Genomic DNA, 68862 nt, shown 5'->3' on the forward strand with positions numbered 1-68862 from the left:
CTCAAAAGCTTCTCCGAGGCAGGCGTGTGGGGTTACAGCTGGGCTCCGTGGGCTTTAACAGGGAAACTCCTGTTGAGTCCCCCGAGGCCAAGCTTTTGCTTTGGGTTTACTGCAGAACACATTTAGACTTTTACACCAATGCAATTTTCTTGCTCTGTAACGCACAAGAGTCATGCTCATGGCATGGATTTTTTATTGTTAAGAAATACTTGTAAATAAAGTTTTCTGACTGCGCCGTGATGGAAAGCGGGAGGGGAAGTGCGGAAGGAGCACTGGAGTAAGAAAATGAAGGAAACCGACGGGAAACACCACTTTAACCACCAGACCTGAGTATGCTCAGCCTGACGATGGGTTTGTTTATAGAGTACTGCACCAAGCACTTCAGATCCGCACCGCGCTTTGTTCCACAGCGTGGAGCGGGCTGTGGCACAGCCCTTGGTGGGTGGGGGAGCCGGGGGGGACGTGCAGCTCTGCCTGGAGGTGGCGGGAGCTTTCCTGTGATTTCGGTGCCAGCAGGATCCAGCGACGGCAGCAGGATGCTCCTGCCTTTGCTCACGCCGCCTCAGGGCCGTGCTCCCACGCGTGGGGATGCTGCGCTCTCCAGCCCAGGGATGCTGCAGCCCACGGCCGAGCTCCCACGCCGTCCCGGGGCGGCGGCGAAACGGGGATGGGGAGAGGAGCCCCAGGGTGGTCACAGTGGAAGGGTGTCGAATGCGCTGCCGAAAAGCTTTTCACAAGGGTCAAAAACGGGACAGAGGTGCTGACACGTGAGCGGTGCGGGCTCCACGTGCGGGGAGCCCATGGACCACGGCGGTGGGGAGATCAGAATTTTGGAGGGGTTTTGGGCTCAGGCTGTGAACTACTAGCACAACAACAACAAAAAAAATTAAAAATAATATAATCCCAGTATTGTTTTAAATTATTTTTATTCCCACAAAAAGCTTTACAAAATGCTCATGAGAAAGTGGTTCTGTAGACCTTTTTCCCCCTACAAATATCTAAATAGATATTTTATTTTATTTTTGGTATCACTCCATCCATCTCAAGGCCCGGTGTTGCAAGAGCATGGGTGCTATATTGCTATGGAATAATGGAAGTCCACGATCCCAAGCCATTGGAAGAGCACCAAGAGAAAATCTGGCTCTTTCTTGTCCTTGGCATGGCACTAGAAAAGACTTTGGCTCCAAGCCTTTGTTGGAAGCCAAGGGAAAGAAGCACATGAACACAATTGAGAATAACCTCTGAACAACGAGACCTCCTGGGCCCTGATTCAGCAAAGCACTTAAGGCCAGAGCCAAAAAAGCGTTTTAAGTGCCTCAAAGTTAACGTGCGGCTTCACGGAAGATGGACTAAACAAATGAATTGACGATACAGGGGAGGAAATTGCTCCGAATTGGGCTTCTTTCCCTTGTCCCCGGGTTTTCACCGGAGCTGGTGTGGCTGGGAGCGGGCAGTGTCCCAGGGGAGGCTCCTTCCTGCAGCCGGGGTGCCACGGGGGCACTGGCTGGAGGGAAGGGTGCGAGGCAGCGCGTCGGACGGGGGTCTCCTCCCTCGGGGCAGAGCCAAGGGGTCGGCGTGGTGCTGCCCGCCCCCAGCGCCGGGACGGCAGGTAGAGCAGGGCAGAGCGGGGAGCAGAGGGACAGTGAGACCGCAAGGCGTGACGACGCCCCGTAATTAAGCAGTGAGGGTTGAACGGCCACAAATGGTTTTGCAATTGCTGGTGGCCCAGGCTCAGCCCATACTCCCAGAAGGCAGACACAACATTTCATGCACTAATTCATCTGGATTTCAAAGCTTTGCCGAAATGCAAACACACATGGAAAAAAAAGTTTGTTTTCATTATTCTATCCATAAAAATTTTGTGTAGCGTGATTTAATACAGAAGCTTCCACAACAACAATTACTTGCGGCAAATAATGATTCATATGCAAGTATTTCTCTTAGTGTCACGCCAGACTGAAGGGATGGAGAAGCAGGCAGGGTTTGGTCTGTTGTCCAGCGGCATCTCTGCACCCTCACTTCTCCCTCTGGAGCTGCAGGTCCCAGCCCAGGGCTGTGGTCCAGGAGGTGCTGCGGTCCCTCCCGCCGGAGCAGGGCATGATGCCGGGGCTCCTGGAGGACACAGGGCTCTCCCTGGGCCGCTCGACGGGCCCCGATGGGCTTCTCTTCTTGGAAAGCTGCTGGCTTTGGGGTGGAGTAAGGGGCAGCCCGGCGTGGCTGGGGAGCGTCCCTGACGGCCAGGTCTGCCGCAGGGCCCCGCCGCGCTGCGCAGGTCCCTGGGCAGGGGTGTCCGTGTGCCCCGGGGCCGGGCACGCTGCCGGAGCCAGGGAAACCTGCCCCGAGGGGTGGTTGGGGCGGCTGTAGGGACCTAGAACTCCTTCCGGAGAGCAACCCTGACATTGCTGCAGATCTTGGAGAGCGCCTCGAAGAGCGGGTCGCAGAAAGTGTGGATGCAGAGGGAGTAGATTCGGCTGACGCACTGGATCTCTATCAGGTAGCTCTTGATGCAGGGCACCACTGCCCAGATGTGGCAGAAGGAGATGAGGGCGAAGAGGAAGCCCCAGACAACTGCCAGGGGGATGCCCAGGATGGCAGAGAGCAGCCGGTAGCACCAGTACTTGCTGACGGTGAAGGTGGTGTAGCTGGCTTTCCAGACGCCGTCAAAGCTGTATGTTCCCACAGGCTCAGCTATCACATCCTCAAAATCCACCTGGGAGGAGAGAAGGCGGAGGTAAGGGGGGCTGCTGGGGGGGTTAAAAGGGCTCCAGTGCAAGGGTGGGGACCCGCTGCAGCGTGAGAGGAGAGCCCGAATGGAGGGGCCCGGGGAGAGCACGGGCTGCACCGGGGGAGACGGACCCCCTGCACCCCCCTGAGCAAGGACCGGCCCCGGCGCAGCAGGAGAGCCGCTGCCCTCACAGAGGTCCAAGCGGGAGACGGCACAGGCACGCAGCCTTACCCCACGGCATGAGACCCCAGGCTCGGCCGCCCCGGGACACATTCCCCAGTCCCAAATCCTGAGCTGCGGACGGTACTTGCAGGTGCCGGGGCCAGGCAGGAGCCCTGAGAACAGGAGCTGTGCGTGGGAGTGTTTGCTCCGGAGGAGGCCAGAGCCCGTTCCTACCCTTTTTTAGCATTCGGGGACATGGGCTGCTTGCTGGGCAGGAAGGTGCTTTGTGCTAATAAAAATCCAACAGCCCTCTTGATTTACAATTTATGTACTTATATATGCGGAGGCGAGGCGCTCGATTCTGTCTGTCTGCGTTCTGTCCGGAGAGCGAGAGAGATCGGCTCGGCCATGCCCTTACAGGGGTAGTGCTGGTGCTGTACGCGCAGGCACTGCCAGTGCCTCTGCATGACAAGTACTCTTAAAAGCCTCTGAACTACACACGGAGATCTCATTGTGGCGTAACTCATTTTTAGGGCAGCCGTGTGCCAAGCTATTTGTCTTGAAAAACAGCATGGCCTTTCCTTGGGAAGCTCCCGTGTCTGTTTGTACATCGATGTTAAATTGCAATATCCGTTCTGGGTTTGGAAGCGCTTTGATCATAAAATCATTCTGCATCATCTTTAATTTCCTGGGGGGACTCGGATTAGGAGCCCGCAGCCGGGTTAGCTGGTGCTGGAGCCCAGCAGCAGCCCCCGGGGAAGGCCAGGTGGGCTGGGAACCTCACAGCCCCCCACCGCACAGCTGCCTAACGAGCTGATCAGGGGCTCAATTAACGAAGGGAGCAGCAGGCTATAACAGAGGGGTCTCTGCCTGGCTGCTGCTTTTGCTGACAGCGCCCCAGGAGAGGGTCTGGAGGAGCGGCGGAGGCTGACTCCCGAGCCCAGCCTGGGCACTGCCCCGAAGGGGACCAGCAAGCACAGGTACTGCTCGGGTGCTTTGCCTGGGAGGAGGATTTCAAAGCCCTGCCAAGGCTCTGTGGCCGGTGCCACTGCCGTAACGTGGTCTGACATTCTGGTTGTCGCACCGTAATGCTCGGGATGGGTTTGTCTGTGGCCACGTGAACCTTCAGCCCGCAAAGCGCTCTGCTTCCCTGCTTCCCTCCGCAGGGTGCCCCTCTCCCCGCTGTGCTTTCAGGCCATGACATGCTCTAACGCCCGGGGTGTTTTTGAGCGTGTGGCTGCCCACTGGAGAGCGGGGAGGTTTTGGCTTTCCCTTCGGGACGCTCTCAAGCGGCAGCGAGGTGACTTGTGCTCCCTGTCCCGGGGCTGGCTCTGCCCTCCCTCCCCAGCCTTATCGGCCGTGCTATTTTTAAGGTGGGAGGAATGCTAGGTGCCTTGGGCCAGCGCTCTGAGAGCTTCCAAAGCTGACGGAGCAGCAGCGTGGCTGTGTATGTGGATGAGCTTGAAAATCCTCTTACAGGCTTTTGGGGATACCCCGAGTGGGGAAAAAGCAGGGATGGGGGGGATGGGGCTGGCATCACCCCCCAGCAGTAGCTGGAGACCTCTCCAAGCTGGGGAGCAGGCAGGTGGCCCCGGAGTGCTGCCTGGCCCGGGGCAGGGAGCGGGCTGAAGGCTGTCCTGGCTGCCCCGGCAGCACGGCTGATGGCAGAGCGGTGCTGCCCGCGGGCCGGCGCCTTTCCAAGCCCCGGGCCAGGGCTGCTGAGACGTGCTGGCACGGCACGGCATGGCACAGATGTGGGACGCGCTGCTGGGGACGCGCTCGAGATGCTGAGGTGCCTGGCAGCTGTCACGGGCACGTCTCGCTGTGCCAGAAGGGTGCCCATCTATGGCTGTCGCTGCCACAGCTCGTCTGGGGGCTTTTTAATTTGGCCGTGACACGGTTTTAGCCGTAATAATGTTTTAATGCACAGGCTTGCGTTTCACCGGCGCGCTCAAGGTCACGGCCCGTTACAAAGCCTTTGTGAGCAGGCTCGGTGCGTGCCGTCCCTTCTGGCACGTTGTCCACTTCAATCTCTCAAATACAGTTTTAACAAAACCGCTTCCATCTCCTCCTGTTCTCCTTTGGGCCAAATTATCTTTGGCATAATGCTGACAAAGCTTGGAGCAACCCTGTTTCAGTGGTCAGCATTCAGGGAAATGTTTCCCTGGTCAGCTTGACTGAGAGCTCCTCCTGATCAAAAATAGACGGAGGAGGCTTGCTGCACCCTCCTGCTGCCGTGGGGGAGAAACTGTTGTCTTCCAACTGGACAACATGTATCTGAACATGCTGGTGCTCGGTCTAAAAGGTTAGCAGTCCTTCTCCAAGGTTCCCTTTAAACCAGTGATATGGGCTGGCCCTGTTTTATTTTCGGCTCCCCACTTACTGGTACAAAGCAGGGTGTCTCCATGAATTTTCAGGCTACAGCCCGTGAAGTTGGAGAGTGCGTTCAAGAAATGGGAAATACTGGGTTAATTGGAGCCGTGCATGCTGCCCAGCTGGAGTCTGGACACCCCTGGCAGCACGGTCACCCCCCTGCAGCCTGAGGTAACGCCACCTCTTGAGGAACGTACACCAGGGGCGTGCAGCCCTGGCTGAGGCCAAGCCAAACGCGGAATGCCGATTCCAACGCTCCGACGGAGTGAAGGAGGCAGCGCCGCTTCTGGAGCGCGGCGCTGGGAAAGCCCTACCTTGACAACGTCCTCGTTGATGTGCTTTGGGTCTCTGTTCACCAGGTCGATCTCCTTGGTGTGCTGGTCCTTGATGATGATCCTCTCCTCCAGCTCGGTCTGTTCCTCTGCCATGGCTGCTCTGCCGCCAGCTTGGCTCTGGACGGTCGTGGAGCAGGGAATTGGGGCTCTGCTGGAGGAGGATCTGGGGGAGGGCAGGGTGTGGGGGCACCGGCCCCCTCCCGCTGCCCGCAGCAGCTGCCCTGCAGCCCTGCGCCCCTGGCAGCGCTCCAGGCTAAAATTAATGTCCTGCCTCCTGCGGCAACCCCTTAAAGGGGCTTGGCTGGGGACAGCCCCGCCGCGTCACCTCTGTGTGGGCGGCTGGTGGCCCTCGAGCCGGGACAGGGGTGGCACAGGGCGGTGGGTGTGCAGTCCCCGGCCCTCCCAGCCTGCTGCGCAGGTGGGATTTTTCTCCTCACATGGGAGGAATGGTGCCCAATTTGGGGCAAAAGTCCTCAAAAGCCTGAGAGAAATGGTTGTTTAGGAGGGAAATTGTTGTTTACGAATCTGTAAACGGATTGGCTCAGGGGAGATGGGAATTGTGTCTATAAATATCACCCAGAGAAGCCACATTGTCCTGGGACAGCCAGCGAGCCTTGGGGTCCCTCTGGGAGCCCAGAAGGCGGCTGATGGTATTGGCTCGGATTCCTTCAATTCCAGCTTTTTCATACAGAGAACCTCGAGGAAATCCACCAGACCAACCCCCAGCGCTATAACAGCCGGGATCTCTCCTCCGTGAACACTGGGCACAGTGACATTTAGCATATTAATGAAGATTGATTTAACTTGTGCTGTATTTTGATAATCCTCATCAATCTCTTCAGTCTCTTGGTTTTTGTGAACTGAAGATTTGTTTAAAACTAATGGTTTTGTGAGGCGGGGAAAAAAAAGGGGCAACCAAAAAAACCGCAACTAACCAAAACCCAACAACCAAACCAACCACCCACCACCCAAAGCTTCTGTCAAATCAGTTTATAGACACTTTTGTTTGAAGTAGAGCTGGGATAACCGACTGCTGTTCTCCCACAGTGTCCCTTTGGTAACGCTGCAGAGCCTCTCCGGGCAGTGCTGGGGACGCCCTTGGTGACAATGGGCTGAGGGGGTGACTGCATATGACCCCCCGTTAGCGTTAAGTGTTCCTGTGTCCAACGTTAAGGGTTAAGCATGTCTCAGAGCTGTTTGTGAGCCCCATTTCTCTCCTGTTTCACCTGGGAAGCAGCACAGACGTTTGGTACCTCTAGCTGGGAGGTGCTTTGGGTTTCACTGTCGAGACGAAACCTCGCCTCTGGCAAAGGCTGGCAGCGATGCCCATGTCGCATTGCAGGGGAGGAGCAAGCAGGAGCACCCGCGTGAGCCTTGCCGACGGCCCGTGGGCAGCACCCAGCTCTGGTGGTGCTGTGGGTGCTCTTCCCTCCCTCCCTGCGGGCAGCGAGCAGGCAGGGCAGGCAGCCCCTGCGCACCCCTTCTGGGCTGACATCGCGCGGCACGCGGCACGGGTGGGAAGGGGCAGAGAGGGAGGGATGCACAGCTCGGAGTGAGGAGGCTTCGTCACCCCGGGGGCGTGGAAGCGCCGTTTTGGAGCCAACGTGCTCGGCTGGCGGGGGGCGGGGGGCGTTTTAACTGCCAAAAGTTGCTGCCTCCTAAACCCACCAGTGCCTGGGCAGTGCCCTCTTTATTAAACCCCCATGGCTTGGGGCCTGGAGCTTACAGCACTGCACTGGTTTTGCTCCAGCCTTTTGGTATAATACAGTGCAAAAACGGGATTGTGCTCTTCCGTTTGGCTGAGGTCTCTCGGGCACGTTCATTTTTCCTGGGAATTTGTGATGGAGAGGGCCTGGCTGAGCATCACCGCAGCTCGAAGGCTGCCAGGCTCCTCTAGCTCCTGCTGCTCGTGGTGTGTTTTCAGTATTTTTTTCTGGAGTCAGGGTGGTACCTCAGTGTGGAAACTGGTTTTCTTGGGAATTCTGCTCCAGCGAAAGCAGATGTGGTGATGCCCTGGGGTGTGACATATCCGTGGCTAAAACTGTGACTGTGAGAGACCTCCCTGACTCCTCCTGTAGGGAGAGAAAGGGCAGAACTGGGGGTGGGAAAGTAAAAGCAAAGGGGGCACCTATGGAGAAGGGACACACCCCATAAAGGGGTATGAGCGTGGGGTTGTGGGTTTAAATCTGGGCAGGTGGCCTCTGGAGAGGAGCACCCCTGTCCTGACTGCATTCCTCCGGGCGAAAGGGTGCTGGAAAACCCTTCGGCAGCACCAGTCTGACATCCCTGGATGTCTCACCGGCACAGCGGCGGGGTCTGGCCCCGTGCCCTCGCCTTCCTGCCGGCTTGGTGGAGTGGTGCAGCGGCAGGCACAGCACCCGGGAGGCAGTGAGCTGCTGCTGGTGATGAGACCTGCCTGGAGCTGGTCAGGCCAGGGGGTGCCCAGAGCCTGGCTCCAGGCGAGCTGCCTGCTGGTCTCTGCCTGTTCAGCGGGGCTTTCGGACCCGTGCTCGGGCAGTGACCCGGTCCCCCCCCTGTGCTGCCAGTGCCGGCTGCTCCTCAGCAGCACCAGCAGCTGGAAGAGCCCAAACCCAGCTCGGGCTGATGGTTGCAAGTAAAAAATCCTCCACGCTCCGAAGGTTTGAGCACCAGCTTTAAGACCCGTTCTGTCGCGGCTGAATTCTGTTCTAACAAATTTTTGTAGCACCACCGCTGCGGTGGCTGAGCGCTTCCAGATGATGGATTGCGAAGGGTGTTTTTGCAAAACAAGCTGTTTTCCCCTTCCTCCGAGCTGAAGGGACGCATTGCTGGGGCAAGCAGGCCCGCAAGCGGAGGCGGCGTGCGCGAGCCTGATGGAAGAGCCATGCTGGCTTGGCCGGGAACCAGCGCCGAATTTAGGAGGCACAGCTGCTGCCGGCAGCGCTGTCCCCTGACAGACGGAGGAGTGCGACACAAGGTATTTGCTCTGCTGCATTTTCCTCCACCCATCCCGCGTGGAAGGCTTTACACTGGGAAGGGAGGGGGGTTTGGTGACCTGTCCCCTCCCAGGGCTGGGGGGGGGTTGGCAGTGTGGTCGTGGGGCACAGCACATGAATCCCCCCCCTTTGCTGGGCCCTGCCCCACCTCCAGCGTGGGATTTCTAACAGCACGAGTCACTTGCTGTCTTTGGGCTTGGGCTGGGCTGGCCCTTGCTGTCTGCCCCCAGGCAGGCGGCTTCGGTGTCCCAGGCGTGGGAGTAGGAGAACGTGAACCCGCGTAGCCCTTAACGTGCCGTTCGTAAGAGTCTCAAGTAGCAACGGGAGAGGGGAGGAATATTCTGTAGCACCGTAGATCTATAAATAAATCTATTTCCGAGTACTTTAGGACTGTGAATGGGACACCGTGTAAAAGCTTCTGGTGTGCAGAGGCTACAGGGGGCTAACGGTAACACTAGTTTGTTAGGAACTAATGACAACCAGAAGTTTAATTGCTAAGTTTAGATGATAAAACAATAACAGTTGGATGGAGGTACGCGAGACATGCATTGAGAGAATTTGCTGGCCATGGCTTGTCTTGTGGAGTCCTTCTCCCAGCCTGGCCACGCAAGAGACTCAGCCTTTAGTTTCTTGGTTGTGCCCTTCACTAGTGCCCACTCACACGTCAGCCACACAGCAATAAAGTCATCGTGCCTTTCAATATAAAGTCCAGTTTTTGTCTAACAAATGCATTCTTCCTTCCGAACCAGGGCTTCTCCTTGCGGAGTTTTCCTTGCACCAGCCTGCCCAGGCTCCAGGCGAGTCCTAAGCTTCAGCCGGTCCTCTTGGCCCCCGAGCGCCGCTGCCCTCAGCCAGCCCTGGCCCGTACGTCTGTCCAGCTCTGAGCGCGGAGGATGGGGATTCAGGCTCATGCCAAGGAGTGGTTGGATCGAGTGGTCCTGCACACCTGGAGCACACTTGGGTATTGTAAAACCAAGCTGCCCACCCCGCTGCAGGAATTCGGGGTGTTCCCGTTACCGGGGGGGTGGCTCCTACCCTGTAAATACAACAGTGCTGGTGGCTACTGGGAGCCTCTTGTTCAGCTCCTTGCTGCTGTCATGCTTTCTTTCCCATTCCATGAGCAGCTCCTCTTGAAGCTTTGTGCTGCAGCACTGACAGAGGAGGAGGTGCCGCTCGGCTGCTGCTGGGGTCACCGTTTCGGTCTGGAGCTTACTGGAGAAGCAGGGCTTGGGCATGTGGCTTGGTCCTCCTCATCCTGAAACCTTCCCAGACTGACAGGCATCGCTTAGGACATGAAGGAGATGCTGCTGCTTCTGTCTAGCTTGGAGTGTTTTCCCTGTGCTCCCCATATGTCAAGTCTCAAAGGCTTTTTTTCCCCCTGGGAAAATGGAAAGAGTTACGAACGCAGGAGAGGGAACCCGGTGGGAGCAGGGCAGGGCTCGGCAGTGGAAGCGCAGGACGTGCCTGCTCAGTGCTGCTCAGGTTGATGCTTGGTCTCTGCTGGGCAGACCTTCTCCCAGACGGATGCTGTGAAATACTTGCTTCGCCCCTGATGCCTGGAGCAGGGTGCTGCTCCCTCCACTGCTCCCCTGCATACCCCGGGGTTAGAGCCGGGTCTCTGTGGGAGCTGAACCCAGCTGCACTGAAACGAGAATCTTTCAGTTTGGGAACATTTGTTAGGAAACCTTGTGACAAGATTCCCTCTGCAGAAACAAGTAGCTGCTATTGCCCACCCCCAGCCTCATACATGGTCTCAGGGGGAGTACTCCTTTTGGTAAATGGATTACCAAAACCTGGGCTGGCTGTAGGCTGCAAGGACTGGTGCTGTGAACTTAGAAACCTTCTAGAGGTCAGGTAAATAACCTGCTGATTGGTCCCAGCAAGTAAAATACATTTCTGTTAAGCAGAGAAGTATAAAGCAGAAATCAAAGCTCCTATGAAAAGACATAGAGCAGAATTGTGGTGAAGGAATAGTAAAGAAGAAGAAATTGGGAGTTTTTGCTACTGAGCCCTCTGGGAGCAGTGGTATGCTGTGGGGGAGAGGAGAGCTGTGTACAAAGTGAAGCTGGTAAATTAAGTCTTGGGTTAAAGCAGGAGGAATGACTCTGTGCACAAGCCCTGACCTCAGGGGCTTTTAATCCTTTAGTGCGTGTAGGAAGGAAAGCAAATGAATGTCTCAAGCAAGCGGAAGGCGCTGCCAGATGGGAGTGAGGGTAAGGGATCAGCTCTACCTTCAGCACTTGGAGCAGGGTTCTCATTTCCTTGCTTTTTAAAAAGCAAAACAGAACTACCTTTCATGTCGCCTTCCCATGAGCATCTTTGAGCTCTTCGGACTCTCCGTTGCAGGTTAAAGCTCAGTTTTAATGACCCATTCCCCAGCGTTACTTCTCCCTGAAAATGGGAGCCTGCAAGGGGTGATGTGGTGCGCTCCTGACTTTGGTTTCTCTTGTGTATCACCACCGCCAGGCTGTAAGTCCGAAGTTAGAGGCTGGGTCTCCTCTGGTGGCAGGAGGACGCGTGTGCAGCCTTGGCAGCGCTGGGGATGAATTCCTCTTGTTTCGGGTACAAATCTGCAAAGCTGGCCAGTGGATCCACAAACACCTCATCCTCTGTTTGTTTTCCTTTGCTGGCTGGAAAGAGCACCAGGATGAAGCGTGGGCAGCGGCTCTGTGCCCTGTGAGGTTTGCTCTTTGCAGCACCTCGCGTTTCAGGCACAGAAATAATTCGTTATTAAAGTAAACAAGTTGGATTGGGATGCCCAGGAGGAGCAGAAGCCTCAGGTAACTGTTTAATGCCCGCTTTTGTCTGTCAACTTGAGAACGCCTGCGGGAATTGTGTGTGCTTCCAAGCGACCGGGATGAGTCTGCTCCTGCTGCCTCGGGTTCCCTCTGTTCCTGGTCTCTCCCCTCTCTCACAGGGGCTGCGACCAGAGCTCTCCTGGATCAGAAATGGCTCTTTGCCCTGTTCCTAGCTGGATCTCCTCTCTGTTAGCGCAGAAGAGGAACCCAAGCTGGCTGGAGCTATTCTGGTCAGAGTCCTTGGATGCAAAGCCTGGCCCCCACAGGAGGGTGCCCTGCCTCCCTGCGAGCGGCGCAGGGTCTCGTGTTTAGGCTAGTCCTCGCTCTTCAGTCCTCAAGCGCTAACGGGTGCAGAAGATACAGAGGGTAGGGATTTAATGGCATTACCATTTCAGAGGCAGCTGAAGTAGGTGGCTGGCAAATAGAAGCTTGAGCAGAAGCTCTGTCATATTTAATATCAATTAAAATTAAATTTCACCAAAGTAGTAGAGAAAAACACTCATTTATCATTCAAGTCATCCTCTTAGCTTGTTTCAGTTCAGAGTTTTTTGCCCTTTAGAAGAGAGGGAACATCTATGAATATCAAATTCCTGCCCCTGTGGATACACAACCACCCAATATTCCACGTTCTTGTCTCTGCTGTAAGTGCTGGGATAGGAGCTCCAGTGGATGCGGTGGGCTGGGGGTGCTCTGCCGGGCCGGAGAGCGTGCTTAGGGCAGGCAGGTCCTGCCACTTCTGCAGCCGTGGGCAGGAGGGGGCGAGTTCAGGCTCACACAGAGCAGAAGCTGGACTGTCCTGGTGGGAATCCTTTTCTTCATTTGTAGGGGAGCCCCCACCTTGCAGAGCAGGGGGGGAGAGCCCAGCGGTGCCACAGAACGTGGAAAGCTGCTTTTCATCCCCTGGGCTATGATCAGCAGTTTTCCTTTTGCTTGAGTTACGAGCTTCCTTTTGCTTCGGACACCGCTGTCCTGAATCTCGGGGGTGCCCCGGTGCTGAGAGCACATGGGCTGCGGTCAGAGCCGGGGGTCTGGGCTGTGTGGTGTGGCCGTCCCCAGGGGCTGAGGGGGCCAGGGCAGCACTCCACAGGGGTGCAGCAGGTTGGTGGGAGCCTGCGGAGATGGTATCGCATTGAGACGCCCCAGGTGCTGAAGGGATTCCGCTTCCAATGCGGTGTGTGACTGTACCAGCGCGCTGGGTATCCCACGGAGCACCTACGGCTGCACTTCCTGCTAGGCAGCTCGTCGGGCGCTAATCGAGCCCGTAAGTAACGGCTGGCTATTTCCTAATTCCCTCTTAATCACATTCTGACGGCTGTGGGCAAAGCTACGTTTAAAATGTTGAACAAAGGACCGTGTCCTATATCAGATTAGAGGGGGAAAAAGTGCAGTAAGGCGCTGGAGCGGCTGGGAGGGTTCAGCGGAGCCGTCGCCCTCCTGCAGTGTCTTTGCACACTGTCGTGGGCTGCCCGTGGCCCTGGGGCCCGTCCGTGCTGCCGCGGGGAGGGAATGCCCACCCTGCCTGTCTCGGGACACGGTGCCCTGGCTGAGGGACTGGGGCTCGCCAGCCCTGCTGAGCCGGGCTCTTCGCAGCTGGACGGCGCCAAGCCTGCTTCGGAGAAAAAACAGCTTCAAGTAACCCGTGGGGGGTTGTTCCCCCTCTGCTGAAGGCACGAGAGGACACTTTTGGAGCGGCCCCCTTTCAGCTTGTGTTTATATCTCCTCAATCGCAGCTCTTTTCTCTCACACCAGCACTCTAAATTCCTTTGGATTTTCATTTTAAAATAGCCTCGCTAGGCTTTTCCTTATCAAGTGAGAGACTTCTCTTGATTTATCACTTATGACATAACTGATTGGGTAGTCTGATAATCAGATTTAACTAGTTGGTGTGCTGCTGATTAGGACTAGGGTCTAAACTTGCCTCTGGCTATCACTTATCCTGATGTTATTAGTTTTCCCTTTAATCAAAAAACAGGCAGCAGACCAACAATGCTTTTCCTTTCAGCAAAGAGAAACACTGCTCCAAGCTGCACGATGGGGAGCCGGGTAATGAGGAGGGGGCACGGGCAGCGTGCAGAAGGTTGCCCTCGTGGCTCAGAGAGGTGCTTTGCATCAAGCTACAGTGAAGGCGATGGGAAACCAGTTAAAACTGCCTTGCTGGCAAGAAAATGACCCCAAATAGGGGCTTTCCAATACAGGTTCGAGGTAAGAGGGTGGATGTGCGTGTGCATGCCCTGCGAGGGGTGAGGCAGGGAGGCTGCGGTGCTTACCCCTTGGGTCCCCGCTCACGTTGGGGATGAACGATGCTGCAGCGCCTGGTCCTGGCCTGGGGCTCCGGGGAGGGCCCCTGGGCCAGCACGCTGGGAGGGGGGCTAGCTGCTGCCCTAGCCTGGGCCAGAGCTCAGCCTGCGCTGCAGAGCCGCCTTCCTGAGAACAAACAGGGATTTGCGGTTGTCAAATGCGCTGGGACGTGGGTGGGTTTGGGAGCCGCCGAGCAAGCTGGGCACGGCTCCCCCACGGGAGCTGCTCTCCCCGGGCAGAGCGGGAGCCCCGGGAGGCACAGGGACGCAGGGCAGGTTTTACCCCACTGAGGTGGTTCTGCTCTCCTGACCGCAGCCTGTCCTGGGTGGGCAGGGGCCAGCACCCCTCTCCATCTGCACCTTCCTGCTGCCCAGCAGTCCCACGGCGAGGCAGGGCAGCGGGACGTGGCCACGGCTGCTCCCAGGCGGCTGCGGTGGCGGAGCCGAGGCTGGGAGCAGATGACGGCGTGTGATGCCTACTGCTTTATTGCTGTATTTTTAGAAGTGGCTCGCTTTGCTGTCTGGAATCCCTGTGGTGTTTAGCTTTGCTGCGCAGCACCTATGGCCAAAATTACGCAGAGCTCCGCCGGAGCCACAGCGTAAAGATAACCAAATCCTTCCACGACAGCCCGGGGCAGCTGCTCTGGCAGGAGCTGGCTGACTGCTGGTGTAAGCGGCACTCGGGGGCGGCAAGGCCAAGTCAAATTCAGGTTTCCAGCTCCACCAGTTGAAGTGGGAAGGGTGTTCAGCTGGTGTGTTCGTAGGAGAGTTGGGGTCGATACTGCTCAGCTTGTCAGCCTTGATGTGAGGGTGGAGGCTGGTGGCGGTGGCTGGCTCCTGCCCTGGGTGGCCCCGGTGTCCTTTCTGCAGCCCTGAGCTGCTGCAGGGCAGAGGGCAGAGGAGCCCCATTGTGCTGGAAGGACAGAGCACAAAGACGCTTTTGGTCCTGCTCCTTCGTGGGCACGTGCCACGCTGACTGTCCTGGGCTCGATGGAAGAGGCAGGGAGAGCAGAACCATAGCACGTCTCCTTGCAGCCTGCCCCTGGGTGCAGCAAGCCTGTTGCTACTAAAAGGACAGTCTTACCGATGGTTTCAGGACTCACTCTCCAGACTGGAATTTTTTGACAATATAGAACAGGTTTGAGAGGTTGGAGAGCAAGTGTTTCACCCTCTTTGAGGTTCAAGGGGGATCAGGGGGAAATTCATCCTGACACAATGACAGGAGGAGGGCGAGTGGGGTGGGATTGCTGGGTGTCTGAGCTGCTCATCCAGTGGGGTTGCTCCAGCATCTGGAAAGCCCTTTGCTTCCCACAAGGAATGGCTGAAGTATTTTCCCCTTTCTTGCCCTGGAGGTTTTACAGTGCTCTGGTTACATACTCGGTGCAGCAGAGGGGTAACATGGTTTAAAGACCAGGGCCCAGAAGCTCAGTCCTTCTTTGAACGGAACTAGGCTAAGTTGGGCTTTGTCTGAATAAAACACTCCATGAAGTGTTTGTGAGAGGCAGCCAAAGCTGAAGTGCAGAAAGCAATGCCTGTGACCACTCATAAATAAGAAAAGATGCTGCTGTTTGGATGATGTCATGGCAAAGATGTGCAGAGGGATTTTTTTGCGGTGTTGATCAATATTGCTTGGCTGTGGCACGTCCGTGAGGCTCCTAATGCCTGCAAATAAAATCCTTTCAAGCCCTGGAAGGGGGGGTTAGTCTGTTAATAACCCCGTGCAGAATATAGATGCCTATTTCTAGCACTGGGAGCTTTGTACGTGAAAGGTTTCAGCTGCTCTTCCCTGTCCTGTTCTTGTTCTGAGCTATTGTGGTGCTCCTCTGTCTGGCAGTGGCTGCCTAAAAGCCAAATACTGGGGCGGACTCAGGCTCCGATGTAACCACTGACCATTTTCCTCCCCAAAATGGTAATTTTAGAACGAAGGCAAATGACCAAGTGGGGTTCCTGGGGCACTGATGGGCTGGTTGGCAGGGCTTGGGGAGGTCCCTACGGGTAGCATAAGCCCTAAAGTGGCAGTGGGGTTACTGTAAGCCAGAAGAAAAGATGACAAGCTTGTGAGCACCTAATATCCCAGCTTAGCGTGGGACAGCTGCTAAAAAATAGTGCTGAAGAGACTGGCCGATATAGTAACATGAAAAGAGAGTTTCCCATCTCCCTCTCCCCTGGGTGACAGTTTCTTCTATAGCATTGCACGTGGCAATGTGCAACTGGAAAAATACTGTCTGATCAGCTAAAGTACCCGTAAAAACCGCGGCCCAGCTCTGTAAAGCCGGAGTGATCTCTCAGCCCTCAGAGTCACTGTCAAACATGAAGACGACTTCCTATCCCATGAAAGCTCGGGCTGTCAGGAATGGTCTGCTGTGTGATTGTGCTCTGGTCCGAGTCCCTTTGCTGTCCCTCCGGGGCTTTAGCAGGGTAGTACGCACGTCGGGTTTTCTTCAGTATCGATACCTCACGCCGCGATGCTCTCCAGGGTCCCTGACCACAGGCTGCAGCCTCCGGGACAACCATTGCCACAGAACACAGCGAGTGGCTTGACCAGCGCTGAGCCCCTCCGGCTGCTCCTGGCCCCTTGGTGGCTGCTGCAGGCTCCGGATCCCGACCTAGCAGAGTCGTTCCGATGGGGTTTAACTTGCTGCTGCCACTCGCACTTCAAACCTGAGCATCTCCTGCTGTGCTGCGAAGGGGCAAGAGACCCAGGCGCAGACCTTATCCTGCCAGGAGACGGTTTTCACAGCTTCAGCGTAGTTCATGGTTTTCCGTCTGATTTACAGCTTGGGAAGACGGGTCGCAGAGTGGAAATGAAAACTTGGTGGTTATTGCTAGAACTTTATGTCAGTTTTGCTCTAATTTTTTTGCCCTTGATAAATGACAGCATTACAGGTATTTTCTTCTGAATTTGCCATTTCATCCGTCAGCTTAAATGTGCTGTGTGGTCTCGCAGCTGAACCCATAATGGCTGGTTTGTCCCAGCTGAGGATGGGGGGCGCAGCTGAGCCGGGCAGAGGCAGGTCTGGGGCGGGGAGCAGGAGGGCAGAGGTGGTTTTGGCAGAGGCGGTTACAGCTCCGGCTGTGTTGGGGCCTCTGGCTCTCGCCCTGGGAGCAGCAGGTCGGTGTTTGCAGCCACCCTTGGCCGTGCCCATGGCCATTCCCTGCGCCTTGGCAATGGTCTAGCGTGGGAGCTGTGCAGGGCGGGTGCCCCGAGAGGCTGTTGTGCCAAAAACGATGATAAGGGGGGAGTTAGCCCTTGCCAGCGTTCGTGTGGCAGTGCAGGCTGAGATGGCTGCGCGGGTGCAGGTGGAGCAGGGGGCAGGGGGCTGCCAGGGCTGGAGGTGCACCATGGCTGGAGGTGCACCATGGCTCTGTGGGAGTTGTAAGGCCAGTGGGCAAAGCCTCCAGGGGCGAGCACCTCGGGGGGGTGTTTTCTGCCGGGGAAAGCGTGGATGTTCCTGGTGCTACTCCCCTCCAGCTGTCTAAAACCCACTGGCACCCCCGTCTTTCCCCGTGGCTGTCGCTGGCAGCGGGATGCTGTTTCGGAAGGGGCAGCCAGAGGCGCGTTCCCGCGGCACGGAAACAGGGTTTGGGCTCCGGAGCATGTCTCTGCAGGGGGTTCCTGGGGCTGCCCCCAAAGTGTGACCACTGGTCCTGGCTGAGGTGGGTCCTGGGCTCCTCGGCTGGTCCGAGCGCAGGGTGCTGCTCCCGGGCTGCCTGTGCTGAGGCTTTGCCTGGCTTGTAGTTGTACAGCACGGCCCTGGGGAGCTGCACCCAGCCAGGTCTGCGGAGCAGGAGGTGGTGCCTCGCAGGGCCAAGCGGGGCAGCCCCCGTCAATACAAAGTCCGTTTCCACTAGCAGACACCCGGTAATGCTGAGAGGAAGCATTACCTCAATTTCTTTTTTCCCCTGCTAGACCTTTTTTATTGAAAGCAAAATAAACCACGTGTCTTGGACAAATATTATGACATTTCATTATTCACTCTAAGCATGATAAGTGAGCTGTTTTAGGGACTGTGGTGCATGATTTATTTAGCTTGGATGTGGATATAAATCCAGTCTTTGGAGGAAGCATTGTAACTCTGCAGGAATGCGGATGCTCTCATGCCCACTGGAGCATCGCCAGTACCTAGTACCTAACCTGTGCTGTTGTAATGTAAACGGGGCACCATTTACATGTTATAGGAACCAGGTGATTTCCCCAGTGTCTAAGAAGTGCTGGAAAGTGGAAGGCACATATCAGACAACTTTAAATAGAGAAGGGAAATTCCATTTAAGAGAAACATTTCTTCAGTGCATAAAATTATTGGTTACTATGCTCAGCATAAAATGGAGAAATAGAAGAAATACTCTTTATTTCATTCCATTCATTACCTTTATCTTACAGCTTTTGGGGATTTCAGCTGGGACTGTCCACATCCGCAGAAGAAAACCACAGAGAAGTGTGTGTCAGTCGGAGGGGGGCTGCAGCTGGAGCCCCGTCCCTCCTGGTATGTTGGCAGCGCAGATGAGGGCACTTTCCCCTTGTCCCCCTGGTTTTAGGTAAGATGCCCGGCTGGGCACGGCTCTCCAGGGAGCCCTCTCCTGCACAGCCTCCTGCCTCGGCGGGGCTGGGGCACGGAGTGTTTAGTGTACCCAGGCCTGATACGGTTCTTCTTCTGTGATTTATGTTTGTGTCTAAGTTTTAATTTTGCTTCAGAGCCTGGGATGCTTTCCTAGGTCTCCGAGATGGATAGCTGCTCCCTGCAGCAAGCTGTGCTCTGTTAGGAGAAACATTTCAGCTGCGAGACAAGATGTTGAAGGCTGGAAAAACGAATAGGTTTTTCTTCGCCTTGAAGTATGCAAGAGCCAAATCCTGTGAGGTGCTGCTCTGTCTGCCACGGGTAAAGCTGCTTGCAGTCAGGGACCCCAGCTGGTGACCTGTGAGCCAGTCCCGGTTTTACGCTGGGGTTTTCTAAGGGGTAACACTGGACTATTTGTGTCGTTATGGGTGTTGGCTGACTGGGGCTATTTATGCCAGCAGAACTAAATGAATTAATGTTCATAGGCTGTCCCTGACTATACCATATAAATCGTGAATGGTTGTGACAGTGTGCCCGTGTTCAACCCTCAGCACAGCAGTTGCTTAGATGTAGCTGGACAGTCCTTGTGTACAAATTTAAGCTTTCTTGGAAGAGCTGTGCCGTTGCCTTCAGCACTGCAAGAGCGAGTCCGTGCTGGCTGCGGAGCGGTGCAGCCCCCGGTGCACACCTTGGCCATTAAGGTGACCCTTCATTCCTTGAGCTGTGGTGGCAGCTGGGCTACGGGCACGTGTCAGTGGGCAAGAGACTTCTGGGCTGTTCAATCCAGTCCTGGACCTGAGCGGCTTTCCAGGCATCACGATGAGGCTTTGCAGATTGATTTCGAATCCGAAGGACGCTGTGGGAAGTGGATGAACATACACACTGGAAAACCGTACGAGCAGCACCGTGCTGGCACTGCAGCCAGCCCACTGCAGTGGCACGGCCCTACTGAGCACCGTGGGGAGGGTAAGAATTGCCACCAAGCCCTGCCTGAGCTAAGACAGGGCTGACCGCCTTCGAGGGGACAAAGGGATCATGGACAAGGCTGGCAGCAGTGAAGGCAAAGGGCAGGATCGGTGCTCAGGGCCGGGGGTCAGCAGGACAGGAGTGTGTTCGGCAGGTCCAAGCCCCAGGCAGAGGAGCTGTTGCTTCTTGGGGGTGTCCCAAGAGGAGCTGTGACACCTGGATGTGGCAGGGACATGGAGATGTGTCCACCTTGTTTTCGGTCTGCAGATCTGGGTGGAGGCAGTGCCCTGATGGTCCAGTGTGCACTGGGTGAGGAAGGAGTGACTGGGGCTGCTTGCAGGTGCTGAAGGAGCAGCTGTGACTGACCCAAGCTGAAGTTGAGGCAAAAGGTGGCCAAAAACAGGGGGTACAAGATAATGAACTGACAACGATATAATGGAATGAAAAAGTAGAAGAGGGTCTAACAAGATTCCAGCTATGTCGGAATCAAAAGGGATTATATTTGCGTGTAAATCCCTCATTGGAGCTAGTATCCATATGTGGAAGAAAGCGATACTGCTCTTCTCCTTCCGCACACTATTTCTGGTGCTTTCTAAAGTCATGCCCAAGACTCGCTGGTATTTCATGAAGAAAATGCTCAGTCTTTAGGGAAAGCAGTGCCAGAATCCAGAAAAATAGATACTTTAATAGCCATGTGATTGAATAAATGTTATTCTTTCCCTTGTTTTTGTAACAGGAAAAAAGAAGTTGGTGAGAAAGCTTTATCAGTTTGAAGACTGACATCTTCCATTATTTAAGCCCTACTACTTAGATACAGAGCGGGGAAAGGGGAAAGTAGCAAATCCCTGAAGAAAACAAGCGAAGCGTGCCAGAGCCTCTGAAGTGCCACGATGCGGTGGAACCTCTGAGCCAGGGCTCCCGCCCCTCGCCTCCCCCGTGCTGCAGGGAGATGATGCTATGGCTCCTTGCGGAGAGGGGCAGGTGGGTCCCTGCTCTGGCAAAGGCCAACTGGGTATATTGGGATCCAACAGCTCATCTTGGCAGTGGAGGTGGAGAGCTGAGAAGTCTGGGGGTGTGCACAGCCACATCCATGCCGACCTGCCCTGCTCCTGTCAGCAGGAGTGAGTGGCAAGGTCAGCCAACCCTGTCCCTTGGTGATAAGAAGTAGTGTGAAGCCCTGCTGCTGCTGGCGATTTGAGCCCTTTCTTGGAAAAAGCCAAAATTATTCATCCTCAGGACACAGTGGTTATAAGCAGAAGGGCAACATTTTCCAACAGTGTTTTCCCAGACAAATATAAATACAGACGTGAATATCTTGTGTGCTCATGTCTGTTTTACCATGTTCTTGCTTGCAAATGCCCTTCCTCCACCTAAGCAGAGCAATCAAATATCCCAGTTTCACGTCTTCGGCTTGATTTTTCCCAGTGACACCGTGCGAACGCTTTGAGGACTGATGCATGGAGAAAGGGATCGCTCTGCCTGTTGGCAGGTCCGTTACGAGCAGGGCTGAAATGCGCTTGGGAAGAGTTGGGTGTTAGGAAGAAGGTGCCCAGCGGTGGGGATGGAGGGTGGTGACGGTCCTCCCCGTCATGGGCTTAGCTTGTGTGGCTGAGAGGTGACAGGTGTACAGCCGAATCGGGGCCTCCTCGCGATGCTGAGGGAGGTAAAAGGCAGGTACGGGCATGGGGGTGAGACGGCGCTTCTGAGGCTGCTGGACACTAACGTTGTTTTTCTCTGGCAACAGGCACAGCTTCTGTTTCGGACGAGGGAGCAATGCCTGCTCCGCCTGCGAGGGAGGAGGGCGGCTGCTGGGCTGCATCGACCTGCAAGGCAATGGCAAGGCTGACAACAAATGTTACACCTCAGGTGGGTCTTACACGGGCAGAAAATCCTTCCCTTTCGTGGTATGTGCACCAGCGAGCAGTGGAGGAGCAGGAGACGATGGTGTCCCTTGAGGGGCTGGGTGAGGTTTCAAGGGGCTGTCACAGCGGAGCTGGGCTGTGCAGATGTGCGAAGGCGAGGTCACATTTCCGAGGGCTGCTGCAGCTCGAGGAGAGCTCCGTGCTGGGCGGCTGCTGGGGGTGAATCTCCTTTGCTCCCCACGTGCCCTTTTCACTCCACGTGCTCCCACCCCACCCTCCCATTTCTTCTGTTATAACAAGAGCAGCTGTTACCCTGCCCTTAGAGATGGTCTCGGACAACCCCTGCAGGTTTCTGGTTTGGGAATCCACATCACACATTTTACAGTTTGGCTTCAGTCTCCAGTTCCTGAAGTAGCTGGAGCTGAGGCACAGCTCCCAGACCGCCCTGTGCTGCTTTGGATTAAACTCTCAGCCATCCTTCTGTTACTGTTATTGCTTTTGAGGCTGTATGGTTTTTATCGTTCGGTAGTCTTTGTAAAATGGCTATAAAATGAGAGCAATAACAGAAACCCTCGGAGGCTTTGAGCCTAACGCTGGCTGAAAGCAGAGCTGGAATCTGCTGCACTAGGTCCCAGTTGACTCTCCAGCACTGCCTGCTTCCAGGTTGTCATTAGGGAGCAGAAACTCATGATTGCAAAGAGCCTGCCCTGGGAAATCCAGGAGAGGAGGAGGAGGAGGAGAAAGGTGCTAGCCTGGGCCACTGGTGTCGGCGGTGTGCTCGCAGCATGAGGATGACGACAGAAATCCTCAGCTGGACCCCACTGGGTTTCCTTTCCAAACCGAGGTGGCCACAAGTATGGCTTTGTTCCTCTAGGCAGGACAGTATTTTTGAGGATGCAGGAGACCCGAGAGCTGGGTTTACTGACAAGCTCTTCAAGGTGGTTGTTGGCTGGAGATGCTCTGAGACGAGCAGGGCCCGGTAGCGAGGCTGTGCTTCTTAGTGCTTAAAATAGCACGGCTACAGGTCTGGAGACGGAACAACTCGTGTGGCCGGAGGTGAAGTTTAAAAAGAATTTGAGCTGTCAAAAGCAGAAAAGGGCATTTGAAAACATAACACTCTGCTTTCCCAGTTACTTGTGTAACTAAATCAGCTAAACCATGTGGCAGCTACAGCCCGATTCTCCTTTTATAGTAAAAACAAATATTGGAGGGACTCGGGGCCAAATGCTGCCTTTTTTTTTTGTCAATCTGTGCCGTTAGCGTGGTTTCCAGAGCTGCTGAGCTGTCAAATCCTGACCAGAGGTGGGAGAAGTGACGACGGTTTGCACCTTTCGGCACTGGCCTCATCACCTCTGACTTCCAGGGAAGACCTTGGGCAACCTCTGCGCCATCGAGCCCCAGAGTTTGGAGCGTGTTTCACCTTCCTTGTGACTGTTGCATTGACAGGGCTACAGCTCTTCTGTCTTTAAAATGTCATTAACGAACTATGACATGTTACAAATTGACTGATGCTGACTGCAGGATTTTATCCCTCCTAAAACGAATGATTGGGTGTTTTCTACTTGATTTAGAAAACAGAGAGGGAGAAACAGATGTAAGCACTCCTGACTTTGTGTTTAATGGTTTAAATGCAATGGTGCTTGGTGCAGGAGCTCTAGAATACTTCTTTGAGTGTGTGCAGAGTAAGGACTGAGAGTTTAAACCTTCTCCTGTGTAGAAAGACTATGAAATAGTCTTTATTTTTAAAAAGCTTTTGTATAGAGTCTTTAAAGTAGGCGAAAGGAATAATTCATAAAGGTGACTTGAAGAATTGATGTGCTCCTAGGAGCTTTGCAGGAAAGAGAGATGTTGCTAGTAGATATGCCAGCCTTAAATATTTTCTCAAACTGGAATTATTTAGCTAGAGGTTCACTTCAGATCAATGTTGTACGAGAGGCTGTAGGAGCTGGACGTGGGGGGTTTTGATGCTACCAAAATATTTAAAATTCTGACTTGGGAATGATTTTCCACTTTCAGAGCGCAGTATCTGTGCTTTACCTGGCAGATAACACACAGTGAGAAGCCCAAAGGTTGGACTGACGCTTTTTCTGGAACCCAGAGGGCTCGTTTCGGTTCAGAAGCCCCCACCGCCCCATCGCCCACCCCGCCCGCCCGAAGCGATGCGAGGACTCGGGTCCCGGCGGGCGGAGCGGGGGGGGGGCTGCGCCCCCGCGGCCCCGCACCCCGGAGCGGCACCGGGACCCCCGCCGGACCCCGCAGGGGGCGGCTCCGGGTCCGGCAGCCCGTCTGCCCCCCCCGCCCCCCCCCCCCATCGAGCCGGTTTAGCGGGTCCGAGGGGAGGCGGAGCGGAGCGGAGCGGGGCGATCCCGCCGTTCCCGGCCCGACAGCACCATCTAGCGCGGCCCGGCAGCCCCGGCCCTTGCGCCGGTCGCCACCGGGCGAGGTTGAGGCTGGTGGATTGGCCTCCGAAAGGGAAGAGCCAGACCCCGCCGGGGCTCCCTCACGCCTCGGACAGGTTTTTCCCGAGAGCAGGAGCGGAGCATCCCGGGTCCCGTCCGCGTTTGGGCGGTGGGGAGCGGCTGGGGGATGCTCCGGGCGCCCGGGAAGGGGATGGAGGGAGGGGGAAAGGCTGCTGGTGGCACTGGGTGAAGGTGCCACGTGTGTCTTCATCCCCTAAGAAACAGGGCCGGGCGTGCAGGTGAGCAGGCAGTGAAATGGAAGCCCACAATTCTCTGGACCGCGATAACTTCAGCCTTTGAGTTTCACCTTCTGCCGCTGTGCTCGCTGGCGCGGTGGGCACGAGCGCCGGAGTTAGAGCTGCTCTGTCGAAGCAGAGGAGAGTTTGCAGCTGCCTTTGCGGAGGATGGTCCTTTTCGAGGCCCCGATATCCTGAGACTCCCTGTTGGCCAACGTGCCTTTTGCTCCCTCGCCCTCCACGAGCAGGGTGTGGGTAACATGTTCCAGGGACCCCAAACCACGGCAGCGCCGGCAGGAGCGGGGAGGCCCTCGCTAACGCAACTTCCTCCCCTGCCGCGGTGTTTCCAGCCCCAAGCACCGACGTGAGACATCCATTTCTCAAGGCAGTGACAGCTGCCTCCTTGAACGGCGACAGAGAAAGAAGAGCTGATCAGGTGAGACTTCCAAAATGTGAGAGCTTCTCTTTGGAGAAAAGTGCGGAGCTGAACACGCCGGGGGGAGAATGACACGGCTTTAACCCAGAGCGCAGGCAGGGAGGGCGGCTGCGTTGGAGGGCAATCAGGAGGTTTATTTCAACGAAGCACCTGGGGAATGGTGCTTAGTATTTCATAGCTGGGGTTAAAAACGGAGAAAATACCATTCCGTTCATTTTTTCAAAGCTGGGTGGAGCAGCTGCAGCAACGGGGAACATTGATCGTGTTGCACGTACAGATGCTTTCTTCCCATGTCGTGTGCTTGAGTCACTTAGCAAGGTGTTTGCACCCTTGTGTGCTCCTTGCTTGGACAGGGGTGAGCTGAGGAAATCCTTCTGCAGTGCTGTTAGCCCGGCTGGGAGCAGAAAGCACCCCAAATGCTGGAGAATGCCCCCATGGCATGTTTAGCAATCTGAGTAAGTGTTTTACCATTCCCACCATTAATTCAGCCACAGAAGTTCATCTCTTCTGGCTGACTTCTGGGCAGCCGCCCTGACTTTGGTGTGGGAGAAGAGAATTTGGTTCTTGCCCCTCCTAACAACACCTGCAGTTCGGGATGGCAGCTGGCAGATGGGGTGCCTCAAAATACTCTGTGGTAAGAGCTTGGAAGCGGGGAAAAAGAAGCGATTACACGTTGTGCAGGTGGAACAGAAAAAACGAGAATGATTTTGTAAGGCTTCATCACCAAGAGACAAATCTGAAGGGAACCAAGCCTCACTAGTTCCACTGCTCATGGAGATGCACTTGCTTGCCTTCCTTTGCCCTCTGTTACTGAACAATCGCTTTCTCCTTATTTCCTTTGCTGAGATTTGCTATCCCCTCGCTGGTGCTGCCGCGCTCTAGGAGAGAGCAGCCTGATTTAAAGCTTCCCTGCCCAGCCTGCCTGCCTCCAGAACGGATTTGATTTCTGGGGGTTTATGTGTGCATTTTTCTGAGCAGGGATGAGGATCCGGTGAGCCGTGGGAGCCCAGCCCCTCCTCCTCCTCCCCCCACCAAGCCAGGTATGGGCAGCGCAGGCAGCTCCCCAGGGGCTGGGACTGATGCTGGTGCCTCGTTCTGCGGAGGGGCTGCCCCGGTCAGCCCCGCTGTGCCTGTTGTCAGCTGGAGCTATGGACGGGCCATAGGGTGCCCGGTGAGGGCTATGGGTGCTGCTGCCTGCCGCGGCGTACTGGAAGGTGACATTGTGAAATGGTGAAGTTCTGGTTTTGCAACAGGAGTAAATGTCAGAGCATCCTCTCTTCCGCAGCTGCATTGCCCAAGGCCGCGGGTCGGGGTTTTGCCGGGAAGGGGGCACCCTGGGCAGCTGCCCGTGCCCCTGCCGTGCCGGCAGCAGCCGTACCCTGGCACGGGGCTGGCGGTGCTGCCAGAACCGCAGCAGCTCGGCACGGCCTGGGGAGGCTGAGGGCTGCGCCGGTGTCCAGCCAGGAGGGGACAGCGGGTGCAACCGTGGGAGCTGGGAAAGCTTCGACAACGTGAGCCACAGTGGAGCGAAACACTGAGTTTGCTGGGTGGGTGGTGCAGACGTTGTGTAACTACATGTTTCTTGTAAAACCAAGGGCTTTTTGAGCTGGCGTTTCCCGCCAGCGCCGGGACGTGCTGTTGGCACTGCTCCTGCCCCGTCACCCTGGGCAAAGGATGCTGCGGCGCGGAGAGAGCCGCGAGGTGCAACAGGACACGAGTTATAGCAGTGATGTTATTCCAGATGACTGGAAGGCGAGGGTTGATTCACAGCAGACTGTTTTCTGCCTGAGTTTGAAATCAGCGAGGAGATTGCTCACCGCTGAAATAACTTAGTTTGGCACCTGGTTTTGATAAAAGAGCACTGAGCTGGTCAAATCTGCCTGAGCAAATTCCCCATGAAGATCATTTTCAGATCCATTTCTTTTTCTCATCTACCCAATATTTCCAAGCAGTGGATGAGGTGAAAAAGCTGGGAAGACAGGCAGCCTGGAACTTGCCTTTGTCCTCTGCGGCGGCTGTGCTCTGCTTTCCAGCCGCCTGCCTTCCCCGTCCTTTGGTCCTGCCTGACACGCTGCAGCCCCTCCGCGGTCTCTGCTGCCAGGGCCAGGCCAGCCGAGGACGGCCTGGTTAGCCTTGCATGGCCCAAAGGGGAAAGGCTCCTGTGGTTTTACCACAGTGTCACTGAGCTCTGTTGGCCCAGAGTTCAGGGATTTCGGCACAGCGGCTCCCCCAGCTCCGCATTCCCCATCATCACTGCTCTGTCCCTGTTCTTCCTCCAGCTGTTCTTGTGGCCCCAGCGCCACTGAGGGCTGCTGAAACCAGAGGCTGATTCTGAATGGATGTAGCCATGGACTAAGGATTTGGGGCGAATGGGTGGTTCCTGAGCCTCTGCACCCCAGGGGGGTGGGCTGAGCCAGCGTGAGTGCAGGTTGCCCCCTGGGATGCGCGGGGTGGCTCCCTGAGCCGTGCATCTTGCTGTGTACGATCAGTGCAGAGCATCCTGCTGGGTGGCGCATCCTTGGCTGGCCTCCCTCGTCCCTGCAGAAGCACTGGAAAAGATCTCGCCATCCAGAGCGTTAATTGCCGTGTCAGAGGCCGCACCCGCCGCTCGCGGTGGTCCTGGGCGCCTCTTCCTTGCAAACCAGTGGCAGTTTGTAACTGCTCTTTGGGAGTGTTCTAGGTGTGCTCTCTGTTGAACCCCTCTTTCACGCAGGTGTCGCTGTGGCTCCCCGTCCCCATCCCAGCATGGAGCCCTCTGCACCCCCCCAGGAGCTGGTGGACGCAGGGTCCGGCGCAGACGGCAGCGGGGCAGGTACCTGCCAGGGGTGCAGCATCACGCGGGGCTGCCGCAGCCGAGCGCGATGGGGAGCGTCGGTGAAGCGGGGAGGCGAGGCGAGAGTTAAGGAGCAAGTCACCTGCTCTGGAAGAGGGAACTTGGCTCACTGTCATGGTTGCAAGTCAACAGCAGTCTTGCCTTCCTGTTTCCTTCCAGGGTGTGAGTGCTTCCCCGCTCTGTCCCCTCCAAAACCTGCAGTGTTTCAAGCAGAAGAGAGGTAAAAAGTCTTTTTCATCTATTGTTGAAATGGGCTCAAAGATGCAACGAGGCATTTTCTGCCCCCTGTGGGAAGCGAGGCCACGGCCGCGGAGCCGTGGTGGTCCCAATGTCGGCACTGGGCGTCGCGGCGGTGCCCCTGTGCAGGAGGAGCTGAGCGGCTCCCTCCGTCGTGGCCTGCTTTCTGGTTAAGAGCAAGCGGTGGGAGTAGCCCCGCTTGGGCAAAGGGCTGTAATGGGTGATGACAAGCAAATGGGCCCTCAAGCGCGCTGAATTTTGGTTGCTTAGTGACAGACCTTTAAACCAGCTCTTTGCTGGGACTGGGGGCTCTGCTCTTAGGCAAAATCATAACGATTTAGCCCATTAAAAAAAAAAAAAAATCTCCATGTGGACAGCCTTAAATGAAGCATGGAAATTGCTAATGAATCTTGACTGGTCTTTTTTTTTTTTTCTTTTTTCCCCTTGTGGTTAAAAAAAATTTTGGGAGATCACATCAACTGTGCATTTTCAAACTACCTGTTTTTATTCTTCTTTTTTCTTTTTTCCTAGCATCTTATACATCTCTGAGGATGAAGCCCAAGATGCCTTGGTACAGTTTGTCACCAGCAAATGCTGCTATAGGACTGCCCCAGCAAAACAGCTGGTGGTCCAGAGCCTGGCTGCATTGAATACGTATCGGGTAAGGAGGGGATAGGTTTGCACCTCAGCCCGCTGCACTAAGACGGGTATGCTTTTGAAGGGTGTGATAGGAAATGGGAAATTCTTGAGCTTTCAGCTTGTGTTATATTCCCAGTGTAAAAAAAAAAAAAAAAAAGTAATTGCACAGTAAAAATAATTCTTCAGTAAGTGCCGGGGCTCTGCAGGGGTCTGCAGCCAAGCACAGGCTGTGGTTAGTGGCGCTGCACGCCAGCGTTTGTCAGGGGCTGAACACACGCCGGGAGCCCACGGGGCCACAGACACAGGACACTTGCTGCCACCCCTCCGTGGGACAGGGACGGCCGTGTGCCGGCCCGCACAGAGGCAGCCTCTCGGCCAGGCAAGAGCCAGTTTTCACTTCTGTTCTTTCCCAGCTGCCGCTCTTGCAGGGGGAGGCTGGTGGTTGTGACCTGGGAACTGGTTCCAGTCCCATAAAGCTCGGCGCATGGTGGGATTGGTGGGGAGCAGGGCTCAGCCCACAGCTCCGTCCCCTTCCAGCAGGCTGTCTGTCCCCATTAATTCTCACTTGGTTTTGCCAGTACCGGCTGCAAACCTTCACCGAGAGCAGGACAGCTCTCCCAGCCAGCGAGCCCTACGAGGGTAAGCGGATCGGCGTCCTCGGGCGGCTGACTTCCCTGGAGCCACGCAGGGCAGGGCGAAGCTGCCCCTCTCGCCCCGCTTTGGGCCACACAGCAAGGCCTTCTCCAAGGAAGAGGTGCAAGGTGCCGTGCGTGGGCATCGGCGAGCTCTCCTGTCCTGGCACCCGGGCTGCGAGGGGCGGCGGGTGCTTCCTCCTGCTGGGTCTGCTGCGTGTGCTGGTGTCCAGCCACGGCAGCTGGGGGCACCTGGGGGACCAGGCTCGGCTGCTTAGGGGAGACCTACAGCCAAAATACAGGCGAGGGGAGCACCGGGCAGCCAGCGCGGTTTGGGCTCCCCTTCTGTGGGTGACCGAGGTAGCAGCGACTGTCCCCACTGCCAGCAGAGGGGGTCCTGGGCGCTGAGGGGCACCCAGGCAGGTTCCCCGTGTCCCCACCACCCTGCGACTCTTCTTGCCTTCTTCCCCCACCCCAGGCGGGTTTGTGGACTCTCCGGACATTGCGGTGCCCCCGGGGCCCTGGGACATGGCTGTGGACCCCCCTCCTCTCTTTGCTGACTGTGAGATGAGTCTGCCAGTGCCGCACACCTACAGGGTCCAGGTGAGCTCTGCTGCAGTGCCCGTGGCGGCACAGGGTGCTCCGCCACGCGTGCCGGCGGTGCCACGGGGCTGCAGCGGGCCATGACGCTGGTGTGGCCTCCCTGATCCGCCTGGGAAACCACGCTGCGAGGGGTCTGGGCTACGCTCGGTCCGGCAGTGAGGAGCTCCAGGCCTTCGGGGGCTGACCCTGCACCCGCTGCAGCCCACGGCCACGCTGACCCCGCTGTGGGACCTGAGTCTGGCAGCACCCCAGTGTTCCAGCTGCAAATGCCAGAACACACGTTCATTTTAAACCCACTGGACTATTATATTCAGCTCTGTATTTTTGGATAAGTATCTGCTACATGTACCTATTTTGACAGAGTTATTTTTACTCATTAGAACGACCGTTTTTTGGTGTGCCGTTGTATTTATCGCTTCTTCCCTTCGTGACTTAATGATAAGAAAAGATAACTTTGGTTCTGGCAGGAAGCACTGTTTTTCCTGCTTGAACTAATGATAGACCTTTAATAGCTTCAGATAAAGGATTAGCACTTGGTCTTGGTAAAGAACTGCTTTTACTGCTTGAAATAGTCTGAGAGACTATGGGAGAGTTGCCACTAAAAATTATTTGTACCCATCCAAAAGAGCAAAGCCCAACTATTTTTACTCCTGGGATAAACCAAAGAGTATCAGGCAGAAAAACCTATCCTGGCTGGGGTTTAGGTGATCACAGCCTGGAGAAGAATGCCTGGCCAACCGCTCCTGTCCCCACTCAGGGCTGGTTCACCATGGTCCAGAGCACCCTTGGGCAGGTTTTCCAGCAGATGCCTGTATGCAGGAAGAGACTCTTCCAGCCGGCTACAGTCCTGCTCCTTCCAGCACCGGTGCTGGGTCTGAGACGTCTGTGGGTGACAGGGCAGCCCTTAGCCCTCTCTGCTGGGTGGTTGGAGCTGCCTGCTCCTCTTGATCCAGGATGATCTGCAGAGCGAGGTTACGATGAGCCGGGTGAAAGGTGTTTGCCAGTGAGCGGTGGCAAGGGGGCTCCTGCATGTCTCCTGGCTCTGCGCTTGGTGAGTGACCGCCCTGCTCCCTCTGCTTGGCTTCCAGGGCTGTCCCAGCTGCTCCGGAGCTGGTCGTGTCCCATGCAACGTGTGTGGAGGACCTGGCAAGGTACGCTGGCCTGGGATCCTTGCGGGATTGCTCTGGGTGTCGGCTTCACTGTGAGAGAGAACAAAAACGTGTATCGTAAAAATGCTTTGAGAAAGTGCATGGTCCTTTGTCGTCCCCTTTCTTTGCTCAAGCTGTGAGATGACAACTTTGTTGTGCGACGACAAGGCAGGATCTCTCCCCTGGGTCTATTGGACATTGGATTTGCAGTCGTTCTCCCAGGCGGAGGGGATATACAAAATTGGGAATTTAATATAGGATGATGAAAAAAGTTTCCTCTGCTTTATGAGAGGAGAAAGCCACTGTAAATCTCTGACAGGTTTCTCAGAACGAAGAGGAAAGTGTGAGGGAAGAGACCTAACTCGCTGAACAACAGTTTAAGAACTGAAGATTATGGGGCTGACTCAAACCCTATTAATCCCTGGAAAATTTTGTCAGCTGGAGTTAAATCAGACCCCATCTTCTTTGAGGAAAAACAAGACCAGATTTATACTGAATTGGGTCAAAACTACCAACACCCTAAATTGAAAACCCAGTCACGGAGTAAAACCATTCCACACGGCTGTTCAAGGCAACACAGAGCATTTGGAAACGTCACATAAAGGCACCTCAACGGGTTAGAAAGGCAGTTAGGCTTTCCTGGGGGCTTTGGACAGAGACTGATCTCCGTGCCAGTGTCCCTTCGTACGGCTTGCACCGAGATGGAAAGATAAACCAACGATGTCAATAGTGAGGTTTTAGTGCTGATGGCTGGAGCAGAGAGTGTCAGGACGTGCCTGAAGGTCCATCATGTGAGCCTGATGCTGAGGTGTTGATAAGGACTAATAGGAACGTTTTTCCCATTGAAAGTGCTTCTCTTATATCTGTAAATATTGTTTTAGTTAACTGCCCATCTGTAGTCAGCTCAGTTTTTAGTTTTTTAGCACAAATAAGCATCCAGAAATGTCACCTCAGGTTTTTTTTTAGTGCTAGGTTTGGATGAGAAGCTGTTTTTCAGCTGTGTGGAGGGGTGGGTGTCAGTGTAAGCGAGGAGGTGGCATCTGGTGATAGGAATGACTTGTCTCTGGGGCAAACGGGCCAGGGAGATGGTCACAGCCCCTCGTCCTGGCTGGGTGCACTGTTCCCTGCCAGGCGTCTTCCTGGGAGAGCTGCCTGAATGATCAGTCTGTGGGGTCAGTGGGGACGAAATGCTCATGGGGCTGGTTGGGGGGTGACGGAGCAGGCGCTGTGACGTGACGGGTGACCAGTCACCCTCGCGACAGGATGGACTGGGTCTTGTTCCTCCTGCAGAGCCGTCTGAGCTTGCCCAAATACAGCCTCTGGGCAGCACGTGCAGGCGAGGTCTGATTCTCTGGGTCAAACCATACACGAGAAGTTGCCCTTGCTGGGGACGAGGGCTAGCAGGGCGCTCAGCGGGTCCCAGGAGCGCTGCAGAGCGTGAGGAGCTCCAGCCCCACCTTGCAGTCCCTGCCAGGCCCCTGCTCCTGGACCCCACCGTCCGGGCAGGCAGAGACGGGCCACGCTGCGCCGGTGGCTGCGGCGGGAGCGAACGGGGGATGGCAGGGAGCGCCCAGCGCGGGGAAGCCGCCTGCGGAGGGCACCGGGCTGTAGATGGCCTTTTCCTGCTGAGGGGGTTGATGAAAGTCCTGCAGAGCAATGCCAAGGGCGTTTGGAGTGGTGCTGCCGAGGGCAAGCTGCACCCAGCCCTCCGCTTCCAGCAGTTAGGTGCTTGGCTGGGCGCAGGAGGCTTACTGCGAAGGTGAAACTGAGGCACAGAATTCGTGCGGGGGCAGGGGACTGGCAGGGGAAGCTCCTGAAATGCAAATCCTGGAACGGACACGTGTGTGCTGCGGGCAAAGAGCAGCCCCGGCGGAGCTCTGCCTGTCTGTGCGTGACCGTGCAGGCAGCTGCCGCCCTCTGGGGCTCCTTAAACTGCTGGGGTCCAGAAGCCGACTTCGGCAGCTACAAAGGAGAGAATGATTTTTTTGTTAATACTTTTTATGCGTTGTTTTCTTTCTGCATCTAGCGTACCTGTGTTTTCTGTGGAGGGAGTGGCACATACATTGCCGATAACGACATTTATAGCAACTGCTCACATTGCGGAGGTTCAGGATGGATGAGGTAAGAAAAACTCAAATAGCAGTCCAAGTGGCAGCTCAGTTGCTAGGATCTCATTTTTCCTCTGACAGTGGAGGTGAACAAACAGACGCTCTCTGCAAACCCTGCTAAAGGAAGAAGGGTGCAGTGGGGTCAAAAGGCCTGTTTCTACCAGAAAATTATAGCGCACGGGCTGAGCTCGAAACGTGCCTCACAAATACAGAGAGAGCCCCAGGACGCGGTGACTGGGTAACACGCAGGGTCCTTCGTCAGAGCTGGCTTTACACCCACCCCGTGCAGGTGGTTATTAATGAATTGTGCCATTCTAATGCCTGGTTTCCCCAATCAAAAGAAATCTGTAAATCTGTTCTTTCCTCTGCAGAGACATTCAGTGGGCAAGATGTAGGGAATTTTTGCCCCTTCAGAGTTAACACCTTACAGCCGCCAGCGCTCTGGTGTGCTCAGCTCTCCTCTTCTCCCACCCGTCGCCCCTCGGTGCCCGTGAGCTGCAGTGGCGGTGGGATGCAGGGCTGCAGACCGGGCGTGCTTCCCCTGCGCCGCTGCTGTGCTGTAAGGCCCCTCGCACCCGAATTCACGGGTTTTTCCTTGCATAGGTGTTACTTCTGCCACGGGGAGGGCCGGGTGCCTTGTGCCCGGTGCAACACGAGGGGCCTCTTGCTCTGCCACTTGGAGCTGACCATAACCTGGTAAGTGGGAGCCAAAGGAAGCCGAGCTGGGCGATCGGTCGTGCTGTCACGCAGGGGCTGGAGCCTGACAGTGTGGTGGCACTACTGACACAGGCACAGCGTCACTCCTCCAGCTGGAGCAGGCAGGGGAGCCAGGGCTGGCTCCTGGGGTGCGGGACTGCCTTGCACCAGGTGAGGCCACGCTCTGGGGACCGGGCAGGCGACTTGTGCTGCTGGTGGTGTTGGTGTTCGAGGAAAAGGTGACGCTTTTACAATCGAGAGGAAAACAAAGGGCGCTGGAAGCCAGGCTGCCCTGCTAGGAGCTGGGGGTATCTGCGCTGAGCTGGGCGATGTGAAGTGACAGTGTTTGCAGCACATGCCTTCGAAACGTTTCAGAGATGCGGAAGGTGCAAAGCCGGTAGAATTAGACAGGGGAAAAAAAAATACTCAGGCCCTGAGCAGTTGTATTTAATAAAAATAACCCAGGACGCTAAACCAGGTCACTTCAGCGCTGTCCTCAGAAAGCACGTCCGTACGTCCTGACGGGCGTTCGGGTGCTGCTCAGCTGCGCTTCACCACGCGGGTCTCGCAGTGGCTTTTCCTTCCTCGGTGCAAGTCACGCAGGTCCCTGCGCACACCCTGGGCACAGGGAGGGAGGGCTGCCCTGTCCCCCCATGGTCCCCACCTCCCCTCTGCATGGGAAGACGCCCTCACCCTTGTGCCTGGCAGCAGGCTTCACGGAGGAGGAGAGGTTAAACACCAAAGAGAAATTCCAATGTGCAGCTGAACTCTGGATATCGGAGGGTGGCGGGAGACACGCGGAGCCCAGAGCAGCTGCCCTCGGTGTGTCCTGCTGCAAGCAAGAGCGTGCGGAGCAGCCGAGGGCAGCTGAGAGCTCGCCCTGCTCTTTCCCCCAGGAAGAACAATGTGGCTGAATACGTTGTGGACAAGAACCAGGGGTTTCCTCTGTCCCTCTTCGAGAAGGTCACAGGGAAGACGCTCTTCAGTGATGAACACCACTCGGTAATCCACATATTAACACCGCAGCTCTGGGACTTGTCTGGAAACTACAGAAAATACTGATGTAGTGATGAACTTTCATCAAACCGTGAAGTGATTTTCAGACAGAGAAATTGGGTAGATATAAATGGTACAATTTATGCAGGAGAGTCTCACTCTCTGTTAGTGGAAAAATGTAATGGCACTTTTCCCGTGGCTGTGTAACATGGAGCTGTTCATAGGTCTGAGCGGATTCTTGCCAGTGCTTAGAGCCTGCCTAGATGTTAAACACTGACAAGTCCACAGGAGGGTCATTAAGAGGGACAAACCTGAGCTGTGAACGAGATCTTTTAATCTCCACACACAGGGATTTAGCAAGATGTGGCCCTGCAGCTCGGGCTGGAGGAGAGGGTGTCGATGAGCCATTGGTGATGGTGGGAGCAGGTGAGGGTTGAGCCCCCAGCCAGGACCCTCCTCGGGTGCCGCTCTCCTGCTTTGCCTCCTGAGGCCGGGGGGTGCCTGTGCCCAGAGCTATGGCTGTGTGAAGTCCGGCAGATGAACCGCCGCAAGTTGAGTGAGTGAAATGATTGACTCTAGAGCAAAGTTTATGCCAAGGACCACACAGACTGTCAAAGCTTGTCTTTTTGTGATGAACAGGAATTAAGGCATGTGTATTGCATCTTCGTGAGGATTTCCCCTTCATTTGTTTAGAAAGTGTCTCTTGGGTGCTGAAGTCCATCCTCTGCCTCTCACTGCCAGGTGACTCCTCTGAACTTTCCCCAGCCCATCACACGGGGTGCCCAGTCCTGCCTTGCGCTGCACCGAATGCTGGTGTCGGAAGAGACGCGGATACTGAGGCAGGTAGGGATGGAGCTTCACGCGGAGGGGCTGCAAGGGGGATCAAATACCAGGTGGGGATCTCTTCTCCCCAAAGCCATGTGTAAAACAGACGTGTCCAGCGGCCACACCACGCAGCAGAGGAGCATTGGCCATGGGTCAGCTCCATCTAAACCAGGAGGACTTCGCTTCGGGGTTAAAACTCTTCCAGCTCAAAATGTGAGCCTGTGTCAAAACCTTTCGTCTTGGAAAACCAGCTGGCGTTTGGTTTGATTCACCCTGTCGCAGCTGCTCTTCCCATCCTTCCCTGACACCCGTGTGACCCCAACCCACCCAGTATCACCATTAGATAAAACAGACCTCAAAATGCATCTCACACCAATGTGCCTCGGATTACAACCAGAGATAGTTAAAAACTACCCCTTTTTGTTGTTGTTTTTTTTTTTCCTTCTGGCAGAAACATGCTATTGAGCTAATTCCCCTCACCAAGGCTGAATATGAATGGAAAGGGAAGGTGTACTCCTTCTACGTCTTTGGTAACGAAAAGCGAGTCTATGCAGAGGATTACCCGGGGAAATGCTGCTGTGCCATCCTGTGAGTGTGCGCCGGCCCTGCCGAGAGCTGGAGCCAGGTACCCTTTTCTGCTGACTGACAAACTCCCAGAGCGGTGGGGGAAGGCAGGGGCTGGAGGAAGGCAGCTTGAGTCACCCCTGAAGAGCAGTTTCGAACTAAAAGATGAGAGCAAGAGTCAGAGTTTTTCAATCCCAAACTTATTTATTTCTATTAAGAAAGCACCTAGATTTAAAACAGAAAGGGCAGTGCTTTATGAAGGGATAAAACTGTTTAGAAAACGCAGTTTGCCTCGAGACTGAGCAAAACTGGGGGGGGGGGGTGTGACTGTGAGCAAGATTTTGGTTGGAAAAATTTGCTTTTGGTGAAACTTAAACTGATTTTTCTTAGTTCTTTAATAGAAGCAGCAAAGGAATTACGGGAAATTAATTTCTATGCAGATCTTCAACTTTATTTTTGAGCAGCACAGCAGACCAATAACTATTCATTCTCCTTAGATTAACCACATATCCTTTTCTCTGTTTTCCTGGAGTACCTACAGTAACTGTCACCTACCAGTACAGCATAAAGGCTCTGCTTTTATCAGTGCAACAGCAAATTGAGGAGTGTTTCTTTAGGCCATTCTTCTCTACTTGTGCTAATTCTGTGGAGAAAGAAGAAATGGCTTAGTGCAAAGTGGCTTGGAGTTGACACTGGAGGATGGATAAAAGTGCAAGACCTTCTTTCTCCCTTAAGGTTTTGCATTGGAATATTGTATTTAGTTCACTAAATGTTTCTGAAAATCTCAAGTGAGAGATGTATATGCTAAACTGGTGGGACTGGAGACTTCATCCTGCAATTTTGTGGGATATGAGGGGGCAGAGGACTGTGCCCTCTAATTTACACTGCACTCACTTGCAGATGTTTCTGGGGACCTGCCTGCTCCATCTTGTGAGAAACCACCCCAAAAACAAGTGGGGGATGAAGCAGGTTTGGGGGAGCTGGGCATCCTGAGGACAGCACACGATGATGTGCATTTTGATGTGCAGGGTCTTCATCCCTTCGGGGCTGATGCAGTAAACCCCCCAAATCTCCTCCTGCTTTCAGGTGAAAAAGAAGGATTTCTGAACCCATAGCAGTGTGTGGGTTTTTTTTGTCTTTGTAGGAGCTGGATGCAAACTGCCAGACAGACCTGCCGCTGCTGCCAGGCGCTGAGGCTCCTTGAGAAGACCCTCCCTGGGCCGCCCTCGGGGCTGAAGGCACCTTCCCACCCACCCCTCAGCTTTTCGTCACCTGCTGGCTTAAAACGGGCAAGGGCTCTGGCTTAATTCCCTCTGTGGCTCGGGAAGCATCAGCTCTGCTGCTCTCGTCAGAGACCCAACCCCAAAGAAGCCGGCTGCGTGGCGAGGGCTCTGCTGCGGCCGCCGGCGCTGCTGGCGCTCGCTGTGCCCTTGTCGGCGTAGGCGAGGGGGAGAGCGGGGTCCCTGCTGGAAGGCAGGCAGCAGGCTGCTCGGGTCCACGCCAGCCCTTTCGGAGACTGAATAAAAGGGGTTTCTGGTGCGTGGGGGCTGCGGAGGCTCCGTGGGTTTGTTCCCACTGGGGGGCTGCACGTTTGGTGTCAGCACAGAACAGCCGCCCGCAGCTCCGTATCCCCGTTCTCAATGGGAGGAGATGGTGTCAGCATCCCTGACCCAGCCCTGTCCTGAGCCCTTTCCTTCCCCTGTCCCTCACGTTTTCCATTCAGCAAAAGCACAACTTCAGTCTTTTCGTCAGGGAAGGTTTGAGCTTTCACAAGCAGCTCGGAATACCCTTTCGAAGGACCAGGCAGGACGCGAGGTGTTTCTGCTGCTGGTTCTTATCGACTGAAGCCCTGCGTGCCGGCAGCAGTGCTGACACACGTGTCTGTTGGTTTGCTCGCAGCCTTAGGCCGGAGCTGCTGCTTGCTTTCTAGGCCACTGACCCCCTTCAAGCTTTAATGACTCATTTAAAATTTACTATAACCTTTTGTAAGCGATGCTTGCCTGCCTTTCAGAAATGGCACTGGCACATACCCTCTGCTCTGATCCTCGGTTATGAGGGCTGGGAGAGATGACAGCTTGTTCATAGATAGCTACAGCCACATCGCATTTCTAATTGCATATGATAATCCCCAAATCCTGTGTTTAATGCTGTTAAGCATAACCCATTATCCTATTCCACAGAATCAAGATTTTTCCTTTGCTGTGGTTTGTTTTTTCTGTAGCTTGTTTTTTTCCAGTGAAAAGGGACAATTCGGTAACAATGTTATCATGATCCAACAGGCCGTTTGGTACAGCTTTGTTTTCCTTTGTATCGTGCCATTCACACATGCAGGGTGAATGCTCCTAAGCAGTTACAGTTTTTGAGCTCTTTTAAAAACCACGCAGAGTAATTCTACAGCTGACACGTTTCAGAGTCTCTGACACAACATGAAACAAGGGGAAAGCCACACTTTCCAAAAGTGTCTCCAGCAGAGCACCCGGCACATCCCTAAGTCGTGCCTTGTAGCTACCCAGTCAGCGCAGCCAGTGTAAGGACGCTCGTCAAATCTTCTCCAGGCACTTCAGTGGACAGGGACCACATCGCGCGCGAGGCAGACAACATGCAGTGGTACACGCCGTGCGATGGGCTGCGTGGATGTGAGCTCACGCTGGGATGTCGAGCTCTTGGAAGACAGGGGAGCTCAGTGGCACTGGATGGCTCGGGGGAGCCGACAGCAACACCCGTACCAGGGTGAGCCCCGCACGCCTCCTCGCTAAAGGGAGTTTGTTGTCCCAGAGTTCACCCCGTGCCCCCCGTGAGAGCCGTGCGGAGGGGACTTGCTGCAGGTAGCGGGACAGGTACTGACCTGGGGAACGGGAACCCCCGCGCCTTGACTCGCCTCCCTGGAGCCCCGTTAAGCTGAATGGTAGATGTCCGTTCTCTGGGGGGGTTCATGCTGCTGAACATAACTGCATTAGAGGCTGTGCCTGCATGGACTGTCTGCACACAACTAAAACCAGCTTGTTTTGCAGCGTTGATAGTCTTGGCTGCATTAACTATATCCCCCGATGAAGCTGCCAGTCTCTTCTGTCCCAGTTAGCAGCATGCCACTGCGAATGGGAAAGCAACCCTCGCCTGGCCGCTGCTGCAAAAGGCTTCACCGCCCGGGGCTTGAGGTTCGTGTCACAGCCCAGCTGCCCTTCGGAGGACTGAGGTGGGTAACTCCTCCCTGGTGCACTCCGCTGGAAGCCCTGGTGCCGTGGAGGACGGTCAGGGTTTCCAGAGCTGCTCCGGAGGGCGGCTCTTCCCCACCTGCCCCTGTCGCTGCTCTTCGTGGTTTGAAGGACCCGGCCTGGCTGCCAGCCCCCAGCTGCAGCAGCGCCCTGCTGATGTGAATAACGCTGCCTGCGGCACCGCGAAGAGCAGAGCCGCTCCAGGCACACACGGCTAATGGGCTTTATTAACACAAAATCCAATTAGGTGTTGATTGAGACGGGTTTGGGCTTGGATGGGGAAAGGATAATCTGGTGTTAACAACCGTGGCCAGTCCCTGTCCCTTCTGCTGCCCCTGCCAGCGCGGGGGCTGGGGGAGCCGCAGGCAGCGGGCACGCTGTGACGCTTCACTCCTGGCTCCCCTGGCAGGCTCTGAAGCCCCAGGAGGTGCAACAAGGCTCTGAGCTTGCAAGTGGCATGGTGCAGTGGGAACCTTGAATGTATTTAAGATGCTTAAACCATTGGTTTAAGCTTTAAAGAAAAAAGAAATGCTGTTATGCTGCACAATTTGGTTTGGAAGGACCCGCAGGGGTGGCAGCTCCTCCAGCTGCTGCCGTCATGGATCAACAGCTGCCTCCGGGGGTTGGTGGCGGTGGCAGTGCTTGGCCTGGCCTCGTCAGCCGTGCCCTTGCCAAAGCAGAGCTCTCACCTGTTTGCTCAGTGCCTTCCAGTAGAGCTTTCAATTCTTTTTATATTTTGAGTTGAATACCGGACTCAAAGGGCCCCCTCCCCAGCCCACAGGGTCCCAGTGTGCCGCTAGCGGCACAGTCATTAACTGAGTTATTCAGGCAGCAATTGGGGTGGACAAATCTCTGCAGAGAAGCAAACCCTTCTCCCCCCTGTTAGAGGCCTTGCATGGAAACACTTCAGAGTGAAAGCTCAGGATTTTGCAGACCATGATGTTGGGTCAGAAGTTGGTCCTTTTGGTGAAGAATGCAGCAAACTGAGGAAATCACCTACGTTCTCCCTGGTACTTGTGTGGCACTCTGGTGGGTTGGTGTGGCAAAGCTTCTCTGCTAGTTATTCAAGTGGATAGCAGCTGTGAGCACAGAATTTGCAGAAAACAACGTAATCCAGAGGGACAGGATCATCTCTGCTCCTAGCCTTTGAAAATGGAACAAGAAATGAAAGAAGACGGTAAGTAAAACTGAAAGAGATACATTGCATGCCGCGCTGACGAGTTTCTCTGCTATTTTTATGCAGTGGTACTTCTTGATCAAAATATTTGTAAACTGTGTTTTCAAGTAACATGTTAAAAATCGCTGTTTCCAGGACTGAACTCTCTTCCACCAAATGTCAGCGTATGCGCTCATCCGGTCAGTGTTGGTGGACGGAGCGGTGAGGGTCTGCACGTTGGTTGTGCCGGGTCTGTGACCTGATGGTGTTGCTGCGCCTTTAGGCACAACGCAAGGCCCGCTGATTCCAGTGGAACAGGGACTTAATCCGCAGAGGTGTGTACTTAGTCCCTGAATGTCCGCTCCTGGGCTGCTTCCTAGTTTTGTCCCTCAGATCCCTTAAAGGTGGGATTCTGAAATTCCACTGTAAGCTGTCTGACATGGGTTAGAGATTAAAGGGGGGCTTGTTATCTTTTAACAAAATGCTGCTTAATCAAAATATCTGTCATGATGGAGCTTTGATCTTATGCCCTTGACTATATCTTTTTCATTAGATGTTAATACAGTGCCTGAAGAAACACTAATTATATGGGCCCCAGTGAAATATTGCTGTCGCTGATGTTACTGAAAAGTAATTGAGTTCTGAGGTTCCTTAATTTATGAATGAGAAAAGCTTTGATTAGCTTAAGAAGAAATAATGATGTTACAAGAAAGTTTCTGTTTAATCAGATGGGGAAAAAAAAAGTTTCTGGTCCTGGAGATGCCGCGTGGAGGGCTGACATCCAGCTCGACCAGCCGGACAGAGAAGCCGTGGGGGAGCGATTGATGGGGACAAGCTCTGCAGGTTAGCTGATAGGGTTTGGCAAAGGTTGAGACTCGCCCAAACTTTTGGTTATGGGTCCAGTCCTAAATGCACTGAAAATGGGGCTCTTGCTCGGTTACTGCTGGCCAGCTGCAGTGTTTGCTGTCTCCACGGGCTGCCGGGAGGGGTGTGCGGGGAAAGCGGCGTTTGGCCTTGGTTTATACCTGCCTGGGACTCGTCCCTCTCTGCAGAGGAGTTTCCCCAAAGGACCAAATATGGTTACTTCTCCGGCAGGAGGAACCCAGCCCCAGGTCCAGCTGCTCTTTACGCTGACCAGCAGTTGTGCCCCACGTGGCGCTGAGCCTCGGCGTCGCCGGCAAGTGCCTGGCAGACACCACTCTTGGGTGAGAGACGAGGGATCTTCCAGCTGAGAAACAGGGTCTGAGGGCACAGGGATCTCATGTCTGACTGTTTTAAGCAAGTGTATAAAAGTCTAGTTTTAGACACCCAAGGAATGTAAATATTAAGCGCGGATGTGCCATGTGGATCTCGGGCACCTCAGGAGAGCAAACAGGGGTTTCCACCCATGTGGGTCTTTACTCGGCTTGTGGCTTCTCATCCTTGTTGTAGCTGATCACAGCAGCAGCAGCAGGGAGAGGTGGCAGTGCCCCGAGGGTCACTGGAGGAGAGGGTAGTCCTGCTGGGGAAGATGCTCAAAGCTGTTGGTGTCCCCATAGAGGAAGGGCAGGACCGTGCCAGTGCACAGGTTTGCCCAGAGAGCTTGGTCAGGTTTTAACAACCATCCAGCATCACCCTGTTTGCTTACCAAAAAGCCAAATTTCTGATAACCCGATTTTCAGCCAAAGGTGAGATCCCGTTTCGATGCCTCCCCGGTGAGGAGGGGGCTGGGCTGCAGGAGCCATGCAGCGGCGTGCCCAGGGCCCAGGACCTTGCAGCATGCTGGGTTTTGGGGGATGCTGGGGCGTTGGTCATGCACAGATCTGCAAAGGGAGCTTTGAGTCTGAGGCTGGAGCTCGCTCTTCCGCGTGCCGTGGGAATTTTGCTGGCTATATTGGTGAGTCTAGAGCTGGATCCCAACGATGCAGAACAAAACCTGAAATATCAGATGAGTAACAGCCTAAGCCCTGAATTTCCTGGCTTTGGTCAAGGTCTCTCTTGGGCTTCTTGTTGTTTTAAAAAGGAGCTGTGTGTTCATGTTTATAGACTATTGTGATCTCCAAAAACATCACCGTAGCAACAACCGTGCTGTTGATTTATTTACTCTAAATTTAGGATATTTTTAACCTGGTCATTTAAACCATTTCCATTGGACTGGAATTTGGTACTTATACTCTTATCTCCACCTTTTGTTTTAAACAGGTTTTTGTTTAACATTTTTGCATTAAAAATAGGCATTCAGGTTCTCTTGGTAACATGTACAGAAATCCATTATATTTTGGAATGAAAAGAAAGGATTTGTTGTGATATAATAGTTAAAATAAAAACCTGGGAGTTTGGGCTCCTGGAATATTTCTCTGCAGTACGCCAAGGGAAGGCGCTCATCCCCCCTCTGCTCCTCTCCCCCAAGGGGGGCCGAGCACAGCACTCGCCCACCCAAGCAGGGCTGCACGAGGCTCGGTGAACCGAAGAGAAGGGCGTCCTTGCCAAGGGTGGGCCACGTCCTGTCCATCCTTGGGGGTTTGTAAACGCTGTGTTTTCTGAACGAGGAGCTCCACAACATTTTCAGCCACAGCTGAGTGTCCTTTCCCTCGTGAGTACACGATTGCACGCAAACACATCAAAACACCAGCCCCACCAACCCGCAGGGCAGCACCAGAGCAGAGGCAAGGAGAGGGGCCACCCCAATGTGGTTTCCCACCCTGGGGCATGGAAAAGGAAGCTGAAGCTTTATCATGACTGAAGCCTCAATAGACTCTCATTGTCTGCCAACTAATTGTCCAGGGAATCCGAAATTGCATGAGATACTTTACCCACCACTTGAGGAAGACATTTCTGTTTCGTCTAGATGTGACCAAGACAATCGCACTGAAGGCATCTTACTGATTTATTTTTCACAAGGAAGTTCTCTGCAGCGCTTAGCCCTCACCATGACTTGGAAACCTGTGCTCAAGGACAGCCTTGTCTTCTCCTGCATGAAGGATGTGGCATTTCAAATGAAGCATGTAGTTTCTTATTTTCATAGGAAGAAATAACGGCGAGATTAATTTAGCTTCCTGGGAGAAAGGAGCATGCTCTCAGAAGAAAAGGCTAGTAAATCAAGTTGATGGATGACCACCCCAGCCTCTCCGTGCCGGTCAGACTGCGTGTTGTTGCCAGGCTGGCATTTCCTGGCTCCTCCGCGCGCTCTTTTCTTGCACGGACCGAATTTTTATAATCAGCTGCTGCAATCCGAAATGTCACTGGATAAAAGGCTTAATAAAAAGAATTGTTTCTGTGTCAGGCATCAGGAGGACCAGTTGCTACCGGTGGTTATTTTTAGAGTGGTACCTAAGGAAACAAACAACTGAGCAGAGTCAAAGTAAGTTGGAAACTTTTGGAAAAAGGCAGTTGTTTAAAGAGCAGAGTCACGGCTGGTCGCAGCCAAGAGGTGCTGACCTTCACCTCCACATTCACGCCCCGTTAAGGATGTAAAGGTGTGCCATTTTGAGCTCTTCAGCTACAGGTGCTTACCAGGCAGCATCTCTGGGTCTTTGGGAAGCTCCTGGTGCCTCTCTCCTGCCGGCGTGCCCAGCCCAGCCTGTCCGGGTGTCTGCCCCAGCTGCCCCCTGCGCTCCCAACCGAGGGGTGCAGAAGCCAGGGCCAGTTTCCCCAGCCTGGCTCCCCACTTCCAGGGCTTGTAACGCCCGGTCCCGGACCCTCCCGGGCCACGGAGGCAGCTGAGGACTTGCAGGGCTTTGTCACCTACACAGGGTGTCAGTGTTGTTCCACTTCAGCGCAGGGACTGAGCTCCTGGAAAGGAAGGCAGTGGGAAAGCACAGCAAAGCCTCTGGCTGCCTGTTGGCCTGGGACATCTCTTTGGGCTCTACGTGCACCAACCGACCTCAAGGCTCCCTCACTCACTCGTGTTTCCCTGGGCTACAGGCGAGCAGGACCGCGACCCGAAGCCAGGACGTGCCCTGACGCCTTCTGCACCCCGGGGACGGCTGGATGACGATGGCTGGGTTGTCCAGGGGGACGTATGTGTGTGGCACTGACCTCCTGTCTTTCTGCCAGTTTGCACCTCTGCGACTTGACTCTTCGGCCAGTAAGGAAGCAACAGCAGCTGCCCAGCCCGAGGAGGTGCCAGGTACGGTGGCCAGCCCCACGCAACCCCCCCTCTTGTCCGCTACAGCTACTGCCACGGGCATCCGTCTGTCCAGCTCCAGTTACCTCCTGGGCTGCTGCCCCTGGCCTGCTTCTCCTGCAGCCAGATGTGTTTTGGGAAGCAACTGGCTTTGACATCTGGCTGTGCTTCTCCCTCCTTGGAAAGTCACCGAGACCTCTGCTGGGTGAGGAGCTGGGGCTGCTGCAGCCCCCTGGGCGAAGCGGAGGGGGAGTCAGTGCTGTGGACACAGGCATGGGCACCCCCTGCCCCACTCACCTGGGAGCTGTCCCAGTGCTTTGTTGGAACGCCACTGGGATGAGCTGGACTCAGCAGCTTCTGGCTGGGGTGTGGGGGGGTGTTTGCTGCGAAGCAAACTGCTCACCCGGGAGCGGCTTTAGCTGCTGCAGCCGAATCTTCCCGCAGTCGTGAGCAAAATCCGCCTTGGGTTAAAATTGGTCTTGGATTCCCCAGTTACCCTTTCCCATAGGGGCAAAGCCCCTGCCACCACCTCTGGACCCAGTGGGCGAGACTGGCGAGCAGAGGCGCCAGCCCCGCTTTGTGCCGCACAGGTAAGCAGCTTTGGGGAGCGTGAGTTTGGGGAGGGTGAGCCCTCGCAGCAGCCCCCCACGCTGGCTGGGGTCCCGGCGCCCCAGGGACGGCAAAGAGGCTGCCCCCGCCGCAGACATCGGTGACCCTCGTGGCACTGACAGCGCTGGCATCGTCCTTGTGCCGCCTCCAGCCATCGTCCAGCCCCCGGGTCGGTGCTGGCAGCTGCCACCCGTGCACTGGGCACCCTGCACCGCCGTCCCGCGGCACTGGGCAGCGGAGGTGGGAGAGGGTGGGTGGGTGTTTTATGGATCCAGTGGCGTGGAGAAGCAGCAGCGCTGACCTGCATGTGGGAGAGCCTTGGGGCAGGGGTAAAAACTGAATTTATGGGTGTGGGGCTGCCTCCCCCACAGCCCAGCGCCCCCAGCAGCGGGGATGATAAACCCTCCTCTGTCCCGGTGCCACCAGAGCAGCTCCTCAGGGGAGCGCGGGATGTGCTTCGTGCACGAGTCGGTCTGTCTGCTGTTGTTTCTATTAACTGAAAATAGAAACAGCTCAGAGTAACAGGGGTCCTTGGGCCTGGAAAAAATAAAGAGTGCCATTTCTAATCCCCGGAGCTGACAGGGAAGATGTTGATTTGCAGCTTGCAAAGACACAAGGAGGTTTCAAACCAGCTCTCCCTTACCCAGCCTGGTGAAGACAAGGGTTTACACACACATGTGTTTGTTTTAGACACTCTTTGATACTGACCTTACTGGTACTGCATGAGGACATTTTTTAGAATGCAAATATCTTTATTTTCTTTTTTTTTTTTTGGTAATAAGGAAGATGCCAGCTGTGGTTGTGTAAAAGAGGTGGGTGCTCCCAAATGGTCTCTCCACCTTTTTGCAGTAGGTTAAATACACTGAGTGTTTCCAGCTAATTCTTTAGGAGAAGTTAAGACTGTAAACCTGCTCTGTTCCCGTTGCCTCCCAGCATGTCCCCGACGAAGGAGGCAGTGCCAGGCGAGCCCTCCTGCTGCCATCAACGCTTATAAATACTTAAAGGGTGAGTGTCAGGAGGACGGGGCCAGTCTTCTTTCAGTGGTGGCGTGCTTTAGCAGGGGGGTTGGACTGGGTGATTGATCTCCAGAGGTTCCTTCCAACCCACCCTCCCATCCTGTGAGTCTGTGAGGGGCTCGTCAGGGCTCGGGGAGCAGTCCCCAGCTGGGGCCATGTCCCTTCCCCAGGGCCCTCAACTCCTCGGGCACCTCACTACAGTTTTCATTTTCTTGGGCTTTTCCCAAGGGAAAACAGTCAGAGATCCCGTCTTCCTGGTGGTTTTTTCCTCTAGAAGTTTGAGGACAAATCTTGCTGCAGCCTTTTCAAGAAACAGCACAGGATAATCCTTCCTCTTTTGTTAAAGTTTTTTTTCAGTATTAGCAGAACATTCGTTTGCATGACAGTTCCCATTTAGCTTTTGACAAGCTTTATAACTGGTCAATTTATTTTACTTTTTAAGTGAAATGATGAATAAAGAAAAAAAAAAATTACTTTCTTTTGCCAGCACTACATAGACATTTGCCTTTGTTAAATAATTATTATTTATGACACTTTTAATGGTTGTACAGCACAATTTTATGGTGTTGGATTCTGTCCCGTCAGGACCAGAATTCTGTCACTGAATTTAGATGCAGGAGGAGTGCCTGTGCATAATACGAGCTATCCAAACTCCCTGGGCAGTTCTGTGCATGAATAATCTTCTGATTTCAGGGCTGTCACAGATGCCACGGTCATGGCCAGGCCAAGTGCGGGGTGTGCCACGGGGCAGGTCGGGTAAGGAGCTGGGAAACCTTGCGCCAGGCAGCCTGCATTGCCTGGTTTTTGTGTTTCGGATATGCCCAGTTCTGTGTTTGGGGTTTCTGAACGCAGGAGGAGGCTTAACCTGGAGGGGTGAGCGCAGCTACAAATCTGACCTCCTGTCTTTGTTTGTTCTTCTGCACAGATGTTCCCAGACAGCCAAAAGATGTATTGTTATTGGACAAATTTGCTGCCGATTAAATATGAATACTTAAATAAAAGTGTACTACTAACTGCAAGAATAAATAACTGGAAAAACCTGTGTGTAAGAAAAAAGGCATTTCAACCTAGACCGTGGGTCTAGTTTGCATCCCTGGCGAGTCTGGCTGGAACATCTGATTAATCCAGGGTCACAATTTACGAGCTATTTTGTACACTGTTCATTTGCAACGAATGTACTCGGTGTAAGCCCTTCCCTGCAAGCCTGAGTTAGCAATTATTTTGATAACATGCATAAAAGCTTTTGATTTATAACACTGACGTGTTTTTGTTCTAGCAGTCACCACCTATTTTAATTCTTTGGTGTGTTTGTAGACGGGGTGGGTAACGTGGAAGGGCTCCCGATGGAGGCTGAAGCAGCAGCAGCTTTGCCCAGGCACAGGTCGCCCGAGGTGCGAGGGGCTCCTCTGGGCGGCAGTGAGTGCGGCTCTGCCCCACCGCCCTGCTCCCCGCTGGCACGTTTGCTCAGGGGTAGGAGAAACCAGTCATCCCAGTCCCGCTGGCTTAACTGGGGAGGTTGTCCACGCAGGGTCTGCTAGTAGGAGGTAAGTACTGAGAAGCTGGTAGGGGAAAAAAAAGCCCTTAATCTGGTACGTCTGAGCCCAAACGACTGCACTGGCGTGCTTCTGGCAGAGGTTACGGCGCGGAGCCGGGCCGTGCTCCTCACGCCTGTGTGCGATTTTATTCTCTACCGTGAAGACCCCCTAACAGATGAAGCAGCACAGCAGTTGCTTTATTCTCCAGGAAAAATGGTTAGAAGTAGCCTTTTCCCCCTCTGATTTTTAAATGAACTTTCATTTCAACAGCTATTATTCACTCTGTGTGGCCCACCCTCAGCATGCAGAAACAAGGCTGGTATCCCCAACTCGTGAGAAAAGCTCTCAAGTGTTTGGAAAATAACATTTTTTTGGCTCGCCTTCCTTCCAGCCTTTTCACCTTTCTGTTACAAGACTGTCGCACTTCCCAGCTTCTCTGGGAAAGTGGAGAAAGCTTTGGGTTTTCCAACGAAAACAGAGTTTCTCAGACCTCTGGGAGCTGCGGCAGGGAAGAGGCTTCGAGCCTCTCCAGGTCCGTGCTCAGCCCCCCCTCCCGGGTCTCGGTGGGCACTGCTCTGCTCAGGGAGGGGGTGGTGGGACGGGACTGGAAGCAGCCGGCCCGGGGTGGCAGCAGCAAACTTCAGAGCTGCTCTTGGGTCCGGTTCCCACAGTGCCCGGTTGGGGCTTGGCAGGTTGCACCACCAGCACAGCCTGGAGAATTATTACCACCCTCTGTTTTTCCCAAACTTAAAACTTAACAGGCTTAAAAATGATCTTTAAGTGACAAAAAAAAAAAAAGAAGACACTGCTCTAAAACTGTTTTGTTTATGTGGCTCCATTAAGTTTAAAATAACAGAGATGGCATCGTGCATAATCACGGCAGTCATTTTAAAGCATGAATCCACTGGGGCTAATGATGAGCCTTAATGAATCAGTTGGTAACTGCTGCTAATCCGCGTTGCAGCGATGCAATCAGAATGCTCCATGCATAAGCATGTGCCTCCTGCATCTGTTAGAAGCACAGGCAGCAGCGCCTTCCGAGTGACACTCGCCTTCCTGCCGTTGTGTGGGGAAATGGTGATTATCCTTAATTAGATGTACAAATACATTCTTTGACTGAGTCCACATTTACAAATAGATTTGAGGCTGGCATTAGTCATTTGTTTTTCCCAGCAAATATGCTCTATCCCTTGAGTCACCGACCGGGGGAAGATGCATGTGCGGTGCATGTGCTATCGCTGACTCTTGTAGCTGCTGACCCCGCTGAGCTGCACAAAGACTCTGAAAGAAATCACCTTCAGGTCTGCAGGCCTCTGGAAGTGGGCAGTGCTTAAAATCCTGTTTAAAATCCTTTCTGTTGCATCCAAAGGTGCAATACCTGTTCTGGCTGGGGCAGCAAGACCTGTGCGACCTGCCAGGGGGAGAAAAAGCTCCAACACTTCAAGCAGCTGGTGATAACGTGGTGAGCAGCACAGGTAGGAGTTGCTACTTCTAAAATAATAATAAAATAAACAGAATAATAATAAAAAATGTAACTTTTGTTCCTGATTTCACTGCAAGGCTTGGGAGCTCAGCTGGGGGAGTATTCGTTGTCTTCGGTCAGGCGGAACGAGGGGCTTCGAGGGGCAGCGCCAGCCCTTACCGATGGCAGTCTCATCCCTGGGCAGGGTGGGAGCTGAAGTGGGTTGGCAGAGGTAAAGGTCAGACAAGGAGTCAGAAACGGAGCGGAGGAGGCTGAGCCCCTGCCCGGGGGGCAGCCCAAAGACCCCGGGGGGCGACATGGGGCAGTGCCGAGCTCCTTTGTCTGGGGCTTTAGGGAGGCCCGAGGCTGCTGGCTGGGGGGTTGCTCTGGCCTTTCCCACCTGGGAGCTCTAGTGCCGGAGAGAACAGATGGGGCTGAAAAAGAGCTCGTGAGGTTTGGCAAAAAGCCATTACCCGCCCTGCTGGGTGCTGCCTGAGCGCTTTCCCATTTTTGTACAAAATGCCTTCAATTACCCTGTGTGAAGACCTTCATTTTTCAAAACACCATCTCTGTCCATCCTGAGAGACTGGAAATTGCCCCAGCCATGCCTGTCACGCTGCTGGGACTCCTGAGGGGCGCAGGGGGCCCAGGGTCTCACTGCCCCAGACAAGGACAGCTCTGCCAGATGAGACCTTCAGCTCCTTTGGCGGCCACCATCCGCCACTAACCATGCCCACGTCCTCCAGGTAATAGAGCAAAATGGTTCGCTGTAATGGGAGCTGTGGCTTTGGAAAGGGAATGTGAGACCTCTCCTGCCGCAAGGAGTTAATTGGCGTAGGAGGCTCTGAAAGCTGTGAGGTGAGGGGATCACCGTGAAGGTCTGATTTCAGGATGATTTCTGCAGGAGTCATCCACGGTGGTTGCATGTACAAGGGTATTAAGCAATTAATGCGGGAGCACACAACGGTTAGGCAGGCATGGTCCTTGTCCTCGGAAATCAGGGAGCATCCAAGCGTGACTCGGGCGTTTGAGAAAGAGCCTGGGGATAGCTCAGCGCCCCACAACCAGCCTTGGATCGTTCAGTTGTTTTCCCTCTCTCTTGCAGATTCAATGTCTTTGAATTTGTTTCTGAACGTGACCTGAGCTTCCCAGCAGAGCTGCTCAGCAAAGCCAGTGGAGAGGTTATAATCAGAGACGAAAATGTGGTGGTGAGTGTGAGCTGGGGGGCTGGAGGGGATGCTGGACTGGCAGAAATCCCACCCCAGAGTCATTCTCTGCAGCCCTCCAGCAATAGCAGGAGACATCCAGCAGCGCATCCACCCCTGGGGCTTTTTCTATTGCCCCTTGCACATTTTCCACTGCTTGCACAGTGTTCGTGCTGTCGGCTGAAGGCTTTACAGGGAGAGAGCACGGGACGGTGGCGCTTGCTCCTTGCCGGAGCGCCTGCGTGGCGTTGCCATCAGCCAGCAAACCCCCCTGCCTGCAAAGCTGCCCAGAGCTCATCCCACAGGCAGGAGCTGATCCTGCCAGCTTTGGAGGCAGGATCCCGCACAGGGGCAGCTCGCTGGGCTGCAGGGCCCTTAAACAAGACCTTCATCAGCGCTGGGCATCTCTTCTTCTCCAGCTCCTGTGGTACCTGAGGGAATCTGCCTCCATAGACTTGCAAAGTCAGGGGAAACCAGCCTGCAAACGGCTGAAGCACGGTGCTCTCCTACAGACAACGCTGTTTCACCGCTGCTCGGTCCTCACCTTGATCCTTTTTCTGAGAATGCAAATGAGCAAGGATTTAACCGTGCCTTTTTATTATTTATTAGCTGCTTTGCGGTAGCCTGTAGAAACTTTAGTGATGTACCAGGACCGGGAGAGAGGCACCATCCAAGGACAGACCTGCTCTCCCCCAGCAAGCTGTTACTCAATGTCATGCCCCTGTAGCGAAGACTTTGCATCTGGTGCTGCAGAACCCCTTTGGGATTTGAATGGGCTTTAGCACCTGAGTCGCTCTCCGATTAATGCTTTAGGTGTGAAGTCCTAAGAGCACTAAAACCAGTGGGGCTCTCACACAGACGGCTGCCACTCCTGGCTGTGCAAGCAGTAGCTGCGCTCATGACCAGTCCTGCTTTGCCCACAAGCCCAGCATTTCTTCTGTAAATTGTCCACGTGCTGGGGGAAAACAGAGGGGCTTCAGAAAACCTTTCAGATTTAACTGTGCTGTGCCGCTGGCAGAAGGCGACAGTGAATCCTGTTGGGACATCGAGTCGCAGAGTCACCCAGTGCCAGTTTTTAGCCAAACGCTCCAGCCTGGGAACAGCAGCCTCTCCCCATGCTGTCCTGCTCCCCGGGCAGCACCACCCTCTGTCCAGAGAGACGTGGTCCCCAGTTTGGACACATCTGCATTTGCTGGGGCGGGATGGACCTGCCTTTGGGCCTTGGAGCCCAGCACACACCCTGTGTGTTGCCGTTGCATGCCCAGGTCTTTCCTTGCACGTGCCAGTAACAGGTGAAACGAGTGTGTTTGTGCCAGAAACGAGTGTGTTTGTGCCAGACCCATGGGGTCTCTCTTTTGCGCGGCTGGGTTTGTTTCTTGCAGGCGTACCCCATCGCTGACCTTCCTGACCCCGAGATCTCCCCGGCCTCTCAGCCAGCCCTCCCAGAGCACGGCGCGGCGTTCGCCGTGCCCTGTCCTGCGGCAGGTAAGGGGGGAGCCCCGAGTGGAGCCGCCTGCGTGTCCCCCCCGCCTGCAGCTGCGCACCCCTGTGCTGGGGGGTCAGCTCACGGTGGCTGATTAGTGAGCTTGGGTAGACACGTTGAGAATAGTAACAGCTTTCATTTTTTATTTAGAGGTGATCTTTAGCAAATGAAAAAGAAATTCTAATTATCAAAGAAATCTTATTTATCAAGTGAAATACCAAGGAAATAATTTTTTGGAAATGTATTGAAAGATGTAGGTGACTGCGGTTATTATTGTTCCTTTTACCTTTTCAAAGCCCTGGCAAACATTATTTATTACCACTATTTTTATCTTAGAGGCTAATTTTGAACGAACATTAGGATTCCATTCCATCTGATCCTCGCCAGAGTGTTGTAATCTCTGTTGCTGCTATTATAGATGTGATTGCAAATGCAAAAGTGTAGCTAGAACATACTGTCTTTTCACCCACAGGAAAGAGAAGGTTTCACATTAAAAATGCAAGGAAACTGAAAGACCAAAATAAACTTAAAGGGAGATGGTTTGATTTTCCATGTGGTCTGTCAAAACCAGCTCTTTGGCAAATTTCTGTCTTCCAACTTCATTCCAGCCTGTAATTTCCACTGCTCTGCATCAAAGGCAGTTTGTTCACTAGATTGCTGCGCACCAGCCAAAGCATCCTCTAGCTGTATGGGGAAGCAGGTGCTGAAACCCCCCCGCCCTGCCAAATCCCCGCACCAGGTGGTATTTATGCCGAGCCCGGCTGCCTTCTGCCGCCGCTTTCCCCACCGTTGAATTTTTCATCCCCTCCGCTCATCGTTGGCTGAAGTTCTTCCGCTTCATAATCAGCGTCTTTTGGAGAAAGCTGGGGGAGAAATCTCTTCTTCTTTGCCTGGCTGACGCTATTCTGGCTTCTCATGGCGCTGGCCGTGTGGTGGAGGTGAGCGTCAGGGCCGTCGATGTCCTCTGGGGTTAGAGGGCCCGAGCCCAGGAGGCTCTGCTGGCCTCATCCAGCTTCATTTAACACTTGGTGTGTTTAATTGGAACAGGGGGTGCGAGCTGGGGTGGGCGCCTGCCCCTCGGCTCCGCACAGCTCCCGGCACCGCTCGGCTCCCCTCCCTCGCTCGTCCCACCGGGCTGCCCCGAGGGGCTGCGTATGTCCCTGGGCTGGAGCTGGTGGCAGTCCTGGCTAATCTCAGGGGAAGGATTCACCAAAACTCGGGTCAGTGAAGAGTAGGAATTGCTAAACTCCTTCTGCAAAGAGAAGGAAGGAGCACAGCAGGGCCCTCCGTGAGGAGAGAAGGTGCTAACCCAGCACCGACGCCAGCCTCTCTCTTGTAATTCAGCCGCCAATAACAATCACCAGATCAGTGAGGACGAAAGCAGCTTCTTCCCCCTCAGCCAGGGGAGGGAGCAGAGCAGCCGGGGTTAAATCTGCAGCAGTCTCTGCTGCAGCAACACAGCGCAGCCCATCACCAGCATCTCCTCCTGCCTCCAGACAGAGGTGACGTGTGTCACTCACTGCCAACGCCAGTGTTTGCTGGTGCACATCCAGGCTGCGGGGGCTCCCCACCGACAGGGAACCACGTTCACCCACAGACCCCAACCACGCGTGAGACAGGGACATAGGCTCACACACCGACGACTGGAAGCAAGGGCTTAAAGGATTTAAGGAATTAGCTTCAAAGCTGTAAATGCAGTAAAAGTGGTCAGGTATGCAAGGGCCAAAACGCCAACTCTGTGCTAGCTGCAGCAGAGGAGTCCTTGATGGCTGTGGTGATGGGCTGGTGGGTTTCCATCAGGTCTTCTTTCGCCCCTCACGAAGCAGCAACTCTCTCAGACCTGCGAGACTTGTGGTTAAAAGTTGGGGCTTTTTTTCGTCTCTACATGAGTCGGTCTAAAGCGAGATACAGCGTCTGCCCCAAACTGCTTATTTACTTCGAGCCTTTCCTCTCCCAGCGTCAAACCATTGAGCTAATCCCCGTTACAGGAGCTCACTCCCAGTGTCCAGGGCAGCCTTCCCTCTGCCCCACCTACGGGCTCCGAAACGAGGCGTCCGCCCTGGACTGACCCGAGAGGTGCTGCCGCGGCTGCACATCGGTGACGGGAGAAAAGCACCGGCGTGGCGGCCGTCACCCAGCGACCCCCCTGGGCCGGGGATGCTGCCGGACCTTTCCCACCGCACCGCGTGGGCGCGTGTCTGCAGCAGAGGACTGCAAATGAAGCGGAGAAGGGGAAGACAACCAGGACACCCCCCCCCCCTCCAAACCACTTGTGTCTCAGAGCCGGGGCCAGCTGCCGCTGGGCGCAGGATCAGGCCTTTGGGTAAAGATTTCCCTGCACCCCCCCCCCCCCCCAGCTGTTTTCCTTTCTCGCTGCCATGCTGTATCGCTAAAGTGGTGCGTATCGGCAGAGGCTTTCTCAGCCCAGCTGTGCAGTTTATGGCTGGTGCCTTTCTTTCCCCGTTTTATTTGTCAGTTTTCCTGAATGACTGCATAACCTGTAACGATATATTTCAAAATCCATCCAATTAGCAAACCTAACTTGAAAGGATTTCATTTTAAAACGCCGAGTAACGCCATCTGAGGGGTGGTTGGGCCAATATGACAATTATTGTCTAAGTATAAAGGGCTCTTGGGGTACGTGCTGTGTGCGACGCCCTCGGCGGCTGCAGGGATGGGGAGAGCAGGGGGTTGTGGGGGGAGAGGACGTGGGGTCACCCCTGCGCCTCTGGCCTGGGGAGGAAGAGCTCTGCCCCTGGGGACAGCACCCGCTCCCAGGTGTCATCCAGACGAGGGGCATTGGCCCAAGTGCCTGCAGGAGGCAGCTCTGCCACGTCCTCTTTTTCTCTTTTATCACCAGTCTTACAACGTTTGTCTCAGAAAAGCTCGCAGGAGAAACCCAACTCGTTTTGGGTTTAATGCTGATTTAAATGCAAACACTTGTGTTTGCAGCGTAGGGCTTGAGGAGATGAAGCAACCAGACCCTAAAAAAGCTGAGAAATATGCAAGCAAACAGAAAGACACAAACACTCGTACTTAAAAACAAACCAACCCCCCCCTCCTCTCCTCCCCCGTGATTTTTTACATAGTTCTTGTGCTGCTCGAGACCTGACGGAGGGTTTGGCGTGGGTGGTACTGGCAGCCCCCACCAGACTGCTGCATCCCAGCGGGCTGTGCTCGCTGCAGCCTGGCGCTCGTCTGTCCCTGAAGTGCCAGCAGAGTTTGTAGGTTATCACAGCAAAATCCTCACGGGAGACACGCAGCTCGAGGGGCTGGGAAATTCTTAAAAGATAAGACCCATATGTAGCTTGAAGGTGGACTGCGACGGGTGAGAGTGAGGAAAAATGACTGGGGAAACATGATTTAAGAGTTCTTTTGGATGGCTAATTCTGGGCTGGCTCTTTACCCTATGCATGCCCGTGTAAGTGTGCCCCAGAACATTCCCCAAACTGTTCCCACAAAGGTTTGTTCAATCTTTAAAAAGCCACAAGGATGTCACTTCCATTTTTTTGGCAAACCCTTCACTTCAGAGCTCCGAGGCTCCAGAGCCCAAAGGAGGTAAGTGCAGGTTTCCCGAGACAGCGCTGCAGGATGCCCATGCGGAGCTGTTCCTTCCCATCTATACGTGTACGTATATTTGCACCCATGTGTAAGTGTGTGTGGTTGTGTAGATAGAAATGCATTTTTTATGGCCGGGTGCAGTGGAGCAGGCCAGCAGGGCACACAAACCAAGCAGGCTGCCTGCCTGACAGTGACAGATTGTTTTCAACAGATGCCTCTAACGCAGTTTTAGCCTGGCTTTACTCCGGTTAAACAAGTCCCTGACCTGCGTAAGGCTGAAAAATGACCCGAGGAGCTGATCCTGCGGCTCATCGTACCGTGCAGAGGGTGCTGGCAGTGCTGGGGTCCCCTGGAAGAGCTGCAGGACCCGAGGAACCACTGTCCACGGCGATGCAGAGCCCACACTGCTCACATGCAGCAGCTTCGTTGCAGTCCCTGCAGCCACAGCCAGGGCTTGCTTTTGTCCTGTTTGAGGGGTTAAACCTGGGCAAGAGCTGAGCTGCAGCCCCCTCCTCCCATCACCGCTGCTGCACCCCCAGAGCCCGCTCAGCTTGCGGCTGGGTGGTGGGGAGACCTAAGCTGCCGCGCGTCAGCGTCGAAACGGGGACGGCTGGGTGCACCCACAGCAGGTACGTGGGTGAGGAGAGGGGACGACAAAAGCGAGCGCCCAAAGAGCTGGAAAGGGCTGCCCTGCGTCAGGCAGCTCGGGGAGAAGGCGGCTGAGCCTCTGGGATGCTGCGGGGCGCAGGGTGGGACCCGGAGAGGGGTCTGACAGCCCGTCCTGGGCCATGGTGGCTGGGCTAGCAGCGAAATGCCACCGGCAGCCACCCCCAGGCAGGATCCCGTCCTCCGCGGAGGGCTGGCCCCGGGGCTCTACCTTTGAGAAGACCACACAACACCATCAGGGCAAAGAGGGACGGAAGGAGGGTGTTTTTCATCTGAGCCACCAACAGAGAGGGACCAGACAGTTTGGATAAGCTTTAGAAGCAGTCCAAATAGCCTAAATAATCATCAGGCCAGATGCCTTCCGGACCGAGCAGTTGCTAGTGGTTGTTCAGCAACAAACACAAACCCGAATCGAGTCATTCGTGAAGCACGAGATAAATGTCATCCTCTCTGCCGCTGCCGCCAGGGTGGGAAGGGCCAAGTTTAACAGACACCACCCTGGTCCCGCCGGGGCAGAGGGACGGCTGGTCAGGCGTCCTCCATCCGCACGTCCCACCGGGGCCAGGGGCGGGGGGCACTGGCCGCAGGAGCGACCCTGGGGCCTCGAGCGCTCCCATTGCTGCTCAAGGCTCCGACCTGCCCGCGTTCCCGTGCTCGGGGGCACACTGCGGCCACCCGTGTCTTACCTGGGCACAGGAGCGGGGGCAGAGGGAGCCACCGGAGCCTGGGGGGGGGGCAGTGGGGCCTCCAGCCCTTCCCGCACCCACTTGCTGGGCTTCTGTCCCTGTGCTAAAGCAGAACCCAGCCAGGGTGGGATGAGCACCCCTGGGTGAAGGCACACGTGGGAACGAGGGACCAACACCCAAGGCCGGGTGCTGCCTCCCGCCGTGACGGCCTTGGGGTGGGACTCCTGCCATTCCCGGTGGTTTTTTAATAGGACTTCAACTATACTTAGTTCAAAAATAAATACATTCTTGGCTTGAGCACACTTTTCGATGCCTGATGAATGAGCAGGACCTCTTTCACAGGAAACTACAGAATTCCTGAGGTGATGGCTTGCCTCTGCCGGGGCGGAGGGAAGCAGAGCTCTGCGCTCCCGCTCCGCCTGCCAGCCTGCGCTTAAATGCCTTCGCCAGCTGAGAGGCCTGGTCATTACTGTTATTAATAACTGCACTACTGTGGTTATTATTAATGCTGCAGGGGAATGAGGAAAGGAACTTGATGCTGAAAACCTTATCTTGTGTTTTAAAGAGAGTGAAGCTTTGTAAGGTGCTGCTGGGTGAGAGCGGGGGCACCCTGGCCTGGCTGGACCGTCAGAGATGCTCTCTGGGGACAGCACCTCTGCCTGGCCAGTTTCTGCTGCCTCTTGCTCCGCAGCTCCATAGCTAGGGGTGCCTGGGGGTCTTGGCTAGTCCCTTAATTTCTCTTCATGGACCTGCTGCCTGGGAATTCGTCCAGCGTGCTCCTGAGCACACCCACCCCGCGTGCCCGTGCAGCCGCCCGGGGTGACCAGCGCCACAAGGGCAGCCTGAGCACAGCTGGGGGTTGGCTTGAACTGACTGCTGTCCCCGTTGCTGCAGCACGTGCCACTCGGTGGGGTCCCCATCTGCGGCCAAAGGAGCACACTCTGCCAGGTGAATCCAAAGTTTCCCACCACCCCCCTGCCCCCCGAGCCTTGGAGGGTTTAGGAAACAAGTCCAAGCTTTGGATGCCACAGCCCCTAAATGTAATTTTGTCCAATAAACATGATCAATCGGTCACAGCGGCCGTGCTTTCAGCTCATCCTCTCCTGTTCTTGGTGGCAGGGGAGTGCAGCACCGCAGAAGGCAGAATAACCCCAACACCTCCTCCATGCCAGGAGGGATGAATTCTTCCCACCAGCTCCCCTGTCCCTCTCAGGCCCCCCAGGGCCACCAGTGCCTGCTCCAGCCCCAGGAGCTGCAGGCAGCAGCGTGGGGTTGGGGGGAAGGAGCTCTGTGCTCCCCTTCCTCCTTTCTTCAGCCCAGTTTAGCTTCCTCTGTGTTTTTTGCTTCGAGTGCTTTTAAAATAGCATTTCTTCTATCCACTAGAGCAGGTTCACTGCTTCAAGTTGAAAAGCCGAAAGCAGACTGAAAAAAACTCTTCAAAAAACAATATCTTCCCAGGGAAAAAAAAATTCTCACTGCATTGATTTGTCCGTCTGTCTTAGCATCGAGATTCTTCACATACTGACCTCCTGACACAGCCTGCTTTTGTGGAGAAAACCGCTCTGAATCAGGCTGCTGCTGCTCTCCTCTTTCCGGGTCCTGGAGAGTTTTTTCCAGCGCCTGAGGCTGTGCGAGGCTCTCGCGCTCTCAACATGGTAATATCATATCTGTGTTTTGCGCTGGCTGCTCATCAGTCAAACTCCCATTTTAGGGCATATTTTTGCTAAAATGCTGCCTTATTTGGCCCTTTCCTCTCTGCGATTCCGGTGACATCACCCACCAGGCAGTCGATTCAAACAGCGATCACCGCCCCGGCGAGTCCCCCCGCAGCAGAACACGGAGCCCCTGGGCTGGGGGGAGGCGGGGGGCTGGTGTCCCCTCCCAGCAGGGACCTGGGGCCGGTGGGGCTGTGAGCCCAAAATGCAGCCCGAGCAGCCATGGGGGTCTGTGTTTGAAGGGACCTTTAAACCTTCCTCCCACAGCACAGAGACTGGGACGCACTGGGGCTGCTGCTGCTGGCGTGTGGCACGAATCCTGCCCGGGCACCTGGGTGTCTTTAAGTGAAGATCTACCCCCAGGCCACCCGCTAGGCCCCCTCTGACAAGTACCCCTGCCATACGCGGGGTGCCGCAGAGCCCGCGCGGCGCGGTGGGCACCATCGGTGCTGCTCCCCGCTGCTCCCCGCGATGGAGGGTCGGCCCCAGCCCCCCAGGCAGCAGCCGGCCCCTTTGTTTCCACAGTTTTCCTCTGCCTGCCCGCCCTGCGGATCTGGCTGATCCAGCAGGAGTGTTTACTGGTGATGAGACCAAGTAAATTGGTGGCAGCTCTGCAGCAAATTCGAGGGGCTATTTCCTCCGGCACACACCAGACACCTTTTGTCCTTAGAATCACAATAAACCAGCGTCACAGCTTGCAGGAAGGTTTCTGCTCTAAATCCTGCTCCCCCCAAACTCTGCTTTTGCCGAATAACCCACCCGCACAACGCCAGACCGTTTCCAGCCTCGCCAGAAGATCACCCACGGCGGTTTCGTTCGCTGCCCCACTCGCGCAGCATCGTAGCCGCTGACCGCTCAGCAGCTAGCGGTTCTTGCCCGGCAGCTCTGGCTGGACGGGGAACACTGGTCCTGGCAAACCGGTGATGGTGAGACCAGCCTTTTCATTGTCAATTATTCCCCGTGGGGAATGAGGACAGGCTAAGAAACTGCTATCAAGGTCCTGCCATCGTGTGGGCGCGGGCAGTGGGGCTGTTCCCTGTGCCGGTGCTCCCAGCTCTGCCGCCCGGCAGAACCGACACCGCGCCGGGGGGGGTGCCTGCCCAGCGCCGGGCACGGCACGGCGGGGATGGCGTGGGAGAACCAGCTTTATTTCCCTGAGACGCCTCGGGACAACCGGCTTTATTTGCCTACTCCAGAAGTTACTTCTTGCTGTGTCAGAATTTCACAGCCCAACTCTATAAAAGTCCTTTTGGCTGAAACCCCACTATAAAAAAAAAAGAACCCTATGCCAAGAGCTAATTAGAAATAAAAAGAAGATTAATTTTGAAAAATCAGGTGAAGTGGGATATTTCTGGGTTAGGGATATTTCCTGATTGCAAAAACCCAAACACAACAAAACGCGCATATTAACGACTCGTAAGAGATAAACCAATTTATTTTGTTACATTTAAGAATTAATCTGAGTCATTTTATTACGTTGCCGGCTCACGCTGCTGGTATTTCTGGCAATAAAACGGCTGAGGACTGTTTAGTTTGGGATGCCCATTGCCTCTGGCTGGAACCATGGTCACACCATGCCCATCTCTCACGGATGCTCCTTCACTCCCTCCTCAGGAAACTCCCTTTTTCAGTGCCACGTCCCTTGTGGGTGATGAAACAGCTCGGGGAGGCATCCCGGGTGGGAATGGAGCAGGAAAACCCTGAGGTCAGCGGTCGGGTGGGGATGTGGGAGCTGATGTGGGTGCTGGTGAGGGAGTGCTCCTCTGGGTGCCCCTCCAAGTCCCTGCCACCAGTGTGTGAGCAGGACCACGCCAGGGAGACAACAGACGGGATAAAGCACTTTTTCCAGTGTAAGCTGCTCTGGGTAGTTATAATGGGAACCTAGAGAGTGGAAAACCATAAAAAATTCCATATTTGAGGCAACATTGATGAAGCAGCAGCAAGAATTGCGGTAATCCCTTTGCTCACTTCACAGGGGCTGGAGTCCCCTTGACTTCTTGCATCTATTTTTGGACGTGGGACCGCTCAGATGGTGAAGACCTCAGCCAGCCGTCCTCGCCCGGCTTCACGGAAAACAAGGGGGCACCTCTCCCACGTTGGAAAGGAAAGGAAAAAAGCCCTTACAAGCTCATAGCAACTGCTGCTGTCCCCTCCCCAGGAGGCGCCTCTGCGGGCAAAGGTGTGCTGGGGCTGGGACTGGGACTGGGACCAGGACTGGGGCTGGGATTGGGATTGGGATTGGGGCTGGGACTGGAGCTGGGGCTGGGGCTGGTGCATAGACTGGGGCTGGGACTGGGACTGGGACCGGGACTGGGGCTGGGACTGGGGCTGGGGCTGGGGCTGGGGCTGGGACTGGGACTGGGGCTGGGGCTGGGGCTGGGGCTGGGACTGGGACTGGGACCGGGACTGGGGCTGGGACTGGGACTGGGGCTGGGGCTGGGACTGGTGCTGGGACTGGGCTGGCTGGGTCAGGGCAGTTCCACAGCCAGGGAGCTCCTCCCAGTACCGGGGCTCCCCGGAGGGTCCCACCACTCGCCCGGGCTCGGGTGTCCCTAAGGAGATGCTGAAGCCACCCGGTGCCCACCCGCGCGGCAGCGGGGCTTCGTCGGCCGCAGCAGAGCGCGGGGCGATGGTTTCCCTGCCGGGACGGAGCAGGGTGCGGGGCTCTGCTCAGGAGCCGCACGGGCAGAGCCCCGCTGCTGGGCGGCTGGGACCAGCTGCAGGCTGGTGGGTGCCGGGGCTGAGGCCACCGGGATGTCCCCTCTGCGCCTGCCGCATCGGCGGGAAGCGACAGCAAGGCCAAATCTTTGATACTGTGCAAGGAAACCACTAATTAGACACATTCTGTAACCGGCTGGAACGCAGCTTTATCAGGCCTTTTTTCCGGGTTTTTTCCACCCCTGGCCACGCTGCGCTGTTTCCCAGACAGATGACATGTTTATTTGCCTGAGCTGTAGCTGGGAGCTTGTACAGCCTTATCAGCACAGCCTAGCAGAGAAGCGATCCTATCTTTCGCTCTCTGCTATTTCTGCTCCTTCAGGGCTGCCCTTGCAATAGAAAAGTAATTAGTAATTGGGCAGCAGTTCAAAAGAGGTTGTGAGATTGTCTGCGGAGCTCCTTGCTTTCCCAGACAAGCAACTGTTTCTAACTCTTTACTTTGTGTAGTTCTTGGGTTTGAAATTACTACGAATTAGTTACAGGGCTCGCTATCATAAAAGAGTATGTTTTTAAAGACAAGAAAATACATTAATTGGTTCAGGCACTAAGAACATACGAAATAAATTGAATTTCATTTTGGGATTAAGGAGGAAAATCTAGGGAGGCTCCAAGACAAATTTGAGAAAAATATGATAGCTGCAGTTAATTGAAGTGTTTCAATGGCATTTTTTTTCCTTAACCATAGGAAATTTGTTTTCCCAGCATCAGGATCTCTCAGAGTGCTGCGATTTGGGCTCACACACATCACTTCGCATTTGATACTTCAAAACTAACCGGAGTTTTGCATCCAGCTGCGGCTCGATGCAGTGCCAGGGTACGTAGCTTACCGTCAGCGTTCTGTTTTCACAGGGGTTTTCTGCTCCTTCTCTTCCTTTCCAGTTCTCCGCTGGCTTTCTCGCAGCTGAGCAACCTGCCGGCAGTGCTGGCAGAGGGACGCAGACCCTGCGTTGGTGCCCAGCCACGGCTCCGGGGGTGGGGGGGACGCCGCAGGGGCTGCACGGGGCCGGGAGCACCCAGGCACCAGGAGCACCCCGGGTGGTGAGCGGGCCATGCCGTCGTTCCTCTGCTCCCACCTCAGCGCGGTGTGGTTCCAGTGACATTTCACCACCGCTTTCAGATGTGCCTTGTGCACTTGCTGACATTACTGGGGAAAGATTTATGAGCTGTATGAAATAATAGTAAAAATTTCTGTTTTATTGTTCTAAGCTGCTCAAAGGAAAAGAACTCCATTCTGCATTAAAAAAAAACAGAACAAAGGAAACACTGGGATCGTGTTTGCCCTCGGAGGCAGACGGTGTAACAGCTCTCCTATAAAGTCAGTGCGAAATGAGGAGCCTGCCCCCGGAGCAGGCCTCGGCAGGTTGCAAATTCTGTTTTATGCAGTAAATCATAGAAAAAAGTTCTTTCATCACTGTTGCCGACTTTCGCTCAGCAGACATTAAAAATAGCCGTTAAAAGCGAGGAAGCTGAAACCCAGCCGGAGCCCTGGAACTGCTGCTGGCGGCTGCGCGGTCGCAGGTTGCAAGGGGCAGCACCGGCGCCTGGTTGTGCTTGGGCCAGAATTGCCCTCGCAGCCCCCGAAAACTCCGCCGTGGCCAAACGCAGCCCCGCCGGGGCTGGGGCTGGCTGGGGCCGCTGTCCCACCACCCCTTCTGGGCTCTCTGGCAGCCCTGTGCAGCACCTCTCCTCTTCCTCCTTCCTCCCGCGCAGATACCCGTCGCTTTCCACCCGCTGAGGGAGCCGTCGGCCTCTGCGTGTGTTCTCAGATCTACCTCTGCGTGTGAACACGGCTGTGAGCGACCAGGCAGGGGAAAGGCTTCAATAAACCCACGGTCCAGCCCCGCAAGGGGAAGCAGAGGCATTGCCACGCCGGCTTACAGGAAAAGGCATCAGTGTGCAACCACTGAGCCCAACCCCAAACCTCCGGTGAAGGGCAGGAGGAGGCGAGAGGACACTGGTGAGATCTTCCAGCATCCCCCTGTAATGCAGAGAAAGGCAGAGCCACCCCTGGTGGCTTCCCATGCCCCTGCAGGGACCCACCGTTGGCAGAGCTTGGGGTGGCCCTCGGAGCGGGGCGGCTGGGGATGCTGAAGGAGCTGGCAGAGCTGGAGGTTCCTGGGAGTCAGGCAGAAGCCCCAGGAAAAGCTATTTGCAGCCATCACCTCGTGTGAATTTTTGCTGAAAGCAGCCAAACCAAGAAGTCTAAAAATCCTGTACTCCGGGAGCGGGGCTGGTGCTCCTGCACAGATGTTGCACGCTCCGCTTTCTGCCGGCCGGAGCGGGCTGCGGGAGCAAGCTGCGGGCTCTCCCTAGGGTCTGCGGTTGGCATCTAATACCGAGGGGCTCGTTGCCCGAGGCCATAGCCAGCCCTTTGAAAATATATTTTATTGGAGGCCCAAAGCGATGCAAGGGCTTCTTGTTACAACCAAACACATCTGGTTTGGGTTTTCGGATTTATCCCTTGATCCCTGCCATAAGGGGCTGGTGCTTTGCCAGCCCATTGTTTCTCAGTTGGAAACAGATGGTATGGGCTAAAAATTTGTTTGTATTCAAAACCAGTCCAAAGTATTTAACATCAACCTGCTGGCCAGCGGCATTTTGAGAGATCTGCCCCTCCGCCAGCCGAGCGCCCTGTCCCCTGGCTGGTGGCTGCAGCCTGGACCTGGGGACAGGCACAGGCTCGTGCCAGCAGGACCCGTCCCACCCCTGCTCTGACCTGGCGGTCCCGGGACAGGCAGACCCTGCGTTTGAAATCCATAAACCCGTCCATTCCTGTGCTAGAACCCCTTAATTTTCCAGACCCTGACTTTCCTCTTCCTGGGTTTTTTTTCTTGAACTAAGTGAAATCAAGGACCAAAGGCGATCTGAGAACTTAATTCTGATGGAAAGCTTACTCTTGCTTGGAAGAGGATAGATAGATTAATACTCACTTCCATGGCAGCCTCTCTAAGTCACACGTTTGGTGACTAAGAAACCATAAAGAACAGCTATTTCAGGGAAAACACATTTATCTTGATGCAACATTTTCATCAAAATTGGTCAAAACCTAGTTTTAGAGTTTTTCAGGACATAGTGATATTTCAAAAAATAAAAAACAGGCAACATGTTTTCCCCAGGCATTTGTAGGGAAAGAGCAGTCCTGGCTTCCTTTTGGTGAAAGATCTTGGGGCAAATTTTCGGGTGCTGTAAATAGACATTCTTCCCAGAATCCTCTGTGCTTTGCCATGAAGAGCGTTGACTACAGTCTCCATCTCTCCAGGACTTGTGCTTGCAACAGCCCTGACTCTTTCTCCAGTTATTCAGCCTCCAAAACCTGATGCCAAAATTCTTCACTCCCGGCAGAGTGGGCCAGGATTTCCCTGCCGCTGCTCGACTGGCTGCAGCACGGTTCCGCAGGGGAAAACGGACTCGATGAGTTTAACCAAAGGGCACTTTCAAAGCACAGACGTAAGTCACACGGGGGACTGTTGAGCGGGATACGGCCATCAGAAGTCTGATGCCAAACCTAAACGCAATGCCCTGCTGAAGGGTTTAAAGCCAGACCAAGAGAAAAAAAAAAAACTATAAAAGAAAGGTTTCCTCTTGGAGAGTTAAGAGCAGGCTGCAGCCTCAGCCAGGTCAGTCACACTCAAACTGCTCGCAGGGCAGGGAAGATAAAAGGACGGGGTTTCTGGAAAAAAAGTAGAACAAACCAAAACTGGGCCACTGATGCCGCCAACTGCACCGCACTCCTTCCGATGGGAAAAAGCGCCGCCCGTGACACTGGCTGGGTTGCCACAGGTACCAGAAAGAGGTTCCCCTTTCAAGCAGCTTCCCACCCCACCGTGAACAAACGTCTGTGCCACCGCGTTGCGGGCTGGGCAGCGTCCCTACGGACAGGCAATGGGCACTGGCTCCATCCTGGCACTGGTTCTCCTGCCACCGACGGGCCTGTGCCGTGGTTAGTGGCGAGCACGCACCGCCTGGCGAACCTTTGTGGTTTAACTGCCGTGCCTGAGAGTCAAGTAAATCCTTGTATGTTCCAAACAAGGCAGAAGATGCCGTTTCCTCGCTGGTGGCTTTTGGCTGTAAACACTAGGGTTTGATTTATCTAAACTTTTGTCCTTTTGGAGGGGAAAAAACAACTCTTAAAGGGTAAGATATTTGAGTTTGTTTGCACGAAAAAAATCAAAGGGCTTTTCTTTAGGCTGGTGTGCCTCAATGAGCGCATCCCTGGCGTGCCGAGGTGGGCAAACGTGGGAGCTGGGCGGCGTGGTCACCCAGGCTGGAGCTAGGGCAGCTTCCAAGATCACTGGGAACTCCTTGGGGCCGCTTCTGCTTGGGGACTGATTTCCTGGGGGTCAGATTAGTCCCTCTTTAATGGGATATTAGTATATTAGGAAGTTTTGGGGCAGGCAGTAGACGACCTGTGCAGCTTGGGAGGGCTCAGGAGCAGCAGTGGCTGGAAACTGGGAGGGGAGCAGGTGCGGGATGGGAGAGCTTCCAAAAACAAAGTCCAACTTTAGGATTTCTCCGTCAGCCTTCCTCCCAGCTGTATTTAATAATGCAGACGTGTGTCAGGAGGGAGCGAGCCCGACTGCTGCAAGTGGTTCAGCTCTGCGGGGTCAGCCCAGACCCAGCCTCTGGCAGCGAGGGCTTTGACCTATGGGCTGTGCATGAGGGTCTGTAAGGAAGCCCACCGTGCCGGGGAGAGCCGAGGGCCATGCTGCCAAGGGCACGCTGGAGCCCGGCCAGCAGCCTCCCTGCTGCAGCCTTGCCCCATCTCGAGGCACCGGGCGTCCCTGCAGTCAGGTGTGGGCAGAACAATAACCCCCACTGGAGCGCCTGACCTCCCTTGGAAAGCCCCTGGAAAGTGGGTAAATATGGCCAGGTGTCACAAACTCACATTTTTCGACCTGCAAACAGGAAGGATCTCTTTTGCAAAAAACACTAACGTCGCCCAGAGCAAACCAGGAACAATGGGAAACAGTTTTAGCGTGGCTCCGGAGAAGAATTATTGCGGGAGGCTGACGCAAGGACGGATCCTGAGCGCTGACCCACGGCCAGTGCAGCTCTGGCGCAGCCCCGGGGACGAGCTCATCCACCCTCGGGGCTGGAGGATGCCATGGCGGCAGCGGTTTTAGACGAGTCACAATGGAAGCCCTCAGGAAGAGACCTGTTCTCGTAAAGGCATCCACTGCCACGAGGGCTTTTCTCCCTGCTTGCTCCCAGTCGTCTCTTTTGGATAGTTCACGGCCAAGCCCTGCGCTGAAAGGGGTGTCTTAGAGATCTAACATCTGGTGATGGGAGACGGCGTTCTGGATGCTGCTGTGTCAAGGTAACACCTCCACATCCTTTGGACAGTGTTAATATTTGGACAGTGTTAAAATATAACCGGTGTTTCTGAGTTTAGATTAACGCCCTGGCTGCGCCCCAGCCCTTGCCAACCTGCGAGACACTGCCTGGATTTCCTCCCACTCCTCCGGCAGCGCAGGGCTTAGGGCTTGACATTGGCACCCGGTGTTTAAACAAAATACACATTAATATCCGCGGAAGTAATGCCTGAGTAATAGCTGCAGGAGCAGACACGATTAAGGGATGTGGAGAAAAACAATTAAACTGATCACCCAAAATATTAGGAAAGCAACTCTGCAAATACCCTTTTTTTTTCTCTCTCTCAAAACCAGAGGAGCCCGTGGTTGCTGGGAGCTGTGCTCTGAATATTCGTGGGGTATTACCGGTCCTCAGGCGGCGCGGGTTTGCAGTGAGGATAAGGAAGGCCACCCGCTGGTCACCTTTGCAATTGTCTTTCATTTCCCGCGTTGGTGGTGGAAAAGGCTGGAAGTGGCGGTCACGGTGCATCAGTCCCGGTGAGGGCTGCCTGGGAGCTGGCTGAGCTCCCTCGTTTGCCTGAAGAGAGGGAGCTGGGGCCCGAGCCTGGGGGGAGAAGAGGAAGGTTTTCTCTCGCAGGGGGAAGCACGGACCTGTGTCTGGGGACAGTCGGACACGGACAGACAGACTGCTCCCGTGGGATGCACGCTGTGACCTTCCCTCCTGCGAGAGGCAGAGGGCGAACACGATGGATCCGCTTCCTGACCAGCCTTGAGGGCATCAGGTCCTGCCCGTGCCAGCTTTGCTCTGACTCTGTCACCTGGGCGGGATTAAACCCCGTCATTTAGGGGTTTGGCGCAAGCGCTGGGGGGAGGCGCACGCCTTCGCCTTTACACGATGCCACGGGCGGGTAAATAACCATTGTGGCTCGGGAAGGGTTATTTTTCTCGCCTTCCAGCACGTCCAGGCTCTCCTGCCTGCCTCTCTCCCCCTTTACTGGGCAGGTCTCCCACTCTCCATCATTTACAAGTTCCTCTTTGGGCCCGGCGGCCAACATGGGTGGCTACGGGATGGATGCCGGCGCTATACGGGGTGGTGCTGCTGAAAGCAAGCGATTCCTCCCCAGAGCCAAACGTCGAACTGCAACGTGGTTGCTCCTTCCAAGACGGAACAAACCACCCCGCGGTGCCGTGCGAGGCTGCAGCGGGGGCCGGGGCACGCTGCCCTCCCGCATCAGCTCCTGTCCCCCCCCTCGCTGGGGCTGCCTCCACCCTCTGCCGGTGCTCGCCATCGGTGCTCGCCCGGGAGCTGCGGTTTGGCACCGCGGGGTGTGGAAACACCCATGGAAAAAAAAAAAACCCAACCCGAGAACAGCGCGGCTCTGTCTCCCCTGCGGCGCAGCAGCCGCCTCTTCGCTGGCCTCTGCCTTCGGAGGAAGCGCCGGTGAATTAAAGGCTGGGGAGCAAAAGGCTTCATTTCGGTCTGCGGCACGTGCACGTGTGCTCAGGCAGCAGCAGGCGCAGTGAGGGCTTTGGCTGGCTTCCCACCCCCCCAAAAAGGCAGATGTAACTGCAGTGTCACCCCCGCTGAAGGCCACGCAGACACCTGACGTGATGCACGGGACGAAGCAGCTCCTGGGACGTTGCTGCCCGCAGCCCCGCTCCGTGAGGCAGACACAACCCAGACACGCAGCCCCAGTGACGGGGATCGCTGCCGGGATGCCGGGGATCGCTGCCGGGATGCCGGGCTGGGAGGGATGGGGAGGAAGAGCCTCCCCGCGCTGCCGGGGGTCGCGCAGCCGGGATGGGGCCGTGCACGGCCCTTCTCCTGCACCGACGCACCCGCGAGCAGCCCGGACCTGACGGCTGGGTCTCCACCATGGGAAACCACCTCATCCTCCCGCGCAGGGGGCGAAGGCTCTGTGCCCGGGGGGTGCAGGGGAGGCGACGTCCCCCAGCACGGGGCAGCCGCCCTGGGCACGGCCGAACAAACCCCGGTTGGCACCGCTGGGTTGGCCAGCCCGGTCTGTAGGGATGCAGTGCTCGTTGGAGCAAGCATGAGTTTTCCTTCCTGACCTGCCCCTTCTTGTCTCTCCTTCAGCTTCTCATCGCGTGGCTTGAAACGTCTTTTGTCAGCGCAGGAGCCAGGATGCGGTGTCTGGAGAGGGGCGAGCTCAGGAACACGAGGGGACTTCACTAAAGCACAGCTCCAGGACACCGCTGCACTTCCACTCTTCATAAACCGGCTGGTGCTGTTTGCAGGGGGATCCCCTTGAGTCACCCCTCCTTGCCATCGTCTGTTCCACAACCCGGGTGACCCAGCATCCCTCCTCTCCCCGGCACGGTGGCACTACTGAAGCTGCTTGCCGTGACTCCGCTCCCCTCCAGCCACAGGAGGGTCCATCCCAAACCCCAGGGAATTTATGAAAACCCCTCAACGTTAGGCACAGTCAATTCATCAAGAGTAGTTAATTAAAGGCAACTTGTTATTAATTTCGAGATTCCCAGAGCATGTGATTGTTTAGTCCCTGTGAAATCATCAGAAAAGAAAAATTGCTGCAACAAGTTTTCCTTGGGTTTGAAAAATGACCTTTCTTTCCTGAGTAAATTCAGAGCTGCAAAACCAGGAGGCTGGTGCCTTCCAGTTGAACGGCTTTCGTGTCCCGTTTCTCTAAAAGGGTTGCTTTTCAAGCCGTGTCAATCTAACGAAATTTATTTAGGCAGTCTCAAGGGAAGGTCTTGGCAAAGTATTAATAGGTTTCTTTTATAAAAGAGACCTTTATTCGCTGTTTTTTAAGCTGGCCTGTGTCTCCTCTGGCTTTTGGAGTTCATGTGCAGAGAAAATGTCTGTCTTTGACAGTCTCCATGCTCCAGCGCCGCTGTGGGGCTCCGGAGGAATTTGCTAAGCCCGTAACGCAACATCTGGCTCAGCAATAACCCAGCTGCACGCGGCGCCTTCTCAG

At 55.0% G+C, this 68862-nt stretch overlaps 2 protein-coding genes across 2 annotated transcripts; one reads left to right on the forward strand and one right to left on the reverse strand.

Annotated features, from left to right (window-relative positions):
* Positions 1–2368: 2368 nt before the first annotated feature.
* CAV3 (caveolin 3) lies at positions 2369–5688 on the reverse strand. Its single transcript, XM_009955488.2, has 2 exons — positions 5575–5688; positions 2369–2710 (listed from the first exon to the last, which is right to left on the reverse strand). The coding sequence occupies exons 1-2, from the start codon at positions 5686–5688 to the stop codon at positions 2369–2371; spliced, it is 456 nt and encodes a 151-aa protein (XP_009953790.2).
* A 13976-nt stretch (positions 5689–19664) lies between these two features.
* SSUH2 (ssu-2 homolog) lies at positions 19665–35489 on the forward strand. Its single transcript, XM_086470301.1, has 17 exons — positions 19665–19804; positions 20932–21091; positions 21834–21903; positions 23148–23321; positions 25159–25171; positions 25466–25701; positions 26894–26992; positions 27173–27233; positions 27782–27911; positions 28468–28528; positions 29000–29124; positions 30213–30275; positions 32299–32393; positions 32984–33076; positions 33973–34078; positions 34814–34915; positions 35349–35489. Exons 1-17 carry the CDS (start codon positions 19665–19667, stop codon positions 35487–35489), a joined length of 1869 nt encoding a protein of 622 aa, XP_086326427.1.
* Positions 35490–68862: the final 33373 nt, after the last annotated feature.

This window comes from Leptosomus discolor, chromosome 9, assembly GCF_034619465.1.
Source record: "Leptosomus discolor isolate bLepDis1 chromosome 9, bLepDis1.hap2, whole genome shotgun sequence".
NCBI classification, from domain to species: domain Eukaryota; kingdom Metazoa; phylum Chordata; class Aves; order Leptosomiformes; family Leptosomidae; genus Leptosomus; species Leptosomus discolor.

What these genes read in the sequence shown, in the direction of transcription:
- SSUH2 (XM_086470301.1), top strand. Translation starts at nt 19,665, where the DNA reads ATGTCGGAATCAAAAGGGATTATATTTGCGTGTAAATCCCTCATTGGA. An exon ending in GAAAATCCTTCCCTTTCGTG is followed by an intron (nt 21,092 to 21,833) that starts GTATGTGCACCA and finishes GTGTGCTCGCAG; the next exon opens with CATGAGGATGACGACAGAAA. An exon ending in AGACGCGGATACTGAGGCAG is followed by an intron (nt 34,916 to 35,348) that starts GTAGGGATGGAG and finishes TCCTTCTGGCAG; the next exon opens with AAACATGCTATTGAGCTAAT.
- CAV3 (XM_009955488.2), bottom strand. Translation starts at nt 5,688, where the DNA reads ATGGCAGAGGAACAGACCGAGCTGGAGGAGAGGATCATCATCAAGGAC. An exon ending in TCAACGAGGACGTTGTCAAG is followed by an intron (nt 2,711 to 5,574) that starts GTAGGGCTTTCC and finishes CTCTCCTCCCAG; the next exon opens with GTGGATTTTGAGGATGTGAT.